Below are 69,961 nucleotides of genomic sequence, written 5' to 3' on the forward strand. Positions count from 1 at the left end.
AATGGAGAACTATTTGGAGAAACATTAATAGCAACTATTAGAAATTCGAATGAAAGTGGCACTTACTATGTGTTGGTGAATAAAAAAAAATAATTCAAAATCAATACAGGTGTCCCCCGAGATACGACTGTATTCGGGACCGAAAAAATGTCCCAAAGCAAGGCGTAAGTCGAAAAAGTCGTATGTCGAATATCTATAATACTAAGTTTATAACCGAATTTGAAGAGTTGGAATTTATGATATCGTGTATTTTATTTAAAATAATGTTCGATAATGTAATAATTATATTTTAAAAGCCGTACACAATATAGATATTCAAGATAGTGTAATTGTGGAATCTTTGGAAATTTGTGTATAACGATTATCAGCCCAGAAATTCAAAAAAATACATCAATTTCTTGTCGATGACAACTTTTAACTGTCAAAATCAAAATCGTCGTATCTACGAATCGTCGTAACTCGAGGGGGTCGTAACTCGGGGGACGCCTGTACTACAAAAGAATTTGAATAACGGATAGTAGATAACGATAAATACGTCACTTGCGGTAAAAGTGACACTACGCAACACAAATCTACTGAATAAAGTAGATTAAAAAAAACGGAATAATTAAAGAGCATAATACGAATAATACATGACATTACCTAATTTTGAAGCATTAGTGAACCCAGTATTACAAGATTTCAAAAAAGATGTTTGAATATTATTTGACGAATATATTTAGCAATTTAGCTATCTCAAGGGAAACAGTTTTATGCAGACTGAGTTGTTTGTAAATAAAAAAAATAGCAAAGAACAAACGATCATGGTTTGCGCGAGTTCCTAAGCCAATACAATCCGAGAATCGAGAGCTAGTCTTTATTTTTTCCAATAAACAAATATGGCAATAAAAGATAAATTTATGTGCATGTAAATTGCTGGAAAACGATTGATGACATCCATTCGATGAGTTGCATGCATCGAATGACGACGAGGATGGTCTTTGTTGTCGTTCCAGCAACTAATTAACGCTTTGTGCGAAGATTTGCAAAACGTTTTTGCTCTCCGGTGCTTAGCACTTTTGAAGGTTGTTGGAATATCGGCCATGTCAGTCGTACGAACAATCATTTTACTTAGCTCCCACATCGTCTCTTCGGTTCGGCCATAATTTGTGCATTGCTGGAAATCCTCAAACAAACAAAAAAAGGTGCATAAATGAGCAACAAACGGCGCGCGTGGTGGTTCGGATGTCTAGAAGGCACAAACAAACAGAAAGGATCGCCGCTTGCCCCGCATCAAAGTTGGTAATGTTTCATTTTCGACAAAATACAGGTCTACATTCTAAACGAACGCTCGACAAAACATCTGTTAACATTCCTCAATGTACCGTGTACTCCGTGTGTGTTGCTAGTCGGCTGGTGGTTTTGTGTGCCTCGCTCGTATAGTAGGGATTAGTAGTACGTTCGCACCGCAGGCCAATTACATTTATGATCGAATTAGTCGATAACGGGACAGCTTCGTTTGCGACCGGCAAACACGTGTTTCGAGGGTTAGCAATACTGAAGAGGGGATGGGGTGTAATTACTTGCGTAACGTGAATAAATGTGTTAGTTGGGGATGGTTCTTTTACTTTTGTCTGTCTGTTCATGAGTCTTCTTGCGTACTCGCGCTCTCCCTAAATGCAGAACGGGAAGGGGGAAAAAGGTGAGAAAAGAAAGCTTGGGTGAAAACTGGTGAAAAAAAACAACAACCGCATGGTTAGTCTGTCGCTCTCACTGCTCATCCTTATCCTTGGCGCCGTGCTTCAGGATGCGGGTGAACTCGATGTAGTCGAACAGGCTGTTCTTGATCGGCGCCTCGCGGAACATCTCGTCCACGTCCTCGTCGGTGAACCGGTCGCCCATCGTCGTCAACAGCTCGCGCAGCCGGTCCTCGTTGATCACGCCCGTGTTCTCCTCGTCGAAGCAGCCGAACGCGTTCTTGATCACCTCCTCCGGGTCGGTGCCCTGCAGCCGCTCGCCGAACAGCGTCAGGAACATGGTGAAGTTGATCGGACCGGGCGCCTCGTTCATCATGCCCTCGAGGTACTCCTCGGTCGGGTTCTTGCCGAGCGACGCGAGCATATCGTGCAGGTCGTCCTTCTCGATGAAGCCGTCCCGGTTCTGGTCGATCATGTTGAACGCCTCCTTAAACTCGGCAATCTGGGCCTGGTCGAACATGGCGAACACGTTCGAGGTGGCGCGCTGGGCCCGCTTCTTCGTCGTGCCGCGGCGTCCGGCAGTTTTGCGCGACGACATGATTGTTGTTGTTGATGCTGCTGTCGTTGTTGGGCTTACAGTGTTAAGCTTGCTTGATGGCGGGCAGGGAGGTTTACCAGCTGTTGCAATTTCCCCGCGTCGATTTGAACCGTGGTTGATGGATGATTGAAGCGTTTGGTTGAGCGATGGATGCCGAGAGCAAGCATTGAGAAATGAAAGTAAAACAAAAACTTATTACTATCAATGGTTACTCGTCGTTGTAAGCAACGCCGGACAGCAGGAAGTGTGTTTAGTTGGCTAGAAGCTGGAGCATAAACTAACCACGGATGTTTGAGTAAAAGTTACACCAGCACAGGTTGTCCCCAGCGTGGTACACAGCTGTCCACGTAGCGAAACGAAGCTGACCAACGTGCACGGCTACTAAATTGCGACTAAGGAGTGCTTCTCCGCCACATGCACAATGGCTGCTGTGGGTTTACAGTGTCCAAGGCAAACCTTGCCTCCCCTCATGGAAGCACCCGTGAAGACGGAGGGCCGACATTTAAACCATTCGAGTGGATCGCGGTGACAGCACTGCCGTGGTAGTGGTGACCGATGTGAGTCACGGTCCATGCACGCACACACGCACAGCCGTTGCAGAAAGTGCAGGGTTTGCGGGTTGTGGGTGGGGCAGGCGTGGGGCAATTCGTTATCTCGTCACCCATTTCCAGCCAATTGCTCATCGATGCGACATGTTTTGTGTGTTACGTCGCGCGCAATAACAATTCCCGCGTCCAGATGGTGTGCGATCAGGTTTTGTGCACCTTCTTGTGTCTGCCTGTGGGGCCACACTGCCTCTCTCCCACCGATCGGGCTGAATCGAGGTCGAGTGGGAGCGACAGAAAGAGAGTTCGCTTTGCACATGGTTCAATCATTTCGCCGAATCGGGCAAAACGGACCAGCGGGCCGCACAAAATCATATCCTTATAAGGCGAACCATTATGGGGCCCCCAAGATGACCTCTCCCTCTCCATTCGCTGCATTCACGGAGGGAGGGGAACACACATCTCTACACCGTTGAGCCCTGTGACACACAAACACAACCGTGGGTACAAGAAACGTACTGCTTGCCTTCCCCCTTCTCGTGATGGAAAAAAATCTTGTGCAAAGCGGTACAGAGATGCCTTTGCGGGACGACCAGTTCCTTTTAAAGGCAAATCAAGCGTTTATGGTTTAACGGGTGTGTTGTTTTTTTCCTTTTTTTATGTTACTTTCATGCCAAAGTGCAGCTGGCACAAGAAGTTGCCATTTAAGAAAAAAATAAAAAATAAATTAAACCCTAGGTGATGCGGGCACGGTGCGAGTTTGTATAATTGTTGGCAAAGGTTGGAAAACTGTTTGGCCGCTCGCAGTAGCGAGAAATGTTCCAGAAGTTTACCACACCACATTCCATCTGGAACCGGTGCGATCGAAACGCAAAAAAAACCGGGGCGTAGGCTAGTCCGGGTTCGCCCTCGGTCCGTAGCTTGGGGCCAAAAATAAAGCGGAACAAAACATTTGTAATAACATTTGCCCATTGCAGGCCGCAAGCAACGAAAGTGGGGAGGGGGGGGGGGGGCAAAAACAGTCACACTCGACGACAAAGGGAAACTAGAGTTTGTTTAAGGTTACGCCTGTGTGTGTGTGTGTGTTTGTATGTGCAGGAAATGGGTGAATCATCTGCCTTTGCAACGGCTGCAACCGCCCCAAGAATAATTGTGCACGCGTAGGCAAGAGACAGCGAACGAGCGATAGTGCCGATCCCAAAGGAAATCGTTCTCGCCCTCTCATTCATATTCCTTTATAGAAGGTGCGTGACGTACTTTACTTATTTTATTGGCCATTTTCTGGCATTTCGTACCAGTTTTTGGCATACCATGCCCACCAGGAGCAATCAAACACTTTCCCGCGACACTCGTTACACACACTCAAGGGGAGGGAATTACTCACCAAATGTTCGCAATAATGCACAGAACAGCGCAGCGTTTGCAGATCGTTTCCTTCTTGCTTAGAGTACGCGAAAACACAATGGAGCCACGGACAAGGCACTTGATACAGTGACAGTTAGCTGGAATTGTCTATGGAATTTCTTGCTCCGCATTGGCGCATTACACACCGTCCAGTAGCCGTTTGACAGTCGCGTCATGGAATGCCAAGGTGCATTAAAGGTGGTGGTAGCGCTCGTCCGATGCGATTTTATCGGAGGCTGTTGTCAAATGGTATTTCGGTTCATATTGCGATTGTTTGGATGATATTAATAGTTTAACCATAATAACAAAATAAATTTAATGTTTTTCTTACACAGCCTAATCTTTCCCCTTCCACCAGAAACAAATGTTAAAAAAAATCGACAATATTTTTGCATTCACACACCTTTCCAAGTGACACAACTCCACTAAACGACCACTAAACGAGTTCTAAACGACTCAAGCTCTCTACCTAAACGATATACCCAAATAGCCAGCTCGTACTTTATGGCTGATTTAGGGCTGTTTAACGGAAAATCGTTCCGATGTCGTACTTTGTGGCTGATTAAGAGATAGACGGTACCCCAAATAGCCAGCTCGTACTTTATAGCTGATTTAGGGCTGTTTAACGGAAAATCGTTCCGATGTCGTACTTTGTGGCTGATTAAGAGATAGACGGTACTTTGCGGAACTATGGAGCTTTTTAACAGGCACATGGTACTTTTTGGAACTTTGCGGCTGATTAGCACTATGTGTAGGGTTCATGGTGGAACTTGAAGGCTTGTTAAGAAAGCGTACCGAACTTGCTTTATAGCTTTTAATGCATGACATCGGTACAAGGTGGCTCTTGTCAAAGTGTCAAAAACGGACGCCGGCAATAATCTCATTGTTGCTGCACAAGTTAGATTCATTAATTGAAGAATGAATATTGAGTGAAGTGATTGTGGATTATCAGTAAATTGTGTAAAATTTTGTGTAATTCATCAATACAAAAGATTTAAAAATATACATATGTGCTTAAACGAAACAAATCTTGTTGTTTATTTCATCGATGACGCTTGCTTGAAAATAAAACACACAGAAAAATAATCCCTGGCATCGTGGCATAAGGAAGCTGCTTAGGCGCTGTTTGAAAGACCCACATAGAACTTTGATGCTGTTTATCTACTGCAAAAGGCGAATTAGAGCAGCGATCTTTAGCGTGCCAAAAAGAGCTGCTTAAGCAATTCTGGCTATTTGGGGTGTATCTCGGGGACCGCCTGTATAATTATTACATTATCGAACATTATTTTAAATAAAATACACGATATCATAAATTCCAACTCTTCAACTTCGGTTATAAACTTTATATTCATAGATATTCGACATACGACTTTTTCGACTTACGCCTTGCTTTGGGACATTTTTTCGGTCCCAAATACAGTCGTATCTCGGGGGACATCTGTAGCCACATTAATTTCTTCGGTCTGTCTGGCGGCGGCCTGAGAAAACGGCTGACCCAAGCGAAATTTTTCGGGGATACCCAAGCTCCCGACCACGCTGGTTTTCGCTGGTCTTTTCGGGGATAATTCGTTAACGAATTATCCCCGAAAAGACCAACGAAATACAGATCATTTTCGGGGATAGTGAACACACGTGAAAGATGAACCCATGCGAAAAAGAGCTAAAAATAGAAATGAACATTCGGATTCACTCCCTCCACTCATGTTCCAATTCATGCTCATGCTTCATCCTTGATGCTACCAACCACATCGCTAGTTCTATTTGGAATCACTTTGCCAGTTGCGCCACCATATTATTATTCATTATCGTGCTATTTACTGGTTTGGTTGTATGAAGGGGTACTGATACTAAATAAATGAAAAGAAATAAATAAAACAATAAAAATAACAGATTAACTATTAAACACGCATTTCTAACAATGAGTAAATGGGTTTGAAGTTATTGGAGGAGGATGTTTTAAAAATTAAATAAAACTTTAAATCATCAATAAAAACAATAAAAATGGAATTGAACTCATGTCGACCATGGTACAAACATTACACCATTAACATTTGACCATAACTACTTCATGAACATGAATTGTTATCTATCACTTTTAAACCCTTCAAATATAATACAATGAACAAAGATATGTGTAAAAGTTCATCGATGCGTGTGAGAGAGTAGGGCTGATGAATAGAGAGAGATGGCATGAGTTTGTGTTCATTATCCCCGAAAAATTTCGCTTGGGTAATGAACACAAACTCATGCCATCTCTCTCTATTCATCAGCCCTACTCTCTCACACGCATCGATGAACTTTTACACATATCTTTGTTCATTGTATTATATTTGAAGGGTTTAAAAGTGATAGATAACAATTCATGTTCATGAAGTAGTTATGGTCAAATGTTAATGGTGTAATGTTTGTACCATGGTCGACATGAGTTCAATTCCATTTTTATTGTTTTTATTGATGATTTAAAGTTTTATTTAATTTTTAAAACATCCTCCTCCAATAACTTCAAACCCATTTACTCATTGTTAGAAATGCGTGTTTAATAGTTAATCTGTTATTTTTATTGTTTTATTTATTTCTTTTCATTTATTTAGTATCAGTACCCCTTCATACAACCAAACCAGTAAATAGCACGATAATGAATAATAATATGGTGGCGCAACTGGCAAAGTGATTCCAAATAGAACTAGCGATGTGGTTGGTAGCATCAAGGATGAAGCATGAGCATGAATTGGAACATGAGTGGAGGGAGTGAATCCGAATGTTCATTTCTATTTTTAGCTCTTTTTCGCATGGGTTCATCTTTCACGTGTGTTCACTATCCCCGAAAATGATCTGTATTTCGTTGGTCTTTTCGGGGATAATTCGTTAACGAATTATCCCCGAAAAGACCAGCGAAAACCAGCGTGGTCGGGAGCTTGGGGATGCACCTTGTTTGGTGCTAAATCGATCAAAAAGAAAACGTTCATCGATTCATTTGACAGCTCTCGGCTGTGCTGTGTTTACAACGCGCGTTTGTTTACATCGGTCGTTTGCCCCAGCGAAAAGTATGCCGATCGCGCGATTCACCAACGAAACACACCCATTCCTACAATAATGTCGCTATTTCACGCAAATGCTGGCCAGGCGGAGATTATACGCACCGTGCAGAAGGACCAGGAACACATCGAGTACGTCCGCACAGCACTGAGCGAGGTGTTGCTGCTGCTCAGCCAGCGTCACTGGTTCCGGTACAATGCGCTGTGCAAGCTGGTGGCAGAGGTGCTTTACCACCATTACGCCATCCTGCACAATCTGCAGACGCTGGGCGAAGAGTACACCGGCATCATACAGGTGGACGCGAACTACGTGATGCTGCCGAACAAGGCCCTGCAGCTGCTCGCCATCCTGCTCGAGTACGGCGGGGAGCATGTGGTCGACCGGGTGCTGACCTATCTGCAGACCGAGATCGATCGGAGCGAGGAGCTGCTCGAGTCGGTCAAGACCGGCCTGCACAAGCTGATTGACACGCTGCGCGTGGTGGTCCCGTACGTGCGCGGCTTCCACACCAGCCTGTTCTACATCCACGGCGGAAAGTATCACATCTCGAAGCGCTTGACCGGCATTAACTATGTAAGCTTCTTTTGGCGGGATTTGGCAAGTTTGTTCTACCGTGCTTTACCACCCCCTTTAATTTGTCTCTTTCTTTTACCTGTAATACCCGGGCCGCAGGTGCTGATACGCAACTGGCTCAAGGAGGACCATTCCGTCTACGGATATAAGGTGCTGGGGTACGTGACACTCACCCAGCTCGTGCTAGCGCTTGCCGCCCGCTACCAGCAGTACCGGTCGCAACCGAGTCAAGCAAAGGTGGTCGCCCCGTCGGTACGGTCGGCAGACAGTAGCCGGACAGCATCGGGGACGCTGCCCGGGCGCAACTGTGCGCTCTGCATGGACACAGCGCAGGCCATCACCGTGACGCAGTGCGGCCACCTGTTCTGCTGGCAGTGCATACTGCACTGGCTCGACCAGCGCCAGGTGTGTCCGATCTGCCGCGAGTCGGTCAAGAAAACGCGCGTGGTTCGGTTGCAAAACTTTTCTGTCGACCCGGAACGCGCCAGCTAGCCGTGTGCAACGAACGCTCAATGCATGCTGAAGGGTTTTTAACACTTGAAAAGAGATTATTACGTTCCAAAGAAGCTACTTGTTAGGTAACATGCTTTACGGGGTAGGATACACTACAGGGAGTGCTTCGTGTGCAGCATTCTGCTCGTTTCGGACTGATCGTGCTTGAGCATGCGTTGAAATTTATACGATAGGCAAACACCCGTTATCGTTAAAAAAAGCATAATATTCAATATCCATCGCACTCTGTTCGGAACAGTTTGTGGGTTGGTTTGTTTGTTCTTTTTCGTTACCGTTTTTTATGGTTTAGTTTTAGTTTTGGGAAAGCTTGGCTCGGTTATTTACAAAGGAAATAAAAACGTATCATACAACAATACTCGGTGCAACACTGTGCGTTGGAAAGGGGCGGATGGGGAGGGGTGGCTGGGGGATGCGAATGGTGCGAACGTGCGTTACAGCTCTCGCCGCACCTCAGTAACGGGTCCTACAGCTAGGCCGCTAAGATATATGTTTTCCGTTTGTCTTTATTTTAGGATTCGTCGGCTTACCGGCTCGGGCAAAGTAAAATGGAAAGAAAAGTGGAAAGTTCTATATACACTTTTGCGCGTACTAATGCGCCTATCTACTCTTTTTTAAGTTTTCTTCTTCTTTCTCACCCGCTACCAGACCCCGTTGGTCGGCAGTTTTAGATTTCGATTATAAAATTGGTTTCCGCTCCTTGACACGCGGTCTAACTAAATTCCCGTCCGCTTCACTTGGTTTTGCTTAATCTTTGTCTCGGCGCTATCATACTTAGCTCAGGTCGGACGCACCCGCGCATTTCCCGACAACAACACAACAACAAAAAAACAATCCGACACCGCGTGCAGCATGCTGTGCGCGTTTCTATTTTCATTTACGGCTGCGCAGCAACGTAAGGTCACGCGCCCACGTTGCGTTTAGTTCGCTTCCTCTGGGAGGATCTATTGGCGCACACATACTCACACATACGCTCACACTCACATTCGCGCACACGTACTATTTAGTTCAAACAGTCAGTCTCAACAACCGCGCCGTTGTTGTCTTGATGCTCATTAAATCTTCTCTCCCTTTCAAAAAAAAAAAACTACAAAAGGATTTTAAGGGTTCGTCGCCTGCTTCTCCAGGTTTTTCTTCTCTGCTTCTGCTCAAGGAACTCTGCGGGCGAGGGAAGGCCCGGCGGGCGGCGGACCGTTCACCGGACGCTCACGCCATTGATGGTGATGATGTTGCCGCGGCTGGTCGGTTCCGGCTCGTACACCTCCTCGTTCGTCCGCATCTCGTAAGGTGCGTCGTAGAACTGTTCGCTCGGTATTTGGTCGTAGATGTTCTCGCTGCCGGTACGCGAGCTGGTAGTGTTGTTGTTGCTACTGCTAAGATGGTTGTTGTTGTTGTGGTGCGTCAGCTGGCTTGGCGGGGGCGGATGGTGCCCCGCCCCGGACTGGTGGAACGTGTTGAACGTGACCAGCCCGCCGCCCCGGTTGGTCAGATCGAAGTTGTGCCGCCCGTTCTCCAGGCTCGAGTACGACATGACGGCCGCATTCTGGTCCTCCTTGTGTTCGGCCGCCTGCACGTTCTCGGTGTTCTTCACCGGGCGCGCCTTGTTGCGGTGCAGAAACAGCACGCCGATCAGGATGAGCAGGATGACGATGATGGCGGCACCGATCGCGATCCCGGTGCCGAGACTGTTCGTCTCCTGCGCATCGTTTACGATCACTGGAAACGAAAGAGAGAGAAAGAGAGAGATGTTTAAAAAACTCATTTTATCAGTTGCACACAAAAAAGTTGCACAAGAACAAAAACAAGCACTTACATTCACACCGTGGCTCCTCGCCACTCCATTTGCCATCGTCCATACATTTGCGCAGGTAGGGCCCGATTCGATTATAGTGCGGCACGCAATGATACTCCGCCGAACCGCCGTACACGGTCGATTCGTTTACCACGATGACCCGTCCATTCTCGATGTCCGCCGGGCGGCCACAGTCGATCACTGCAACAGAAAAAAAGCACGCGCGTGAAACACTCCTCCACCTGGCAAGACCGCGCCCCGTGCATTACTTACGCTTGCACACTGGATTCCTGCCCGACCAGTGCCCAGTCGGCAGGCAGGTGCGCGTCCCATTCCCGACCATGTACCGGCCCTTACTGCAGCTGAACTCGGCCTGCACGCCCACCCGCCGGCTGCCGTAGCTGACCAGCAGCGCATCGGACACGTTCATCTCGTTGCACGTGATTTCGACGCACGCGGGCGTCTCGTGGCTCCAGGTGCCGTCCTCGAGGCAGAGCCGGCGCGACACACCGTCCAGCTTGAAGTTGCCGTCGCACTCGTACAGTGCTGCCGCACCGTAGTAGGTCGCGTTGGTGGCCAGCGTCACCTTGCCGTGCGTAACATTCTGTGGCATCTCGCAGTCAACGTCTGTTGGATGGGGATGAGAAGATAATGAGTGAGAGCAGAGGCGGATTTATCCGTCTCGGGACCCTAAGTGGGGGATCGAAATGGGGCCCTTAGATTCCTTAAAAGTCCCCAAAATGTAGCAATAGCAACAAACAGTACACTGTTCGTATTTTGTAGGTGTATCTTGTTGCGAATACCAAATACATAATCCTGCATTCGTTGGGGATTCATTCATTGCTGTCCGTTTATATGGCAGTTATTGGATTATTTTAATCATATCTAAAGTCTTCGTGTAATCAAGCTTAGGTATGTTGCATATTTTTAGGTTTTCCATCATCGTTGTTTCCGGTAGTGCAAATATTTCAAAACTATATTCAAATACTAGTATTTGGTGTAAGAGAATTTTCATTTTCTAAGCCTTTCATAACCAATCCGCATTTGGTCACTTTTTTAAACATAAAAGTCTTTTGTGTGGAAATGAATCAAACAATTAAATGAAAAAGTTTCGTCAATGACACTTCAGACTTTCCAAATTTCCGTACTGATCTAGCTGGTCTTCCTTGATTCAGTTGCCCTGACCTTGACCAACTTAACCACTGTAGCAACCTGAGATATGGTCTAATACAGTGCTCTCCAATCGTTTTAGGTTCGTAGACCACTTGGCTTTGAAAATACATATGTTGTGGCCCACATCTATTGCAGGCATTCATGGACTCAATAATGTATACCAGCGATGTCAAACTCATTTGAACCCGTAGGCCAAAATGTCACTGAAAATAGTAACACGAGCCGCAGCTTAGTCTTTGCATGATATTATATGATAAAAAAATCAAATCGTTAGCAGATCTTTTGATTTCATTTTGGGGTAATAGTTACATAACAAAAGTTTAATCATTGATGTAAACAAAATAAAAGGATAGCTGAAGCAGATTATTTTCAATTGGTCATAGGCCTCTGATATTTGCAGCTTTTGCATAGTTTTATGGCAACTAACAAGATTCAGTACGCAAAAATAATGTGCAAAAACTATTGCGTTAGTTTCAATTCTTCTTCTTCTTTGGCTCAACAACCGTTGTCGGTCAAGGCCTGCCTGCACCACTTGTGGGTTTGGCTTTCAGTGACTAATTGATTTCCCCCCATAGCAGGATAGTCAGTCCTACGTATGGCGGCACGGTCCATTTGGGGATTGAACCCATGACGGGCATGTTGTTAAGTCGCACGAGTTGACGACTGTACTACGAGACCGGCCTTTCAATACAGAGCAGTAAATTTTGTAAAGTAAAGTTGATATCGGTGTCATTTTGATTATCAATATTTTTGAGCTGGAATTAAAGAAGCGAATTCTTACTTTTGATGCTGTCTAAAGTCCATGAATTCAAATAGGCCGTTCAGTCCAGTTCAGATCTTCATTTTACAGAGGAGGGCAAGGTGTTATACAAGTCCTTAGTACCGGTTATTCTCTCCCTGTCCATCTCCATAGAAATCTTCATTCATTATGGCGACCAAAATCAGAGTCATAAGTCAACCATTGGTTTTCTAATCACATTGGTCTTGGTAGGATGCCTGATGGAAAGCTTGAGATCGTTTGTAACATTCTATCAAAAGTAACACGTGTTTGTGCTGACATCTGATTTCATCTGGTTTCTAAACGTATTGCAGAAATATAATATTTTTCTTATAAAAATGGCTTACCCGGCGCTCTAGCACCAATCGAACACGACATCGAACATGAAAAATGTATGGGATTTGACATGTTTGTCTTGTTTGATTGTTGTTTGTTTGTTTGATTGATTGTGTCTGACAATGCACCTCCATATATGATTATATGGGTTAGTTCGAGTCGGATGTCGTGTTCGATTGGTGCCAGAGCGCAGCCTTAATTGGTCGCCAAGTGCCTTGATTGATGGGTTAACAAAAAAGTAATGTTCCTAAACTACATACATATGAGTAAGACTTTATGAGGTTGAAACTAAATCGTGGGTTGTTGCTTTTAAAAATTGTTCATCAAGTATTTGTTGCTAAAAATTTAATCATCAGAAAGCGCATAACATAATTTACATTCATTTTTTAACCATTTTACTAAAATTGTGCCGAATTGAAAGCTCAGTTTCATCAAAATAACTATGTTTGATTTTCCTTCTAAGACTACAATAGTTTTTGCAATTCTTATCTTTTTATGTATACATGCACAGAGAGAAGGTAGAACAAAACCGACAAGGTTTTATGACGATGCATGGTCTGACAATTTATATAGAAACCTGCGAAGTTGAAAATTTTTACATATTTAAGGAGTCCGGAATTGTTGGACATGTACTATAGAAGCAGAAATGCTTTTACAAATAAATTTAGGCTCAAGCGGTCGCGGGCCAAACCAAAAGACATCGCGGGCCACAGTTTGATATCTCTGATATATATGAAAGGTGAAAGCTTTGTTTGATTTACTGTTTCACTGATTCATAAAAAATGGCATACAATGATTATACTTTACTTGCGTATTTGTAGACTTGTTGTCCTTGCAATCGAAACTACCGACGAAGTCCCAGGAGCTTTTTCAAGTTTTATCGTCGTGAGAGATTTTAAGGATATGAGAGATATGGAAGAATGCGCAAGTATGTCAAGTTTTTCTATGCTTTCAAAAATTATCTCAATAGTTTGTAACAACTTTTGATTGCTATAAACGTTAACAACACATTCCACACACATACTTGTAAGAATGTACTACTTTGAGATTTAGTTTTCCGTTCATATGAGCAACAATAAAAAAATTCAACCGCTTATAAAAGCGAACTAACATTTGGAGGTTTAGTTCGGGGTCCCCAGCGGCTGCTCAGTCCGCTTGTAGGAAAATCCGCCTCAGGGTGAGAGTTTGGTGATGTGAAGAATTTAGAACGAAAACTTATCCATTCGTTCAGTTCGCCTTCAAGGCTGTTGAACGCTCAAACTAACGGATGAACTAATGTATGATTAACAGTAGTGTGTGGTTTCATGAATCTTTCGTTGAGATTCATTCATATAAATCTTTAGTGATGAGTGATTCGAATCTAGAATCGACTCTTCAAAGATTCATGAGTCTCTAAAGATTCATGGATTATCAAGGATTCATGTATCTTGAAAGATTAATAAATCCATTGGAATCCATATATCTCCAGGGATTCATGAATCTATCAAAATATTGAATTGGCTCGCATGGACCGTCTCTAGTAGCAAAACAAACTATCCGGCTGCGTGGTACTTGTCAATAAATCTCGAAAGCCTGTAAAGGCTGGCATAATCACGTAGATAGTCAATCCAAGAAGAAGAAGTATGAAAAGCTCAAGCTCTATGAGTCCATGGAGATTTATGTATCCCTAGAGATTCGTTAATCTTTCGAGACTCATTAATCTTTGGAGATCCTAGAATCTTTGGAGATTCATGAATCTTTGAGTTTGATGATTCTTTAAGATTCATTAATCTTTGACATCGAGATCGGACTCAATGAATCATTTCAAATATAAGAGTCATGAATCTGAATCATATTTCTTCTTCTTCTTCTTTTGGGCTTAGCAACCGTTGTCGGTCAAGGGCTGCCTGTACCACTTTTGGGATTGGCTTTAAATTACTTTTTGGATTACGCCCCATAGCAGGATAGTCTGTCCTACGTATGGCGGCACGGTCTATTTGGGGCGGACATGACGGGCATGTTGTTAAGTGGTACGAGTTGACGACAGAACCATCAGACCAGCTATGATATTTACCCAACACTAATTAACACCATGGGAATGGTTTTGTAAACTATCCATACAAAATGAGAACGGTAGGCAACGAATGAAGTTATTCGCTGCGAATATTGTGCTGAAGAACGAAAGATCTTCCGCATTGGTAAAGTTTTTTTTTCACGAAAGAACTGATTGACATTCTCATATAAAAAATTCAAACTTAGTAATAATGTAAAGCGCCTAAATTTGCCCTAGTACTTACAGACACACTCCGGTATTTCGCCACTCCACAGCCCGTTCTCCTCGCAGGTGATCAGCGCCTCACCGACGATCTTGTAGCCGCGCTCGCACCGATACTTGGCAAGCGCACCGACCCGGAACGTCTGGGCACCGCTGACCGTCGCGTCCGACGTGCGGATCAGCGTGCGACCGTACATGCGATCGTTGCCGGTCACGCTGACGAAGCTGTGCGGCGTCAGGGTCGGCTCGGTGCAGCGGATCTCCTCGCAGCGCGGTGCCGTCTCACTCCACAGGCCGGTGTCGAGACAGAGGCGCCGGTTCACGCCGGCCAGCCGGTGCGAGTTGGCACACGAGTAGACAACCTCTGACCCGAGGAACGTGGTGTTCTGCGTGTAGCGGTGCGACCCGAACGGAATAGGCGTGAGCGGGCCGCAGTCGACGTACTCGCAGTCGGGCGCATCGCCGCTCCACTGGCCCGACTCCAGGCAGGTGAGCGTATCCTCGCCGCGCAGTATGTGCCCCGGATCGCAGTGGTACTGGATCGAAGAGTGGATGTTGTAGTCGTACCCGATTACGTACGAACCGGGCGGCACGTGGGGCGTCTCGCAGGTGATCACTGTGTGAAAAACGGAAGTGCTGTAGAGACGAGATGCAGAGAGGATGCTTCAGCAGCAAGCTACTTACGTTCACAGGCGGGCGCACTGCCGGACCACTTGCCATCCTTCGTGCAGTAGAGCTCCTGCGGCCCGACCAGCCAGTAGTCGTCGTCGCAGAAGTAGCGCACCACCGAACCGACGGTGGTGGAATCGTTCAGAAGCAGCATGTTGCCTCGGTCGGGGCGGGCAGGCATGCCGCAGTCCACGTACCGGCAGACCGGTATCTTGCCGGTCCAGTTGCCGCCCAGCCCGCACGACAGGACCGGCTCGCCGATCAGCACGAAGCCATAGTCGCAAGTGTACAGGGCGGTGGAACCGGCCCGCCGGCCCGACACCTTGATCCGGCCGCCCTGAATCGGCGGCGGTTCCGGACACCAGTCGATTAGACATTTGGGCTGCGTGCCGGACCAACCGCTCGCCTGGCACGTCCGATTCTCGTTACCGATCAGCGTGTAGTTCTCGTGACAGGTGTACGAGGCCTGCACGCCGAAGCTGGTGCGCTGCTCCGACAGTATGATTCCTCCGTGCTCAATCTCCGGCAGCGGACCACAGTCGACGTCTGTGGGGAAACAAACAAAAAAGTGCGATAAAAAAACCGCCTACCTCCCACCAACCGCTTCCACTCACATTTACAGGCCGGTGGAGTGCCGCTCCAGACACCATTCTGCTGGCAGGTTCGCATCTCGACCCCGATCAGCGAATGGCCGACCGGGCACTGGTAGGTAATGTTCGCACCCACGGTATAGTTCCGCCCGACGATGGTCGTGTTGACCAGCGCTTCCGGAGAACCGCACGATAAAGGATTGTGCTGGCAGATGTAGTTGAGGTAGTCGAGATTGCAGCCCACATCGTTCCACAGCCAGCTGCGACCGCCGTCCAGCACGACGCAGTTCTGCTCGCCGTTGTAGTTGTTCGGCTGATCCTTGCCCCAGGTTGGCTTCAGTACCGTGTCGCCTGTTGATTTGTGAAGGGAAGATGCCGTGAGATGAGCGTAGTGTAGCATGGATAACAAAACGAAGAAACAAGGACTCGCTGTCGCTAGAACAACCTCCCCAAATGGCAGAACACCAGCTCTTTCTCTTGGCATCTCCTGGATACCTGAATGACTAATGATACTTCAAACATAGGTAGAGAGGACCTTTTCATACTACCGTAGGTCTGCGTCATTGGACGTTGGTGCTAGAAAAAGATATCCAAGACTTAAATTTCTCTGCAGACTATCTATTGGTATATTAACCAACTTAGATCTTGGCGGGCGGTTATGATATAAACATCATTGGTCTGCGATTCTCCTAAGTAGCTGAAGTCTACTAAGGGATCGAGTAGACGACAAAGAATCTTCAATTGCAGTGTATCGAGAAAACTAATGAATTGAACGTGAAACCATCTACTGGCATACAAACACAGTTCAATCCACTTTTAGAAACGGAACACACTTTTGAAGAAGTCTAAAGAAGTTCCATACAGTTGGTATCATAGTTGAGCGGTGCCGGAGTACAGTCGTTGACTCGCATGATTTAATAACAACTGCATGGTACTTATAAGTCTAAAAAGCCAGTTTAGACCGACATTTCGTCTCATCACTTTTCCATACAAATTGGTTGATATGGCTTTTTTCCCCTTCAATTTCGTTTCGATCGTATAGGAAAGGTTTCACTGCAATTTTTCACGCAATTTCGAAGCATTTATGTAAGTAGAATGTTTCCGATGTGTACAAATTTAGCACTTATATCTCTAAGACATGGACATGCACATGGAAAATTGGAGGAACTTGTCTTGGGCAGGATCTGGAGGTAGATGTACAGAAGAATTGTTGGTTTTGTGTGTGTAGAAGGACAATGGAGGACTCGCTACAAGAAAGAAAGAGAGGGCTTCCTATACACAAGACTAGTGATGGTAAAACACTAGTTACCACAAGACTACTTGGAAAAATTCCGGAGCCGACTCGGATCCGAGTTCGATAATTTCGGAACCGTATTCGGAAGGAAGGTCTGCCCTGCATTATAGGTCGGAATCGGCATCGTCTGGAGCCGTCGGGAATCTTCCGGAGTCGTCTGAAGTCATCCGAAGTCGCCCGGAGTCGTCCGGAGTAGTCCCAAGTCGTCCTGAGTCGTCCGGAGTCGTCCGTAGTCGTCAGGAGTCGTCGGGAGTCGTCGAGAGTTGTTCAAAGTCATCTGGAGTCGGAGACATCCGGAGTCAGAGACTTCCGAAGTCGGCTGGAGTTGGATTTCAAAACATAGTCTTGTAGATGAAGTGCAAGCGCAATGTGGGAGACAAAAAATATAAACGAAATGGAATGCTTGATAATAAGGCCAACTCCGGATGATTCCGACTCCGGACGACTTTGGACTACTCCGACTCTGGACTACTCCGACTCTGGACGGAACTAGTGATTCCGATTTTTCCGGAGTCGAAATCGGACTTACAATAGTCGGAGTCGGATCGAAGTCATGGGTACGCTCCAGAGAGCACATCACTATACAAGACAGCCATGTAGATAACAGTCTATGGCAAGCCTAGACTGACTACAGTTATTGCCCCAAACATGAAGAAGAGAAACTAACTGCTCATCTTCTCCTTGAGATCTGGAGCGCTGAACAAAATCAAGTTAGCTGTAGCGTTCCAAGAGTTAAGCGGTGTTTAAACTGCAATAGCGTATCATGCATTTCAAAATGGTATGACAACGCCGAACGGGAATGGTGCACGATACGAAAGGGAAGTACTAACATTTGAAATCCCCCCCCCCCCAGTTTGTGATTGATAAATGCTTACAAACAGGTGTCCCTGTACCACATTCATCATCACCGCAATCAGCAGCAGTAAGACAACGTTTGCCTATTGTTTCTTTTTTAGTTTTCGGTTCTCACCATTGTCCCGTACGCGCACTTGCGGGGATGTTGTTGAAAATGAAAGCACCATAAAATGGCCAATTATGACTGTATGCTGTGCCCTGCAGCAGGCCGTGAGAATGTTGGCCCTTCGGGTCGGATTTGCATCGGCCGCGTGCGTTGCCATTCGCAGCCGATAGATTTTCCCTCCCGTCATTCAGCACTGACCGCTACGTTTGATAACCGATGACATCGCACGAACCGCTCCGTGCGATTGTACGATTGTGTGCAAATGATGATGCCACCGCCGGCCCGCTGTTAATTATCGACACTGACCCCCTACCGGCCGGTAGATTTTGCTTTGCGTTTTGCTAAGTTTGCAAAGCCTCGCGCTTACCGTTAACCCACTTCCAGGTGCGTGACGTGATGCCCGGCTCCTTTTGCGCCCCGATCCACACGAGCTGCGTCCGAAGGTCGGTCTTGCGTCGCTCCAGCTCCGAGATGATGTAGTCGGTGGTGACGCCACGGAAGTCGTGTATGAGATCGCCACCTGCCAGTTTGGAGGGTGATAAAAGAGTGTGATTCGTAAGGACCAAACGTAAGGGGATTCGACCGAGCGTGCGAGACCTACCGTGCGATTTGCAGACAGCCCGCGCCTTGTCGAAGCTTTCGCCGCGCGTAATGTGGAACTCGTAGCACGTTTTCGCGAACGTCGTCAGCACGGTCTCCACGCTCAGGTTCGGCGAGGCGCACCGGTCCGACGAGAATTCGTCATTGGAGAACACCTCCACCTCGCACAGACTAAGGCTGCTCTCCACGCCGACCAGCTGCACCGTCACGTACTGGCCGATCAGGGGCCGGGCGCAGGTGAACGATTTGGTGGTGCCCTCGTCGACCGTGCCCGGGTACCAGGCGCATAGCGGATTCCGCTGCAGATCGCTACTGCTGTTGCCGACACGGATCTCCAGATCCTGCAGCGGCTGGTGGCCGCAGCAGCCGCGCGTCGTAATCCGCACCACTCGCACCGCTTCCGGCGTGAGCAGATCTACCCGCCACCACGGGGACACCTCCTTCTGCGTTTCCGAGCACTCCTGCCCGTCCGGATTCTGGTTGCCCGGTTTGCCATCGTTCGCGTACCCGGCCGGCCCGGCCCGCGTCGCCGACGACTGGTTCACCGGCTTCCGGTACGCCACATTCGTACCTAAATGGGAGTAGCGAGGCTCAGGTGAGTCAGATGCTTGTGCGCGTTCGGACGAGAGCGCGCTAGTCAATTAGCGCCCTCTCCCGGTCAGTGGAATGTGCTAAATTGGAAAGTGGGCCCGTCGGTACCAGCTCACAAAAAGGGGCTCAACACTTACCACAAAATGGGAGCTCGCGGTCCCATCCTTTCACCGGGTCGCAACGGATCGTCTCCGACCCGAACAGCTCGTAGCCGGGATCGCAATCGTACCGGGCCGACTTGAGCCCTCCGCTGCCGTCGGTCGCCTTCTCCGTGTGTACCCGCGCATTCGCTGGCACTGCCGGGGGACCACAAACTGGAAGAAAAAATAGAGCAAACGACAGAATCGGTACGTTAATAAATTGGATAGTAGCTTACAATATATATCAACAAAAAAAGGTATCAAATTCGAGTGCAAAAGATTCTGGGAAACGAGCATCTTTTTTAACGAGAGACATGGGAAAAATTGCCGCTTTACCTACTATGATAGCATACAATAATCCCGACCAATGCTAATCCACAAAGTAATAATTTAAATCGGTTTTTTGCCAAATAAAATAAAACCCTTTTAATTGGGCAACACTGCAGACTAGAACCTAGAAAATTCGCAGAAAGCGTAATCGTCGTCATCAATAAGGAGAAGAAAAAAAAACACAATATAAAACATCCTCCCTGGAAGGTTCGTGTTTTGAAACGCATTGAAATCTCCTTTACCCATCCCCAAATGTGGGGTTGCGTAAGGCAGCGCTGAATGCTGGTTCATTGGCCTTCCCCCACCCCCCCCCTTCTCCCCCGCCGGGCCTGTATGCACATCCGATGAGCTCAGAGCGAATGTTGTACGGCCAGGTGAAAAGGTGACTTCAACGGTATGCCGGCGGCGAACCCTGCGAGCGCCGGTAGAAGATTCATTCAACTTTCCGCCGATCAGCGATGGTAACTAATGGGTGTGTGTGAGTGTGTGTGTTTTGTTAGTTCGGTCAAGCTGCACCAAACGAGTCGCCCACAGTTCGGCGTTGGTTATTTCACCTTTTTTCACGGGACCGGGAGGTGTTCAAAACAAATCTGAAAAAAAAAATCCAAATATTTTTGCTTTTTACTGTGCATTCGGACAGGCTGGTGTATCGGTCCGGGTGGGGGAAGAAGGAAAGGTTAAAGGATTAAAATGTATCACACAAGCTCTTTCCTAACCTTTTCACAACAACACCAACTTTAAGTTTTTTTAGGTAGTATATCCCCCCTTGACACATTTACGTTTCTCGGAAGGATGAAATAATCAAACCTTTTTGTGGGCTTTTAAGTAACGAAAAAAAAAAACAAAAGCAATTAAATATATTTCTCGTGACCAACTGAGGCAATAAGCTACTTCCCTTTATCTACATCGGCCACAGACAGACTTAGCGACCAAACAAGCGCAAACCAGGCCACCTCGGAGGATAGGGTATGGCACACACACATAGTACTAACTTTCGCTTACTAGCTACGTGACACCAGAATAGGTTCCAAATTTGGTCTGCGCGGTAATTATAAAGCGTTTTTGTCGAACGTTTTCGGCCACTAACCTTCTCCAACGAAAAACAATGGTTGCACACTTTCACTTTATGAGCGAGCGTGCATAAATAATTAATCGAATTTAATTTGCGTGCACTCACTCTCCCACACATACACACACACACAAACGCAACCAACTCGCGCAACCATCCGGTTCAAATTCTTCGTCGTTTGCTTGATTGCAACAAGTTTATTGTTATGCAGGTTTGAGCGCTTATGTGGGTCTGTGCTTACGTTTCTTGTGCTGCCCTTGTTGTTCCTTCATTTTCCGTACCGCACACCCCGCCCCCACGAAGGGTAGCCGCCGAGCAGGACCGCCCTGAGAGCGGGGCAATAAAATCAATAGTACCCAATTCAATAATCCCATCCGGAACGACGAACGTAACCTCGCTAGGGCTCTGGTTGTCGGCGCTGCTTGTGTGTGCCTGTGTGTGTGCGTGATCGTTCGTTGGGAGCGCAACTTCGCAAGTGAAACCGAAAGTCGCCGCCGCTTGCAGCTCGGACGTCATCTCCCGCATGCCGCATGTTTCCGCCGCCAGCAAAGCTTTCTCGCGCGCAGCCTCCGCGATGGGTGGCAATATAAAAAAAAAAAAACGCAGGGCCCGCACCGCAAACGGCCCGTGAGGATGTAGAGCGTGTCGGCGCGGTAGGAAGGGCGGGCGTTACGTGTGTTACGTGCTTTCCCATATGCCGTTCCTTCCGCTCCCGCGGCGCAGCGAGAAATGGAAATCGATTTCTTCATTTGCATCGAATATAATCGGGCTAACCCGAGGAGGGACGTACAGCGTGCGATAACACGGGGCACATGGCATGTGGCGTGATAAACGCTTCGTCGCGAAAGGGAGAGAAGGGGATTGGGAATGTGTTTGCGAACGCATCATTGCAATTTTGTTGTTGCCGGCGGCTTCGGCCATGAAAAACAGATTTTCCAAACACGCCAAGTTTCGTTTTCGTGCGCGAGAGCAGGGGGGTGCATGTGTGAAGATGACGCTCGCAAACATTTGACGAGGAAATATAAAAGAAAGAGAGAGAGAAAGAGAGAAAAGAAGGGGGAGAGAGAAAGGAAGAGAGAAAGAGAGCTATCCTTCAGCTGTAATAAATCATTTTCCTTTTCAACGTGGGTTTTGTTTTTTTGTTTCCTTTCGAGGCCTCGATCGGTACAGACAGAGCCACATCCAAATTGGAATGGAAAATGGTTTTGCCAGACGATGATGAGCCGCCATCGTGTATATGTGTGTGTATGTATGTGAAATGAAGGTTTAATTGAAGAGCTCTCTCTCTCTCTCTCTCTCTTTCTCTCTCTCTCAAAGATCGCTTCCGCGTACCCTTTTGTTTGCGCGGGGGTCTATCTTGAGCGATTATGGGGAGTCTGTTTTCTCAATCGCGCATGGGAGAATGCATTTTTTTAAGTGCAGCGTTAATAAGTATTATTATTATCAGGCGTACATCAGCCACCCACAGGAACCACAACCGCTGCTTTGGTTTGAAATTTACGCGTCCCGACTCGATCGTTACATTGTTGAGAGAGCAACACATTGCCATTAAATTGGACTCTTAACGCACACCGCTTCCAGCTGCTCACGTAGCGCCATCGTAACGTAATCAGTCTCTCACACCGCAAGTCGTGAGTTCGGATCTAGTTTAGTGGGGAGGATTGACGTTGAGTCCGAATTTTAAGTTAAGAAAATAAAATCAAATCCCGAAAAAAGGTACAACATGTTTGCATCGGATGATGGGTTTGTGGTTTGTACGAAAGATTAAAAAAGTAACCACAAATAAAGTGTGACTAATAATGCTGTCGGTCGGGCCAGTATGTGGAATGGAATTAATCAGTTGATGCTAATTATGTGTTCACGACCATCTTTACCAGGCACACACACAGTTGCAGCGCAGACCTTGAGTTGTTTCTAACTAGCAACACCACACTTAAGAGGCGTGTTGCCGTGTGCGTGCCTTGGCTATTGAACCATCCATCTAAGACGCTTCAATCATAAATTAAAAAATAAATGTGTGAACCAGCAGCAGCATCATCCACCGAAAAAAGAACCCTTTCACACACAGATTCACACACACATACATACAAAGTTACTGCCAGAGATGCGTGTGGATAGATTTTCGGAGGGAAACACACATGCTAATCACTTTTTGATTAAACCGACCCCGACACGAGGTGGCCTTTTGCTTCTTTTCTCTCGTGTGTCGCGCACACATTGCGTTGACCTTTCGCGTAGTCACATACACACACTGTACACTGTGATACGCATCAGTTGCATCACCATCACGGTCGTCGCGCCGCTTGTTTTCCCACCCACTCCAACCCCCGCCTGCAGGTGGAAAAATGCAAAAATCCGTAAACCGCAAGAAAAATAATGAGATGCTAAGCGGGTAGGTAGGAATGGCAATGGGTGGTAGTTAGTGGCTTTTTTTTGTTTGTCCTCTCCTTTGCATTTCGTCAGTGCGCGTTTCCATCCGATCCCGAGTGACGAGTGACATTTTGCTGTGGCAACCCCCGTTGTCAACATTTTCACCTCCACGCTTTTGTTTTTGTGCAGCCCGGCGTGTTGCATTCGCGTGTTGTTTGGCGGCCATGGTGGCCTCCATGCGTGCGCGCGGAGTGTTGCGCACACACATTTTGGCCCGGAACATGGATTTCGATTGGCCTGTCGAAAGGGAGCTGGGAGGATTCTTTTGAAAGCTCTTCTCTTCAATTAATTAGCTGACCGCTGTGCAGTGGTCCAATTCTGGCGCGAGCAAACAAAAAAAAACCCACCGTGCCATGAACGAGAATAGCGTGCGGAATAAATTACACGGAATAAGGTTGCCAACGCAAAACAATTAAATAAATAAATAATAAAAAGAAGCAAAACCCAGCCCATAAGGCACGCACAAGGTAAATTGCGCAGAATCATGCCGAGCATCAGTTTTGCGCCACTCTAAAAGAGAAACGCGCCCGTCAATAAGCGGGTCGAACGCGACATCATTCCTTTGGCGACATGTCATCACATTCTCGCCCGTTTTTTTCACACACACACACACACACACACACACACACACACACACACACACACACACACACACACACACACACACACACACACACACACACACACCGAAAAACCTCTGCTCGGGGAGAAAACTCCTGCCGAAGAAATTGGATGCACCGAAGGGAGGGACAGAAACCGTTAGATTTTAACGCCTCCCCCCCCAAACGGGTGCTTTCTTGAGGCCTTTGTAGCTCTCGTCTTGCTTCTTCTTCCTCTTCTTCTTTTTCCCCCCACAGCGTCCGGCACACAATGCGCAAGCGGGGCGTGGGTGTGGATGTCCCTCGAATGTATAATTTCGACCGTCGTTTGACCCCGTTCTTCGGGCTCCTGGGGATTCCTTGTGGCCCCATGGTGGCCTGGCTACAGGTGGCAGCCTGTTCCCAACACCGCTCCTCCAGCTCCTCGGGCTGGCGTATTTAATAATGGGGTCTTGGCATTCCTCCCTCCACGGTGTCTGCACTCTGCATGCAAATTGGAGGGTCGGCAATCTGTCAATTGTTAGGAAAGCGAACGCTCTTCTTCCTCTTTGGCCTATGGCCCTGCAGGTTTGAATGGAAGTAGCCGGTACGCTACCGAAAATGCCCCTTTACCGATCTGGCTGCCGGTATTTGGTATAATGAAGCAATATCGTCCATTCGAAGCAGGCTCCATCATCAAAAAAAAAGAAGCTCGATTGCGTGCTGGGGAGGTTACCGGCCTTTCGAGAGACGTTCGTTCGTGTGTTTTTTTTTGTTACGATGGGTTAAGATTTTAATCATCGATTCGATTGGACGTATTCGACAAGATCAGCGTCACGAAAAGAAGATAGTCATCAGCTAAGTCATCAGCGCAGCGACAGCGAAGGACAATACTGGAGCGTGATGTGCAAGTGCAAGTCAAGGCTTCATCTTTGAAACGCTCGTAAAACGAAAAAAAGAGCGCTTTGCTTCTTCGATTTTTATAAGACTTTGCTTATTTTTCTTACTTAGATTTGTGTTAGAAATACAATATAAAACACACTTCACATAACCACAACAAGCTACGTACAAGTAAAGCCGCCCGAATCGGGTGAAAGCACATGGGTGTTTCTAATGGTTTTGCTGCAGAAACGAAACAAAAAAAAAAACCCCAAAACCCTTCGCTTTCGATTGCGCAACCCACGGACCCTCTCGTGGCATGTTTCTTTCTCCATTTTTTTGTTGCTGTTGCTATTGCGTTTGCTCGATCGTCATCATAACGAGTGCGCATCACGAGTTGCAACAATTCGATTATCAATTGCCCTACATAACATTGGCCGGTTCTCACCTGCACCACCTGTGTCAGTGACGGAGTACACGATTTGCAAAAATAGACACGTCAGACACTCACAACAAAGCTTCAACGTACCTTTCTCTCTAAAATGTACACCTAAATGTGTGTATGTGTGTTTGCACTTGTGTAATTCCGATGTAAAGACGCGGGTTTGAATTGAAGCGTGCTAATACGTATGATGAATATGAAGGTGCGAAAATTATTTGAGACGCATAAAAAATGGGGCAGCAAAAAAAAAGACAGCAACCCAAATGGAACAAGATTTTATAATTACGGCGGCAGCGGCCCGAGACCGATGTTCAGCGTGCGTAATCGAAATCGAAAGCAGGCTGAGACGTTGGTAGCGAGTAGCGCCATGGGGCGGGAACACGATGCAGGAAATGAGCGTCCTGTGCAGTGCAGCCGTGCGGTTAGCTAATTTCAACCAGACCAGTGAAACGAACGCACTCCGGATTTTAGCGGATCTTCTTATGCTACCAATTTGCGAACCCCCTTTCCGGCACAACAATGGCACAAAAAATCAAAAATCACCACCTTTGATCCTGCCTACTGAGGTGAAATATGAAAGACTTCAATGCGCTGGCAAAGCGACGAACTTTTTGGTTTCGCTCTCGCATCGAAGTCGTTCGTTCACTTGAGGTGTTTTTTTGTTTGTTTGGGTCCCACGGGTTCTTTCCTGTTCCTGCAATCGAAAGGGGTTACATTTTAAGATCCACACACATGCACATATCCATACATGCATACATAGCGTATAGGCGAAAGTAACCCACCCTGAACGAAAAACATGCTTCACACGGCAAACTGTACCAAATGCATGTACACCTTTGGAGAGTGGCAGCAGGGAGTGCCCCCCTACAGAGCAGCTGCACTTCTCTCGGCTCTCGGTGGACGGGTAGGGATGGACGAGCAGAGATGCTTGAGAATTTTGCGTAACGTCCGGAAGAGCGTGCGTTTCAGTTGCGGTGAACTGTTTTCGCATATTATTAATAAGTGAACGAGGAAAAGCAGCCGTTTTTTGGTGTGGTTTCAATTTTCCTGTTTCGCACAATTTAACTCTTCCCAATGAGGCAGTGAAAGAGGGACCGAAGGGGAGGGGTTTCACACACTATTACTAAGGGAATCAGTTTTCTATTATTATGAGCGTGTGCTGAGGGCACTGTGAAAAATGTGATTAAGCATAGGTCGGCTCCCGATTCCCCGGCCCCTACACGGTCTACAATTAATGGATGCCTTCACACGTACTTTTGCTTTCGGAGTGTATACCATACTTGGGTGCTGGTGTGTGAGTGTTTTTTTTTACTTTTTTGATGGTGAAAACAATAATTAAACGCTGCCGATTTCAATGCCCCGATAAAGCGTTGATTGGTATGCATTGAGAGAGGGCAGGAGAGATGAAAAACGTTCACCCCTGAAGCACAACCACTCCCTCCTCTTCCCTATGTGCTTGTCTATCTCTCCCTCTGTTTCGTACTTCTAATGCTTCTCCAAAAAAAACTTGCTCCGAAGAGCCGAAAGCCGAACCCACGAAAAAGAAGAAAAAAAAAAGCGCAGCTGTGAAAGTGAAAGTTGTTGCTGCACGCTTTCCGTTGCCCCGTGTTGCTGTTGCTGTTCTCCTCGCACCCGTGGGGAGGTTTGGGTATCTCGCACGGGGTTTTATGTGCCACAGCAATGAGCACTAGCGAGGGCTATGCAGCAGGCGCCATTTTACTGTACTGCGTTGTGCAAAATTGTGCAACGTGAATCCAATTTCAATGCTTCGAATCGCACCGAACCTCAAATTACATAAAGAAAAGCAGTCGCCAAACCGTTGTCATGCTTTTCGCTCACTCTCTCTTACTCTGTAAGTCTGTTTGCTGTTTACCGTCCGCCTTCCTGCGAGAGGATCTGAAAACCGACACCAAGCTGCAAGGTTTGGTTTTGCGGTGTTTTTGTTTTGTGTGTTTGCGTGTGATCGCTCGTGTCCAACCTCTTCAACTAATACTGACTTGCTCATCAATTGGCAAAAACTTGTGGGGTTTTGCCACCAGGCACTACCACAATACTGCAGGCGATAATGCTGCTGCTGGCCAATTAGTAGCAGCAAGCGTGAAGGCAGTGCTTGGATGAAAATTGCCCCAAGCAGGGTTGCAAACTCAAACCAGAACGGATGGTGGATGTAAATGAAGTTTAAAGACGGTTAGCGATCGGTCACGTTGTGACAGGTACGGGTGGCCGCCAGCGGTTGCAATTTAATTGAAAAAAACCCCGAATTGAACCAATGCAGTACTCACAATTCAATGAAACGTGTTTTGTGTCATGGTTTCTTCTCGGGCGGTTCGTCGCTTTCGCGTCTGAAGTCTTTCGTAGGCAAACGTTTCGCATACGGTGCAAGGCGGTCGCAAAGAGACAGTCAGTATAGCACTTGGCACAGATACAGAGCAAATATGTAATACTCCGTTATTCTCAAACAACATTAATCAGCTACAATAAACAATAAAAATGGCTGTAGGAGAATAACACGATTTAATATTCAACTCATTGGCCGCGAATTCTGAAAGGCTATAAATATTTACTGCCATGAATAATTCCACTCCCCGTCACACTGAATTTAAAATTACAGCTGGGGGTTTATTGTTGCTGTTGCTTGCTTTAAACTATCTTCAAAAGAGCAACAAAACTCTATCATATCCTTTAAGCTTCAGTCAAAGGTGCTTTGCTTTGCGAATCTTTTGCCTTCTTCCGCCACTCTTGATGGGTTCGCCGAAGTGCCGGCAGTAGATTTGTTCTCTCTCTCCACTGTTTGGTAATTTCTAGACGCAGTGTGTGCATGTGTGTGTGTGGTGTGCTACCACTAAGAGTAGCACAAAAAACGAGAACACCTTTTCCTGCGATCGGTGAGTATCGAATTTGATTTGCCATTTAGTCCGGTTGGTGGTTGTTGGTACTCCACTTAGCGATAGCGACACACTTGGTGTGGTAGTAGTAAAGGCACAGGCCTAGTAAATCGTGCTTGCTCAGTAGTGGGGGAAGGTAGGTTTCGGTGTGTTTGTGTGACCAAGTGTTTGAATGGCCAGAGCAGCAGCAGAATTGGTGTACACGCGTATATCTCCACTGTGGGGTACGTGGTTTATTTATTCATCCATTCTTTGCAGCCTAGCGTTTAGAGCTTCGTTTTCTTTCCGCTCGGACGATACGCACACAACCACCCACGGGTACTTAATAGAGAAAACCGCCAACCCGCACGTCTGTTGGCAGCTCTGACGACGGTGAAACAGGTTTCCCGCTTGTGAGGCACAAAAAAACAGTGTTACAATTCAGGTTGTGAAACGGGGAGAAGGGAAGAGATCTTGAGGAATAAAACACAGAGATCCTATATACAAACAACGCTTTGATCCATCATGCACCCCTCTCTTTCCGTCTCCTATTTATCGCACACAGCTAAACAAATCCATTCTTGGGGGTTTAGAGTTGATTTTTTACATGTCTTTCTCACTCTGGCTACCCTTTGCGCGCAAAGCAAATGGATACTTCTCTCTCTACTCTAGATGCTTCAAATGTCACCCCTTAGAGACATACGGGGCGTCGATTTCCTTGACACTTAAGCGCACACAGAGATACCCTCCCCAGACAGGACAGGAGAAATACAGCCAGATCTCTTTTTATGTAGATTTTGGGCAGCAGAGTGTCTTTACCACACACACACACCAGTATACAGTACTACTGGCTCGGTTGCTGTGTGCTTGTGCTACCCCTTCACCTGTTGAGCTAAGCTGCGCGCGCACTTGAGAATTGAACCAACGTGCAAACCATTGAAACGGAGGCACTGTGCGTGCTTGACCATCGCCTAGCGATTGGGAACGGGGTGTTAGTAGCGGCAGTTAAACCGTGCGCCAGAATCAGAGCGTGTAGGCAGAATCCAACTGACTTCGATCGGTTTCGATCGATCGGGTGGGGTTCGGTGACGGACAAAACTAGTTTTAATTCATCCCAAACTGTTGCAAGACCGTCACCAGACCGACCTATGCGACGGTATGGGTGTAGCTTCTAAGGATTCCGGTGTGCTATACGGTGGAGTAGGACCCTGCTCTCGCTTCCCCAATCGCGCTTCTCGTTTCTTTGCGCCGGCTCGAAATTATTACCCTCAATACCGATCACCTCGGCGCACCAACCACAGGACGGGATCGTATTGGCGAACTGTGGCTGTGCACCATGCGAAAGGGTTGTACCTGTTTCGCGCTATAAAAGGTGCGGTCCGGGAGTGAGTGTGGACGCAGGTTTTTTTAAATTTATTTTTTCGCCTGCGTGCTTGTAGTCACTAGAACAGAACTGAACCATTCCTCACCCTACCGTATCAGCAGGTGAAGGGAAAAGGGGGTGGATTGGTTTAATTTGCTACCACTTACCGCTTCGCTGGCCGTTGCTGCGGCGATGAAAGGAAGCAGAAAGAAGTGGTCGTACTTGAACGGCGACGGCCGTTACGGTAGAACTCCGTTCGCCATTACTTTGTTCCAGCCAATAACCCCGCACACCCTTGTAGTGCGAAAGGACATTAAAGCGGGAGCATGGTTCGCTCAAGAAGGATATCTTGGTTTGATTTTGAAAGGCACTTTTCGATCGTCGAGACGCGCACGTACATCTAGAGCTCGTCGAGGTGTGAAGTCACGACACACTCGAAAAAAAAACGATGGAATCGTGCCACATAAATCAATCTCCCATCTCGAATTGCGAGAGTAAACAGATTGGTTTATTTAGGGGGGGGGGGGGGGGGAACAAAACTTTCCCTTCGTTAATCTGCTGAATCTTCTGGCCAGGCGAATTGCCGCCAGTGGTGTAATTCTGACACTAATAACAATGTAGGCCAACTGAAAGGAACGACAATCTGACACGAAGATGCTATTTGCCTATAACGGAGACATGTTGGACGGAGAACGAGCTTTTAGGTTCTAGCAACTCATGGTAGGTTTCTGCCGTTGCAGTCAGCAACCTATTTACAACAATTAAAACGACGAAGCGCATTTCCCAGTGTCTTTAATGCTCCAACGAGCAGAAAGCAGTAAAATGAGAATAAAGCTAAATTGTACCAGTGAGAACAACCATGTTTCCCTTAGGATCTAGTAATATCCACAGTCCGCCCCGAAACAATGGCGCCCTGGGACAAGCGACAGTCCGCGTGGAATGACCACACCGGCGGAGACGAAAAGCCCGTCGACAGCGGACACCACGGACTACTCTGCTGCCTGGAGAGAGCGAGAGAGTACCTTCTTCGTACCCATTAACAGATCGTTGCCCTTGATTTGGAATTCCGGACACTGTTAAGATGCGGCCGGGTAACGATGCAATAAAAAAAAACACAAATTCTACCGCCTTGTCCGTTTCCCACTACCGCCGTGGAACGGACAGGAGATTTTCCTACTATTTCTTTTGTTGTTTTCCAACCGTGGGTTGGGTAAGAACGTTTTAGTGCCGCTTCCGGCTTGCTACTCGAAATTAACCTCATTTTCCTCCTCTCGTGTCCGAGAGCGAAGAAAGGCGGAACAATAACTGAAAAACAATAAACCCATCAAATGTTAGGGAAAAGGAAAAAATTAACCCCACATCAAAAAATGCTCCAAAAATTGATGTCTTACTGTTGCTGGGGTCGTTGGCGCCTTCCAACCTACGTAGGTGACGCGACTGCATTGTTGATGTGTGTTTTGGAATGCAGGGACATTCATTCCCATGGCATTCCCTCCCCGGGGGCAGCCAAGAATGGGATCAGATAGAAAATTGAAATACCACGCTGGTGTGCACGCGGGAAAACTGACTCCCGGGAAACCCCCGCTCGGCTGTGTGCCGCTTCGGACCCAAGGCTCCGGATGACGGATGGCCCAAGCTGTGCTGCAATGTGTGAGGCTTTTAATTATCGCACATCCACAGCTAAACCGCCTGCGGCTTATCTCTGCCACCGGCCACAGCGCTGCCACAAAGTAAGCGGTCGGCTGGCACGCGGGTTTAAGGGCGCGTTTCCCAAGCCTTTTTCCCACTGACCATTGTATGGCTGACGAGCTCACGGAGCAGAGCGAACATTCCCAAAGCCCTTGAGCCGTACGTTCGTCAAGCCGCTCGGTAGTATGGCCCGATGGAAAGGGGCAAGGTATCGCTATCACAAGTACGCGGTCTGCGCGCGCTAGAAAAACGAGGACAACTGTTCGTCATTCCATCAAATTACCACGCGGCTTGTCGTACGTGGGATTTCGTACGGCTTGGAAGGGAGCAAAAAAAAGGGAAAGATTTCTCCCGGCAACCACACAGACAAGAAGAAACAGAGAAAGAAGTAAAAAAAACTGTCCATCCACGGTTGGCGTTCGTACCAGACAAAACGGCCAATCGGGCGTACCGGACAGGCTGGTCGCAGTTGTGACTTAGCAATTACAGGGCCCGGTGTGTACCCGCTCCAACTGTACCGCCACTGCTCGGCCCCAAACACCCTCCCGAAACATCTAGGCCGGGGGTCAGATCGGTTCTCGTGAAGATGTGCTTCGTAGCTTGGTAGACTGCAGAGGTCTCTTCTTTGCTGTTGTTGCTTTCCTTCTTCACTCTCCTTTTCCTGCTTTATCCATCTTTCATTTGCTGGTGCGTTTTCTAGGTCACACTGGGGGCAACGTGGTCGTTTGTCGATTACGGGCGCGCTACGGTGAGAACGTTCCGCGTGTGCCATGCAGTGGGCCTGTTGTTGTTGTTGTTGTTGTTTTTTTCGGCCTGCCAAAGTGGGGAGCCTTCTTTTCGAGTTTCGGTCTTTTGCCGCCCGGTGTGGGAGTGCTGACGCTAATTAACCGATGCAATTCTTCCGAGTGTGGCGACGCCGACCTTCGCCACACTTTGTCGATGATGGTGAACAATTTCCGGAGGCAACTTTTACAAAGCAACAAACAACAACAACAAAAACGGTCCCATTTTACACCAACAAGCATCAGTTTCGATTGTGCCGAATGCGGAAATAAGAACGCCCTCTCTTTGCGGGCAGGGCCAGGGGGTAATGGATGGTGGGGTTTCGGTATTGCAGGCAAAAAGTAAACGGTTGAGGGGCTCCATTTAAGAGAACGGCACATCCTAACTGCGTCCAATATCCACCGATCAAACATCGATTCTGTTGGAAACTGTTTTGACAGGTGCGTTCGTGTGTGTGTTTGTATGTTTGAGCGCGTTTGAGACGACTGCTGCCGTGGTGCGGCTAAAATGGAAACGCATTCGGTGGTTCCGCCTGGCCAGCTTTTGGTTCGTACTTTGGTTGACCTTTTGCGATGCCAGCCAAGGTGCGCTTCCGTTGAACACTATCCTCCAGCCACATTCTCGAATGTCACATTTGATGCACTTTTTGTTGTGCACTTGGGTCGTAGCTACCGAAAAGTGGATTGAAAAAAGCACCCCCAATTGAAGCTGTTTACAACAGCAACAGCAAAAACTGAACGTCGTGCGTTGTGCCAATGCCACAATGTTCTTTTTTAGTACGTGTAGCACGATGGGTGACGCGGGTTTTTCGTTTGCCCAACGACATCGGCCCCAATCTTGGTCACGCTGGACCCCAAAACCTGTCTGAGTGGGTGGCTGGACGTGATTCAAAACCGTGGACAGTGAAACAGAAGAGAAGAATAAGCAACAAAAAATGCAAGATACATCCGTTATTCATGTTTTGTTTGTAATCTACACAACCACAACGAGAGACAGAGAGAGAGAGACAGAGAAAGAGGAGAGAGAGAGAGAAGGAAAGAGAGGAACAAAAAAAGGAGAAGGAGATACAACTACTAAGATCTAGTGATCTGACTAATTGCTACGGTGTGCGGTGGGTCCAACGGTGAGCGGACCAGGTTTAGACCTCCACAGCGACATCACTGTCACGGCACGACGAGTGGTAGGGGCTTTTCGTGATATCATTACCATCGGTTGTATGGCTGCAGGGCTTACGAGTCTTAAGGTTGCAACCCAATCGCCCCCTTCCCCTAAAATGTTCTTTTTTTAGACGATAGAGACTCGAAGAACCTCTACTTTTAGTCGAGATGCACGGGAAGGTGCATTTGCCAGAAACAATTTAAGGTACCGCAATGATTGCCCGGCTGCTGCTGTTGCTGCTGCTGGATCAATTAATAGACATTAAAAAAAATGGGCCGTTTTAAGGGAGACGAATGGGTTTGGAGGTGTTAGCAACCGATATGCAAGATGCGAAATCATTGGGCCGATCTTACTCCCCCGTTTCGCTAAATCTTTTGTACCATACGCTCACAGTCGTACTAGCTCTTTCCCGTTCAAGCGCTTCTCGAAGCGTTCCGGTTCGAAGGACCAAAAAATCGTACCAATCCATCCGTCGCACGGTCGGCGTTCAAAAAGCTGCTGCTGGGAGGAAACTACACGGTACACGGCGTGTGCCGTATCGTGAGCAGGCGAAAGGACAGATCGTGCACCACTCACCTTGACTGCTGACACCGGCACAGGTGAGGTTGATCGTAATGGCGACGGTAAGCAGTGTGGCCGCCGTGCGCCAGGTGGCGCCACCGGCCGGTTGCTGCTGCGGTTGCTTGCTGCGGCAGTAGCTGGCAGTTGATCGCTGTTGGTGTTCACCCGGACTGTTTTGGCCACCGTCCGTGGCACCCCGTGGTGGGTGCTTCCATTTCCTCATGCTGGGGACGCGCTTCCCGCCGCGTGCAAAACGGTCGCGATGGTCGCGGTGGTGTCCACCGAAATTAGAAAGCCCGCGGTACGATACGCTGGACGCGTCTAATGATCAGCCAGACCTCTGCCAGGGTACGGCCATGTAAGTTGCGGTGTACTGAGCGAACGCCGCTATGCGCCGGCAATGAGGAAGTGAAAGGACTGCAGGTCCACACACAAACACAAACACACACTCACACATGCACACACACAGCGTGTGCGGCTCGAGAGACCTTCTCGTTCGGCAGTGAACGCTTACACCTACTTTAGCACTTGCACACACTTTTACACACATACACAAGTACACAAACAACACACACACAGCAGTTCAGGTTTTCGACTGCGGGACACTAGATCACCGGACACTGCCGCTTACCAAACACTCAATTACGGCACACTACCTAGAGTTGAAGAGTTAAGAGAGCTAGTTAAGAAGGTGGTCGAGCTAGAACCGTCACGAAAACCCCTCTCGAGAAGGGGTCGTGTACACAAATGTACAAAAAAAAACATTTTTAGCAACTGTTTGTACGTCAAACAGATCCTAAAGTGGGCGGAAAGATCCGGAGCTGAACAACCCAAACAAAATCATCCCTCCCACCTAACACAGCCTGGTAAGCTGCCGAGGAGCTGCACCGAAGGCACCGGAGATTTCCAGCAAGAGAGCAGCAGCTAGTAAACGTAGCCCGACAATTTGGACCCCAGTATCACCCATCAATGCATCCCCCGTCCCGCTTGGATGACGGGAATTGCAGGAAAGGCGGCAGCGACTGGTTTTTCCTGTTGTTGGTTGGTGCGGTGTGTGTCTCTACGTCTGTCCTCGCTCCACCACTCCCTACGGGTGTCTACGCTCACAACTGCAGCTTGGTTGATTGTTACGGGTGGTGCTCGTTAGCGAGCACTCTTCCTAGTTTTCACTTTCGCTCAGTGCCGGTTTTTCACCATCTCGGTGTGACGGATACGATGGAGAACTGGGCGATGTGGGAAACGTGCACCGAACCCTATTCTGCAGCTTGATTGACAGGAGCAGCGCCACTTCCTTTCCTGCACGGACACGGTCCTGTCCCCGATTCCCTATTCTGGGGTTTGTTGTTGCTGCTGCTGTTGCTCGATTTTCATTTTTCGTTTTTGATTCTTCCCAAGTGCACAATGCACAAACCCATGCACACGCACGCACACACACACGACAGCTGCAGTCGACCCTAAAGGCAGCCGTGCAAACTGGTTCATGCTCAGAACTAGGGCAGTGGGCAGCCCAGTCGCAGTGCACTCCGCGGGGGAGGGTTCGTCGCCTGTGGCAGCAACAAATCTCCGAACGATTTCGTGCACCAGCGGAATGCCAAACGTTTCGGCTGGCGAAGAGGCAACTCAAAGGGGAAAGTTGCAAAAAGGACACTAAATGCAAAAACGCACTCTCTCACACACACACGTACAGGGGCTAACCGTACCGTTTAGTGTCCGTTTTGAACCGGATTGATCGTAATGTTTTGCGCACAGCGTCGATGCTATGCCGTCGTGTGTTGCTTTCTGAGCAACCGCTCGGTCGGTTACGTGTGCGGAACGACGCTTTCGGTTCGGACTAGCACACTGCCTTACGCGCTGAACCGCTCACCTTTACTGTCGAAATAACACAAGCACCACGCGGCCGTCCGCTCTCTCAAACGACACACTCGAGGCACCCGACTGGTGGTGTGCTGCTCCGGAACGCGCGTCAATCGGCTCGCGTTGCCCATAGTGCGCATACAACCTCTTGCAGGGAATGAGAGAGGGGGACGATATTCTCTCAGTTATGTTATGCTCCACGCTGGAGCATAGATCGGTGATCGCACGCTCTCCGCTCTTGATCTCGCGCTGGGCAAATGTGTGAGGCCAACCGACATCTAAGCCACACTGGGCCTGGCGGTGGATACAAATCGGACAAACTTCATCGCAAGTCAACCCTTTGCGAGACGGTAGCATACAAGTTGTATCCAAGCTGCAGCGTTACAGCAAATGTCGAGCGTTGTGCATACTTTGGGGCGCTTAAGCTGGCCCTTTTTACAACACGCCACTTGGCACGTGTGCTTTCAAAACGTGACCATTCATTAGTGTCGAAATTAATACACTATTTTTTATATACAGTAGAGCCCCTCATAAAGAATACCCCTTATAACGAATTATTATCATAGCGAGCAAATCTAACTGCTCAATGCACAATGCGCAATATCAATTGTCTTTCGGGTATGTATTTTTTTTTGGGCCGATGTGAAATTAAGATCAAGATCGGTAAACATTGGTCATTTCTTTAATTTGTATTGCAGTTCAGGCAAATAAGAGCTTCGATACTAAGCATCGCTTAATATACAACTATAAACAATAAAACTATAAAACTATAAATATAATTGAGGCATAAGGGTGTGGTATATGTTGAGGAGTGTTTCTAGAGCGTTTGTCTGGATCTACTCGTCCATGAAGGCGAGAGTTTCCCTGCCAATTGCTGCCATGTGTAGGTATATCATATGACTACATAACTGGTGTGCAACTGTGTTGTAGATTTGATGCCAATAAAATTATCGAGATGTGCAATGACCTTAGTTGTGCTGAAGAATGTTTACCATAACAACTTTTTATTGAATTTTCAAAGATGAAATGAATTATTCGAGAAAAAGTCTAGCTTGAAATGTCTAATATCGGAACATATCGACACCAATCGAGTAGTGTTGAGTTTTATGAATCTTTTGTCGAGATTTTGTTGAGCTTCACGTAGCAAAACACAATATCCGGCTGTGTTGTACATGCCTAGAAGTCTCGAAAGCCTGTATAGGCTAGGCTGACATGATCACGTGGGTGATAGTATTTTATGGGATTGCATGAATCTTTCAGGATTCATGAATCTTTCGAGTTTCTTGAGTGTTTTGAGATTCGTAATTCTTTGAGATTAATGAATCTTTTGAAATTAATTAATCTTTTGAGATTCATCTTCGGCTCTGTAACAAAAAAATAAATAAATAAAAAATATCGAATAATTGACCCAATAGTTCACTTTTTTAATCCAAATAGACTCTGTACCAAATAAAAATAAAATCCCACTAGCTTACTTTCTTACTTATCTGGCGCTACAACCGCTTTGCGGTCTTGTCCTGCTGCAATCTATAAAAATCATTAATAGTTAGTTAATAAATGGTTTGATAATAGTGTTATGCTATTGCCACCTAGCATCGATGTAACCCAAAAAGCTATCCGCCGGCTGAAAAATACCAAGGCACTCGGAACCGACGGAATTGGTCAAGAATGGAAGTGAACGACTAGAAAACGAGATTCATCAAATTGTTTCTGAGATGTGAGATAGCGAATTGATGTCTTTTAGGTAGCAAAGGGAGACAGGTTGGACTGCAACAACTACATGAGTATTATAATTATTATAAAATATCTCCCCGATCCTTCGGGATAAGTAAGTAATAGTGATGGGTGGGTCGACTCGAAAGGTACAAGTAGGTTCAGTAGGTGCAACGATTCTGGTAGGTGTAACAAAGCATAAACGACTTCGATCATTTGGTGCAGCAAGTTCGGGTCGGGTTGGTCCAAGGTGGGTTCATTCCGACCCGTGGTTGTAGCCAGTTCGGATCGACCCAAATGATGAATAGGTGCGAGAAAGCATAAGCGACTCCGACCCGTTGGTGCAGCGAGTTCGAGTCGGGTCGGGTCAATAATCGTCCCCCAAAATGTATGCAGAGTGGAATGTGTAAACACCCAAGCGCGGTTTTATTCAATGGATTCTTTACAAATACCAAAAATAACCCTTTTCATGAACTATTAAACTGTTCCTAATGTTTATGAATATCTTTTTCACGTCAAACACGTTTCATAACAAACATCAAATCCTGAATTCGTCAAGAATACATTTTCTTCTATCCTTTTATATTTTTTTACTAACATATTATTATTTATATTTTATTTAATCTTCTTATCTTCTTGTAATCAGACTAACATATTTAGCATATTTTAAGTTTGTCCATAATCGGTGTTTCCAGTACTATAAGTTTTTTTTTCAATTATAATCTAATGCCAGTTTTATTTAAAGTTCATAAAATATAGGAAGAGATAGAGTATTTAGTATACTACCTTGACTATTGCTATAGGACACTACGAACACGATTGCAGATTAGACCATACATCATGTAATAACCATGGAAATACCGTACACAAATAGGAGGGATATAATAATTGGATATATAGGAGAGGTCTCAGGTTAGAGAGAGTTACCAAGTAAACCTGAGAGGTGCACTTGGAAAGCTGAAAAAGAGAATATTATTCATTTATTCTTTTGTATTTCAATAGAATTCGTTTGCTCAATCGTGTTCATGGGAGGTTTGATGAAAAGTTTGGGTTTCATAGATACTAAAAATAGCTCGAAATCTAGGTATGTATATATCGTATTGTATATATCGAGGATACCATCGAAGATACCATCGACCTACTTCTTTAAAATTAAGCAGCCCATCAGCAAAAACTTCAAGCTTTATCGTCATGAGCTTGTGTTATCGCTAATAAGGAAGAGTGAAAAAGTATGTCGAATTAGTCTCGACCTTCAACAAACCGAATTAGTCTCGACCTTGAAGCTAATTCAAAATTATTACTAAATTTTGATTGCTATAAACGTTATCAACACATGTCTCATTGGGGAAGGAAGGTAAGGAAAATGGTAAAAATATTGAGTTTATATAGATGCAACGACCATGAAAATGTTCGTAACTTATGTTACACATTATGTTTTAGCAGCAAATGTGTTGAATTTTAAATTTTTTTTTCGATTTTTATATTTTTTAATGAATTATATGTGAATGTGAATTTAAATAAATCAAACCTTTTTTTCGTGTAGTTTTGAAATGTTCGGGTAAGACGGACACTTGATATGGGAAAGATGGACACCATGAAGGGTAAGATGGACACCTGTAGAAAACTTTGGAAATTGAAGAGGTTTATGATTTTTTTCTTGAAGAGGTTTATATTATATCCCATTGCCTTCCACTTCCTGATACGTACATAAACCAATTCTTGCCCAATTGCAACGACAATTCATTCAGCCGTGAATTAAGGAATTGTATGCGTCGCTTCTAACACATCGTTGAATGCACAGTCTAAGGTATTATTAAAATTTCGGGCACTAACAGCTGACGTTACTCTAGCTCACAAAACAACAGTCTACAACTTCGTTTTGGAAAATTGCTCCGTGGACCCCAGCATGTTTGAGGGACTTGTTAACAGATCAAGCCATTTTTCCACGATGCCAAATTATTTTTGATCTTTGTTATCCCATCGAATCTTTCATCTATTCCAGGACGATGTCATATCATCGGTGCCTCTTCTTTTTGTTGATTAAAGTTGCCCAAGTCGTGTCAAGATATTGGGGTTTGTGAAATGCCTAGAAGTGTAATAGCATCACGCATGACTGCTATTTTGACCGGTGTTTCATGTCTCGCTTATTTCAATGCTTTCTCTATTTGATGGATGGTTTATGTCTTGCGAATACTTTTATTTAAGATATTTGATAAAATCTATTCGTCATCAATTGATATAAAAAGTAAAAAAAATCCGGTGTCTATCTTTTCCTACGACAGAGTGTCCGTCTTTCCCGTTTTGATGTTTTTATTGTTTTTAATTTCATTCTTTTGTTTTTTTTTTGCTTAATCATAACGCCAACTCATTCATGTAATAAACATCAAAAAATTTAAACAATACAAGTCGCAAAGCTTAAGATCCGCAACTGTCAAACTAGATCCACAAACCGCACGATTGAAACTTTGTTTTGTTCATGTATTTCACCATTTGTGCATATATTATGACAAAGACGTTCTCAAATGTGTTGTTTTACTTTCTGTTTGGATGCGGCATTGTTGAATTATTCGTAATTTATCTAAATTATGATAATTACAAGGCAGTATCCTTGGAATGCCACATAACAGAGTTGATGATTAATGAAATTAAACGTTCTTCAGTTGGCTATCAAAATAACGGAGTTATGTTACATTTCATCGTGAATATTGTTCTTGATGCCTGGTTATCATCGCCCCAAGTGACAATGTATGAAGTTTAGGTAAAATTTAATCTTGAAAGGTTCAGTATAATCAACTATACGACGATCAAGGTCAAAAATACGATTGAACGTTTTCGGCAATGATTCTAATTCACTGAGTTTATGTTTCTATTTCTTTTTATTCACTCAGTATATAGTTTTAAAATTGTTTTGCGGGCCGCACGAGCCTCATACCTGGCATGAGTGCGTCTCAAGTCCGGGAAATTCGGACGAACCGCGGGAAAAACTGACAATAAAATCAAATAATCTTTAAATTCCATACGCGCGTACAGTTTTTGGCTAGACGCGTCTGTTTATTGCAATACCTTACTAGCTCACCAACGAATACTGTTCGTTACCAGGGGGCTACGGGGAAGGGCTTGTCTCCCAATCCCGCCCAAGCACCCATTGCAGTTATCGTCTAACAGCTAACTTTTCTTCACGATGCATTTACAAGTCCGAGCATTTATGCTCTTATAGCACCGTCCGCGTTTCTCGCTGCTCTTCTCTCGCTAGCTTTCCTCACGATACTATCGTTTTGTTGCCCTCCTCACCCGCCTCCTCGGACAGGATCGTGATCAGTGTGTTTTCCTCCAGGGTCGTGTCCGTTTGGCCCGTTTCCGGACGGCCGCTACTGGCCGTGCTGCTCAGTATGCTGCTGTCGGGTGCGGGTGGGCCGCGTGGGGCCGGTTTCGCAATCGCCAGCAGGGGCAGTGTGGAGGCGTCCGGCGCAGTCGCATTTGGGTGGTTCGTACCCGCCAGGTTACCGGTGGTGGCGGTCGGATCAGCGAGACGCACCCCACCACCCGGCTGACCGTTCTTGGCGCGGTGCGGCTGCCGATCGGTGGACCGGCGAAAACACTCGATGCTGTAGATGACTAGGAAGGTGGTGGCCAGCAGACAGCCGGCGCTGTTTAGCAGCGTCGAGACAAGCATCACGTAGTACCAGATGCTGTGCACTTCATTGCAGTTGAAGTCGCTGGAAAAGGAAGCGGATGTGCCCAAAGAGCACGGTTAGCACGTTTGCCGAACGCCACGTTTACACACGCTCCCTACCGATACTCGAGCCGTATGATGCTGTCGTCGTTGTACGCGCCTCCAGCGGGCAGCGGTTCGTCAAGTGATGGGTCGGTCGCGTTCGCGCTCATCGGCAGCACGCTCGTTCGGGTCGTCGGGCGCGTATCGATCGTACACACGCACGAGGACGAGTTGACGTTGAACGTAAACTGGGGCTCGCAGCGCAATCCATCCGCGGACAGGTTGGTAGCGTGGATCAGCGCGTACATGAACGCTAGCGCGGTGAAGAAGATGGTCAGCAGCAGCATGATCAGCGCGTTCACGCGCAGAAAGTGAAAACAGTTTTCCCGCCACGGCGACTGTGGCTGGTGCAGCCGGGCCACGTTCTGGGCGGGCGTTCCCTTGTCCGTGCCGGGGCGGGCCCGCTTGAACTGAAACAGCACCAGAAACAGCACGCCACAGACGATGAGCTGAGGAGGGGAAAAGGGGGGATGAAGATGAGAAAATCATTCCGAAAGTCCTTCGCGCTCACACACGCTCTCGCTACTCACGATCAAACCCGACCAGTACGGATTGTCCTTGGTGCTGGTGGACGGTGACCACACCATGATGTTCAGCCCGATCACGTTCAGCACGATGCCGATCAGTATCTGCAGCACCATGAGCGTGCGGCACAGGCGCAGGTGGCGCAGGTTCAGCGAGTTGCCGGGCGGGTACCGCACCGGGACGGTTTTGTTCACCACCAGCATGCGGCTGTGCCGGAGGCTGCTCCGGGTCGGCTTGTGGCGCCCGATCAGTGTGCTGGCATTTTTGGCGAAGTTTTGCGGCACCGTCGTCGTCATGTAGACGGCCTGGGGAAAAAAGGGAATAATAAAAATGAGAGATCAATTGAGCCAGACAGGAATGGCGCGAGGAGGGCGGGATAGGTTGTTTTTTACCCTCCGACTGGATATCTGGTATGATTTTCATTTAATTTTAAACTTAAATAAATTTTTATTGAACGATGGTTGCTACTTATTTATTTAATGTATCTTTAGGAAATTTTATTCACAGAAAGGTCACATGATGAACTTATTTTTCAAAAAAATCCTAAATATTTTACAGCAATTATCCGCAGTACGCGATACTCGATTTACGCGAATTCGCAGTACGCGATTCCTCTAAATTTGACAGCTACATGTGTTTTTTTTAAATATTTGAATATTTTGAAATATTTTATGCTCTTTTTGAATTCGACTTATATTCAAAAAGCATATTCCATCGAGTTTGTGTAAAAGATACCTGTTTTACAATAAAAACAAATAATTCAAAACTCTGCGTCGATATTTTTCGACCCTTGTATAAGCTCTTTTTCCATAGGAAACCGCTATACGCGAAAACTCGAGATACGCTATTGCGCTCAGTCCCTTTCGATAGCGTATATCGGATAATGACTGTAATTTTATTTTTTCTTTTGATACCCCTCATCGTTACGACCGGCATACCCGGATATCCCATACATTTTGTATGGGAAGTGAAACTTTTTAAGTTTAAAACTTCAATGAAAATGAACACACAAATACAAATGAAAAATAAATCAAAAATAAATTAACGAAAAATTAACCATAAAATATAAATATTTTATTAATAATTACCTAAAACAGGCATGGAAAAAGGTATTTTCATTTTATTTTCTATAAAACAGAAGTAAACTCTTTTATTCAATAGGAGAGTTGTAAAACTTAAACAAATACTTAAAATAGTAAATGAAACTTTGAAATTCCCACTTTTATATTCGTTTATATTCAAACCTATGTTCCCAATTTGAAATTTTAATGTTCAATACAACAGAAACTATTGAAGTTTTAGTTTTTTTTCAATACAACGGAAACTGTAGATCAAAATCAAGCCATCCAAAACCCGAGCAATTCTCTTTCTCCGTCGTTTTAAGAAGACGCTGACTCCACCTCTGAGCCCGGGGCTTATTATTGATGGGACGACTGTCCCATGGTCGCCGTCGGTCAAATATCCGGAACTTGCGATGGACTATAAGATGATCTTCAGGGGACATGTAGAACCCATCTTAGAAAGTGGACATCTTCTTTTGAAATGCCTCTACCCACTGATCTATTGTAGGTCTCGTTTGTCGCAATCAAATATGTTGGCAGTTTATAAACATATAATCCTACTAGTTGCACACATATGCAGCCCCAGTATGGAGAACATGTTCGAAAACTCACCTCTGTAGGCTACAAAACAAGCTTAACCAAATATTACACATGATAACTGACCAATGTTGTTAATTGTCGACGTTCATCTAACCAACGTTCATCGATTCTTTATAAATCAAAATGTACTGAGCTGATCATGAAAATAACGTCCTACCCGTCGAAATAAAGAAAGTCTTAGTACGACAGGTCGTTTATTTCCTCCCATACAAATATGAACGTAAACAGTAATACCAGAACGTTCATCAAAAGAACGTCCAACCCGTGGAAATGAAAATCGTCCTAATACGCTTGGTCGTTAATTTCCTTCAATACAAATATGAACAAGAACCGTACTACCAGGATGTTCATGAAAAGAAAGTCCTACTCGTCGAAATAAAGAGCGTCTTAGTACGCTAGGTCGTTCATCTCTTTCAATACAAATATGAACGTGAACCGTAGTATCAGGACGTTCATGAAAAGAACGTCCTACCAATCGTAATAAAGATAATCCTGGTGTGCCTAATAATTTTCAAGATGTAATACACTAATTACGCTCTTCTTGCAAAATCAAACAATTTATTACATTTTCTTCAACTGAAATGAACGAAAGCATCACGATTCACGTTCTGTTAATCTTAACACTAGGTTTATGGAACCCGTCAAATTTGACGGAATTTAAACTTTGAATTGAAATACTTAAAATACCTTTTGTGTAATCTTGATTTTTACTTGTCGTAAATTCATCATAACATACTATGAGTTTGTAGTTTAAGTATCATTTTCATAACTTTCATAGATTTTCAAATACATACAGCCTGTTGCCAAGTTACGCGGTTCTCGACTTACGCGGATTCGGAGATACGCGGTTTTCCAAATTTGACAGATCAAATGTCAAATCAGTACAATAAGCTTCAAAAATTATCCAATGCAGTATAAACAGCATACGACTTACGCTGATATTCGAGTTACGGCAAATTCTTCGGGAACAGGATGTATGTAGTATACCTATCTCTAAGGAACCCGTCAAATTGACGGGTGGGTTGATTACATATAGTTAATTTAGTTAGTTTGTAGCACTTTTCAATAATAGTAAATTATGGAATGAAACAGAACCATGAACCAATTGTAAAAAATCTTTATAAATGAATATAATAAAGTAGCTTCAAACGGATGGGTTCAAGTCCAGAATGGATCGTCCCCCGGTTGCAAGGGTTGACTATCCGGCTACATGATAATGAATTAAGTCTCGAAACACTGTATAGGCCGGCATGTCCGCGTAGGACGTTACGCCAAATAGAAGAAGCTTCATACGGAATTGCTGATCAACTTACTCCTCCTGCTGATCGAAACTCCCGCGGACATCCCGCGGATCGAAACTTTCTTTTAAAATATGACATCGAAAAGATATCGGTTCATGTGTTCGGTGAAAAATTAACGACTATTACAATAAATGAGCATTTTGCAGACATTTGTTTATAGAAACCAAAACATGTTAAACGATTGATAATTTTAATAAAATTGTGTTTTTTCATGATTTTAACCAATTTAAATATGTATTTTTATCCACCCCTAAAATTGACGAGTGTTCTTAGAGATAGGTATATAAGACACGCCCATAAACCTAGTGTTAATTAAAGAACTAGTACGTACATGTTCATTAAAATGAACCGAATTGCCCAAGCCTACTAGATACTTTCACTCAGTCAACCAGTAAAATGGTGTCGTCTTACAGGAGTATAGAAATTCATGCGAAAACACTATAAAAGTACCCATTTTCGATGAAGATCTAGTTCACATGAAGTACGGAAAAATAAAAAAAGTCAAATGAATGGACCAGAAAAATATAATCGTGTCAAATGACGTTTTTTTGCGTGATTGTCGAATGGAAGCGTGAATCTAGAATGAAATGCTTCAAAAAGTATCGTTTTGTAAAATTTTGTGTCGACGATTATTACCGTTCGCAACACTGTAACTGCTCAAGCCGCTTCACAAGGAATGCAGATTTATACACCATTACTGGCGTCTTTCCGTTCAAAGAAGAGGTACTAAAACAGTCGGGAAAAACAGTAGAATCGCTGATCGGGCTTCAATTTTCTTCTAATAAAAAGCCTCGTCCAGGTGTGAGTAATTAAGGGTAAGCTAGAATAGATTACATATTAAGTTAATTAGGAAAAAAATCCTTCATCTACAGATTCAGACGCCCTACCATTTTAATGAGTAGAACATATTAATGCTTAGAAAGCAATTGCAAATCATTTCGTAAAACTTTTAGTTGGTCATTTTGTAAAAAAAAACCCCGAAAAATATACAAATAATTGTATGTATATAAATGTATATACACCGTATGTATACCGTATGTATATAAATGAGATAAATAATGACTTCTCATACACCCGGGTACGACGGTCGTAGAGATGAAGGTGTAAATTTGGTCACTGAGAGGACGGTTTGAATTTGTTTACGAAGAGTTTACGATGGCAGAGAAAAAGAAAACAAAAAATAACGGCCTTCATTGGGAAGGTGCCAACACGAGCGTCACAACTATTTAGGACTGACGCGTTGACATTTGCCTTTGACCGCAAAGCGCAAATTTTGGTTCGATCAAAGGCGTTCGTGGTGATTGTTTTCCCCCCGCGTTGCTTTCTTTACTGATTTTTTCGCCCAACACAGCCAAGCATCCCGACTGGCGGCACGTAAACGCAATGCCCGAGCCACGGTAACACGATCGCAGTAATGTGAAGGTTCACGCCGGGAGCATTTTTTTGTGCTGTTTCTCAAATTGCAAACATTTGTTTTTCGGAATGTTACTCGAAACTACCTCCAGCTCGAAGCGTTCCAGCCACCGATAAGAACGCTCAAATGTGCAGGCAAAAAAGCACGAAGTGAGCAACGAACAAACAGCAAAAACAAAACAAAGAACAAAAAAGAACGACAAGTTTTACCCACCGTTTGTCGCCGCATGTTCAAAAACTGCCAACCATCAATACGCAGTGACTCACGGTTACATGTGTACATTCCAGCGCACACCACACACAAGTCGGCCAAGTCAGCAGAGTGAGAACTAATATGAGATCATTCCCGTGCGTCTCGCGAGGGGATAAGGTGGGGTGGGTGGCTTAAGCTTGGAATTCGAGCGAATAGTTCTCTCCTGCACACGAGGCCCGAAAAGGGGGGGGGGGGGGGGTAAAGGTCCGCTTAAGGGTAAATGCAGCCACCTGCACACATACGCACACACATATACATGCTCCAACATATCTCTCACCCCCTCTAACCCCCTCTACCCCCACACACTTGCATACATACATTTTTCACGGTTGAGTACCACCGCGCGCGCGCGCACCCGTTCATCAGACGCGAGCTAACAAAACAAACACACCAAACAACGGCTGAAAGCGGAACCGATCGTAACAATAAGCCCTTCATCCACCTCCCCGCTCCACCCACCAACCATTGAGCCAAGGGCGGTTGGGTTTGTTTCGTACGACATCCGTTTCCGTTTTTTGCCGTTTCCAGTGTCGCTCCGCGGAAAAGCGACAGGGCCAGAAACATCCCACAATAGTCTATTGTGTGAAAAGCGCGCCCGTGTGTGTGCGAGGCTTTGTTGCTTTGTGGCCAGTGCGCGTGGTCCGATGTTCGAATCTCGCACGGGGACTGTAATGTCCCGCGTTGCTAATTCAACCAACATGGTTCACGCGGAAGTTTCCACTTTGGGCCGGGTGGCGTCATCCACCTCATGCCCTCCGAATTAAAAAAATAAGTGCCATACAGAGGAGCCTCTCATTACGGGTCCGGTGAACCAGTAGTTGGCATAAAAAGCAACTCTAAAAGGCCCACAAATACTCCTGTAAACGAACAAATCTAACGAGCAACAATGTTTGCGTTATTGATACATGTTTTTTTTTTTTGAAAGGCTCAATATTGTTCGCACGAAAAGAGAATTGAAAAAAGTGCACCATAAACAAGGGGGGTTATTCTGTTTGTTTACTGCTCGCTCATAAAGGCAAGATTTTTTACGTTTAGAAACAATCTGTAGCGGATGTCAGTCGAAAAAGTGTCATAGCAGGCATAGGTATTCTTGTTTTTTTTTTTCGAAATTTTCCTGATTAAAAACATTACACAACAGGCAGGAAGGATGTGGTGGTTGTGGAGGTTGCTTTTAATTGATAAGATTATAATTAATCAATGGCAAAAGGGTTGTTTACCTACCAATTTGTAAGCAACAAATATTAATTGTTTTTAGTTTTTTGGTCAATTTTTCCTTTCTCTTTCACCCACAGCAGCACATGGTGCATTCGATTGACGATAATTATCGTAATCTAGCGTGAGCAACGACCCTCCTGATCAATGATTTAAAACTTTTGGAATTTTACAATAAAATATAAATTTTAGTGGTCACCAATTTGATTCACACACATTTTTGTGTGCTTCTGGTATACAGGGTGGCATCGCAGAAGTGATACACCTATTCGAGTACCCCTTTTTGTGTTTTCTGTCACTGTGTGTCAATCTCATGAGCATATTTTGACAGCTTTATTTGTTTACTATTTATCGTAAAAAACGTACACTTAGTGCTCACTTCAGTTTTCTCATATATTATAGTGGATTCATGTCGAGAACAAATAAAAATCTCGCATTTGCATGGATTGACAAACAAACAGATTAAACAGAAACTGTCTCATCTCAATTTAAGTCGATTATTCATCTATAGGACCATCAATCGATACGAGGAGACAGGCATGATTGTTCCAAAGAAGAAACCGGGCAAAAAACAACATTTGCATTTGGACGGATTCAAGACACGGTTGTTAAAGATATGGGTGAAATGCCGGATGAAGTTGTGCGTGCGGCCTGCAACGATTTCTAAAAGCGCCTACGGTCGGTTATCAAGTTTAAAGGTGCAAGATTTGAAATAAATTGAGTGAAATGCAAGTTTAGTACCAATAGAAGCTATTTAAATCGATTTCTAAGAGAAATCAAACCTGGTGTCAATTTTATTACAAAAACAAAGTGTATCACTTCTACGATGCCACCCTGTAGGCGAACGTCAGAACTTCGTATTCTTTTCGTATTTTATGAGCCTTATTTTTTTACCTCATGCTCAAGTGGTTCCTTTTTATGAATTTGAATCATCAACTTAAACTATCAGTGAGATCAATTGTTTCCGTAGTTTCTAAACTTATTTCTTTTGGTAATGCTCTTTATAGGCTACACTCCTTGTTTTTGTAGTAATATCTTTGTGGATACCTATGCACCTGTCCATCTTTGTATGTAAACGAATGTTATGTCTCAGGAGTAACCGAAAAGGTACTATCCGTGTATAACGACCCCCTTAATCTGATTTTGGCCATTTTCGACCCACGAGGGGTTCGTTATACAAGCTAAAATACGGTATTAACGAAATTTCTTTGGACCTAGAATCAAATCTACATTTTTTCGTTCAAAAAAACCAATTCTTGAATAAGTATTCAACTGGTATCTTATACTAGTGATGTCAAACTCATTGGATCTCGCGGGCCAAAAGGCTACTTAAAATAGCGACCTAGTTTTTATATGATATTATATTATTCATTCATTTCATTTTCATTCAATCTAAGAAATGTATTTCTAAATGACGTTTCAAGTAGATTATCTTCATTTGTTTATAGACCTCTGGTTATATTTGGTCGGTTTATTCGTGACAGAATAGTTAATGTTATGTTGATATTGATGAGATTAAAATTATCAATATTATTGAGCTAACATTGATTGTGAACAGCATTTACGTACGTTAGAAACACCCTTCCTGCCAAACTCCATAGAAATCCCCTTTTATTATGGCATCTACAATCAGAGCTTTAAGCTCACCTGCAGTCTAGTCCACGCGCCTGTCTTGTCGGTGCTGCCTCATGAAAAGGTTTAAATCGTTTTTTGCGTTTTTTTTATTCCCGTTGGTTTTTTCACGATTTTGTTCATTTTTCAAAGTCATTTCTTACAGAAATTGCTCTTTTGGTCACCAAGTACCCTGATTGATTGCTTAAAATTGAAGGAAAAAGTAATTTTCCAAAAACAACACATAGTATGTGTCAGTTAATGCCGTACATTTACGATGTTTGATGAGTTTGAAGCTAAAATGACTTGTTTCTTAAAAAAATTGTTCAACAAATATTTTGGTTAATTATTATTAAAATGGATTATTATGAGATGACACGATTTTTTTATTAAGATTGTAATCGTTTTAATAAAAAAAAACAATGTGCCTATAATTTAATGCCCGATTTCAGCAAAATATGCGCGGAAGCGGAAATGCAAAATAAATGTTGGCTTTAGCGGGGTCGCGGGCCACACCGAAAGACTTCCCGGGCCATATTTGGCAGGCCAACAGTTTGAAATCTCTGCCTTATACCTTCAGTGGTGGATTACTCAAGATATGTGCCAAATTTTAATAAATTCCTGAACAATTTTTTAACCTCGTATGTCGTCTTCCCACATCGATGAGACTTCTCACAATCAGACCAGTATATTTTAACTCTTAATCTTAATCTTAGGTCATTTAATAGGCATGCAAAGTACAAATGTAGCATTTTGACAACGCTGATGACTTGTAATGAAAACTCTTAATTATAGGTAAACGGTAATTATAATTATAAAGGTAATTATAGGTAAACTCAAATTATAGCCCGATAATGATCAGCCAATATTGGCAAGCTATGTTGCCATTTGTTAAGGAAAAGATATCAAACATCTGATTGTTAGTAGCAGCATAGCTAACGATTGTCTACATTAATCAAGTGAAGAGCGTGATATTCGTGGTTTCTGAACTGTCCAGAAAACCTCAAATCAGAAAATGGATGAAAATATTAGGAATCCGACTTTAGGGTGCCGCTGCTATTATAACAACTACTAAAACATCTAACTATCTAACCAAAGAAGCCTCTAACGTACTGCACTCTTCGTCAATCGAACAACTAAAGCCCGCATTATAGCTCCATTGAAATTGAACGTGAATTTTGTTTTGCTATATTTCTTTAAATAGTAATCAAAATAGAAAGGATATTGCTGGAAATTATTTTTCGTGGAGAATTGAATATCCTTTCTTTTGGTGCACAGTAAGCCATATTTTGATTGGTATTTAATTAAATATAGCAGGAAACCCCAACATGTCACGTTCTAGCTCACTGAAACTGTAATCCAGGCTTGAGTCTGAATGTTGAAACCTTCTTCCTAAGCGGATCGAAATTAGCACATCCACTTTTCTTGTCTAATAATCTACAATCTATATCGGCTTCATTCAAATAACTGCCAAAGTTCTGGTAGTTTGAACGCCTTCGCGGTCTTTATGTTTGACATATCTGGTCTAATGCATGGGAAATAGTATTTAAAATGTAGTAAAATAAAAAATAAATTAAAGTCTACTGCTAAATTCTTGGTACGTCTAATACCATAGTCGAGTTTATTTAGAAATTCATTGAAAGCAGTGGTTTTCAATATTTTTGCAGTTTTCCCCCCATGTAAGGTGCATGTAGGATTTCATTCCCCACTCACAAGTTCACGAGCGGGGTGAGAGCGTGTCAAACCATGGTATTTAACGAAATTTTGTTGAAAAATTCCCCCAAAAAATTAAAATAAAATTCCCTGATTGAGGGGAATTCCCCTCTGGGATCTAAAGTATTCCCACAAACATAGCCGTGTGGTTGCTCAGAGTTGGTCTGTTGGCAACATAACATATCAATTCTCCTGCTACTGTTCTAAGACACTATGAACAGTTAAGTATTGACCGTAGTATGCAACTTTATATCTATATTAAACCTTTGTATAAATAAAACGAGTTCAAACTTCGAGACATATCTAACATTGATTATAGTATTTCAATCGATACGTTTAAAAACACCTTTTAGCTTTATAAATATTATACACTTGACCCCAATTAAGATCATTATAGATCGTTAGTTAAAGCATAGTGTTAAGATAGTTTATTTAAGTTGCTTACTCCCCTACGAAAGCGATAACTAAAAAAATTAAATATTGAAGGATATTGAAATTATACAAAAGCCAAAGATTTTTATCAAAGAAGCACGTTTACTACTGAACTACTTCTAACACGTTAGTTACAGTTTTTTTTTCTAATAAAAAAGATTGGCGCAACAGCTAACATCAGTTTTGACTGGTTGATATTACGGGTATTACATGCCTTTAAAATTACGATAAATACAAATGGGACACTATTCCAAGGAACTTGGAACCTAAGGTGGACATGGGTTGCACGGCGTTTGAATGGGCCTGGTAAAATAAATCTTAAAAGAGAAATATACACGTGACAGCACTGGTGCGTTCCATCACAAAGGCATTAGCGCTCACAATATTGGGTAATTTTCATGGCCCTTAAAGACAATATTGAACAAAAGGCCCTTAAAGACAAATTGAAAATGAAAATGTTTTTCATCCCTTTCGCAACGGTAGCGTGTTAGCCAGCGTGGCAGAAATACCATTACCATTTCAGTAGCAAAGTACAAATTTGTAGAAATAGGTAAAATAATGTTTTCCTTTTCTAGATTGTGGTTAACAAAAAATAATACAGGGTTTTCCAGGGGTTCTCATAGTTGTGGGACACTTCCTTGACTCTTTCGTGTTGGAAGTGAACTTCTAAAGCTGGAAATTGGACTCTATGGCATTCTTTTTGCTCACGCCGGAAATTCAGGAAATTCCTATAAGATTTGTCCAACAAGAGTGCTATAGAGTCCAAAAAAGAGTCAATGAAGTGTCCCACAGCTATCAGAAATCCTGGAAGACCCTGTAACGTTTTTTTTTGTAATATAGTTTTAAACCTGGAACTTGCCATACAAATAGCATTGAAAAGAATTTTTCGTCAGCACTTTAGTATGAAGGGAAGTTATCTTCTTCTTATTATTCTTCTTGTTTTTTACATACCTCAGACGGTCCGCCGGCAGCACCCGTGACCGGGTCGGGCAGTTTGATGGTGATGGTTTTGATCGTCGAGTTGGGCCGCGAGCAGCGGGGCGTACTGGTGGAGGGCGGTTCGGTTCCGCCATCACCGACCACGCTGCCAGGGGAGGCCGAGGGCGACCGCAGCGGGGCGGTCGAGGCGCCGCTGGACGCGGGCGAACCGGTGATCGGTGGTGTAACCCCGCCGACACCGTTGTCGAACGGCCGGAGCGGCGGAGTGACGGGCGAGCCGGAGCTCCCCGGCGGACAGCGCGGTTCGTCCAGTGTCAGGGCGATGCTGTTGGTGGTGGTGTTGGTGGTGTTGGTCGTGGCTGGTGCCGTGCTGAGACCGAAAAAGTCCGACTTGGCCGTACTGTGCACCGAGCGGCGGTCGGGAATATTCTCGTCGAACCGGAACTGTATGTCCGGAAACTGGATGGTCCGGCCGGTCAGGGAGGAGGAGGTGGACAGGTTGTCGTAGAAGCTGAGCGGCCGCTCGCCGGTGCCGGGCGGTGCCGGCGCACCGCCACCGGTCGGTGACGTACCGTGCGGCGTCGTCATTTCGCTCTGTTGGCCCTTCTTCCCGCAGCGACCGCAGCGCTTAATGGCGGCTGCTGCGGATGCTGGAAGCCGAACGAATCGGTCGACGAATAAAAAATGGCGCTTAACGCACCGTCCACAGGGTACAGGCACAGGTGTGCACGGTGTGTGTGCGCGCGCGCGTGTGTGTATGTATGTTTTTGTTTGATCGCTCGCTTACAGGTGACCTTCGATGGCTGCGGCGATGACCATCGCGCGCACGAGGAGATGATATTACCCTGTTTCAGCCGCGCACAACGTCCGGAAAGGTTGTTGCCTCAGCTTCGCAGCGCCGAACCATCTGCGTCATGGCGCACACACAGACGCACGCAGCGCTGGGCAGACACGTGGCTTTTGGATGCGATCTGCAACGGTTGATTGGGAGGAAGGCTTTTGTTTTCGCGGGGAGAGGAGGCAGGCTCGGCACGGTACCTGACGAGGGAGATACCGGTTTTTGTCCAGCATTTCTCGACGTGCTGCCTTTTTTGCCTTTTCGGCTTTGCTTTGGCGGCTGATCCTCGGCCGCACACTCTTCGGGGGCTGCCCCTTGTGTTTCTCGCTGCCACAAAATTCCACCAAACAAACGCACAGATAATTTGAATAATTATGCTTTAATGCAACACGGCCCTCGTCTTCCACCCTTCTCCGCTAATCGCTCGATCACACACACACACACACACACATAAACGCACTCTATCTCTCTTTCTCTCCCGTTCGTTATGCCGCTTCTTCGATCACTCTGCTGTTAGCCGACTTCAGCGAAGCGTCCACTACTTTCACTCATCAACGGCGGCCATTTCTCCACGCGGAGGCACGATGCCCGTCTTCACCTGTACCCCACTTCCAATGTACACACGCGCGCACCCACAACTCGTCCCCAAGGTTCCCGCTGTCGCTCTCTCACACACTCCGCAAACACTGTGTTGGGGTTTGATTGAAGTTTGGTGTTGTGGTTGTTTGGTCACTTTACTTCCACTTGGGCTGGCCAAGACAGAAGTTGTTGGCAGGAGGACCGTACAACAATTCGCTAAGGACGGACGGACACACCACCAGTGGTAAACGGCGGCATGCACGCGCGACGAGGGAAAACACCAGAATGCGTTGGATGGGCCGAGGAACTGTATGGCCGACGGAGCGACACAAAAAAGATGCCGTCCGCACGTACCGCGAGAGCCTACGGGTACGCGCAAACATGCTCGCGTCGGTTTGCTTTTCTGAGCGTTCGATCGTCGAGAGTGCGAAGGAGAGTGAGAGCGAGAGAAACGCGCGATCAAACTAGGGATGGGCATATCTTTTATTTTAAGTGATGGTGAAAGAACCAAGTCGTTCACCACAATTAACGTAAACGTAGTTGTTTCGTTCTTTTACACACGTTCTACACACATAGGGGAAGGATAGCCGATCTCGTAGTACAGTCGTAAACTCGTACGTAACAACATGCCCGTCATGGGTTCGAGCCCCAAATGGATCGTGCCGCCATACGTAGGAATGACTATCCAGCTACAGGGGGGTAATCAATAACCCTACCCGCAAATTTCCGTTAAATGCCTTCTAATCGCCTTGTAATCGCCGGCGAATTGAAGGCGATCAGCAGTGCATTTAGCAGTAATTAAATGCCTTTGAAATATGTCAATGAAAAATTTCGCTTTTAATTTGAAATTTGAAATTGCAACTGTCAAAAGAAAACCTTACAAGTGTCTTCAACACTGCACTGTTGTAGTGTTCCCAGATATGAGCGTGAGATTCGATAGCACGATTTACGTGTTATGTTCTCTTGCGTTAAGCTCTGAGCTATTTCACTTTATTAATGATGGTCTGCATTATTCGGTTGTTAAAGACCAACCCGTTGAAAGGTGTTAATATATCAAACTCATTTCGATAAATCTAATAAAATGAGAAATGAGATACATATTTCTCCCATCCTGATAATGAACGGTGAACAAAGTGTAATTATTATGTTTTTTTAAAAGGTATTATTTTAATTTCGCTTCACATAAATTTTGTTTAAAGTAATTATAGTAAGAAAAAATTAATTTAAAAAGAAATAAACGCAGAAAAAGATCATAAAAATCTGGATTTGAACACACGCTTTCTCGGTTCGGAACCAAAAGCGTTGTCACTGCTCTATTTGGCAGTTACATTGGCACAGGTGCAAATTCAGTATATAAACAAGCTAAGATGGCGGCAAGCTATCTGTTCTCCTTGAATCAAAAAGTTGAAAGATTTCGAAAAGAACCCGTTACAGCCTTGAAAGTTTCGGTTGAAATCTTAATTCGCCTTCTAAGGCGACTAAGGCCTTAAATGCCTTCTGAATGCCTTCAAAGCCGTTTAATGCTGGTAGGGAAGTCACTGAAAACCAAGCCCACAAGTGGGGTACAGGCAGGCCTTGATCGACAACGGTTGTTGGGCCAAAAGAAGAACAAGAAGAAGATAGTGGGAAAGATGGACGCTTATCAAAAATACAGTGACGGTCACCTAAAGTCGGACACCTCATATTTTCACCTATTATCTGACTTTGCAGAACCCTGGACAGTTTCCTGGACCATTTATCAGCCTTTTTGCACCCATCGGTGTGAACTCTCTTCAGCTCCTTGCAAAAAATCAGACTGATATATTTTAAAATCTCAGAACACCATGCATAAATGTGAGGATAGGTGTAAAATTTATGCAATTTATTGAAAGTCGGACAGACTTAATTTCACAGCCAAATTACCACGGAGCATGCCAATATTGACCAATATGGTTGTAAAATCACTTAAACTTAACTTAATTGCCTGAATGCCGTCGTTAATTATTTAGATAGAATAAATATTGCTTCCAATTAGTTGACTATTTTTGTTCCTGGCTTGATTACTGAGCATATTTGAACATGTTAATAACATGAATCGTATCTTGCTTTAGCAACGTAGTGCTTAAGATGTTGTACTATAAGCGCTCGTGTGTTGAACACAACATCTCCACAAAAAAACAATTGCCAACGTTTTCTACAGACTGCTACTTAATCTAAACATTTCAAAACTGCAAAACCAAAAAAATATAAAAATCGATAGAAACTTAAATATTTTAACACTTTGTCTGATAAACATGAGCCTTAAATAAGGTAAGCACATTTTCATGGTTAATGTATTTATAAATACAGTAGATGACCGCTAACTGGATGTGTTTTAACTGGAGTGCTTTTTAACTGGAGGTTCGCTAACTGGAGTGATTCTCAGTTAACGAACACTTAAACGTCAAAACATGAAACATCTGGAATCTCACGAAGAGAAATGTGTAGCAAATGTGCATTTTTCAAACAAATTTAGAGTCTTTTTCCTACGTTTGCTATTAATTTATGTTATTATGTTATATACTTTATATCAACATAAATGAAAAAAAAAATTGTTATGTTTATTCCAGTCAACGCCAATCAAAACAATCAATCCATAGAAACGTCACTCCAGTTAGCGAACAGTGTTCGTTAACTGGAGCTTGTTTACCTCTCAGTTAGCGGTCACCTACTGTACCTAGATTGTTTACATATTCCTTAATTTGTACGTCTACTACGAGAGGAGGGATAGGGTGGTCTGTTACATACTGGAATAACGATCATGCCTAGAGCTCGCCTAATCTGCCCACCGTTAGATCCGCCACTGTCTATAGAGTTTGTGAATCGGTCTCTTTTCGAAAATCGCTAGAACTACAAAACTTGTTATGTTTTCCTGTTATTTTTTTTTCAAAATGAGCATTAAAAAAATGCACATTTTATGTGTTTTTTTTTCTCAAAGTGTTAAAAGAACCATAGCTTTCTATACTTATGAGCCGGTTCATTTATGTTTTCATGTGAATTGAATGAACCGTACGGTTCTGGTTCATTTGGCACACCTCTAGATCAAACAAACCGATGGTATGTCGATCTCCCTCTACCTGCTGCTATTTGCGATCGTCTGTCGATCTCGTCCGTGCGCTCTCCATTTTTCAAAGTAAAGAATACAAACCGAGAGAACAACATAGAGAGAGAAGAACGAAATACGTTAACACGCTCTGCGCCAGGGTTGTGCAGCTCGATCGTGTTGTTATTACTACTTTCTTTCCAGCACTTTATTTTTTAGTATACTTTTTGCTTATTGCATACTTAAAATTATCTGTGATTCTTAGACAAGAGAGAAATCATTGTGTCCCAAAAATTTCGTATGTCATGATTTCTGTATCATACAGTTTTTTCAGAAAGATAAATATAAATAATTGAGTATTATTTTGTATTTTTATTATATTTTAGTATCATTGTTCATTTCATTTAAAAACAAAATCTATTTGAGTCAAATACTTTGTACCACGTTCTAATTTTATAAGACGTGTATGTGGCACAACCCCTTTTAATACAAAAAGTAAACAAAAAAACATTGGAAATTGATAAATTCCAGGGAGAATACACGCATTCTGCGATGATCTTAAAAAAGGTCAGTAGTAAAGAATCGGTTCAAATTCAAATTGAAATGTATATCTTTACGAGAGATCAACCGTTGAAACTGTTTGATAAATAATGTTACGAAAAAATAACAGACAACAAACGATCATTTTCAGGTTGGAGAAGTCAGAAAAATTGGTGTAAAAAATTGCAGCTACACAATTCTCTCTCCCTGCTAGGCAGGATGTTTTTTTTATTAGAATTTTAAATCCCGCAACAATGAAACCCATTCCATTTCCGGGTTTTTTCCGCATCCGGAGTCAAAAGGGATCTTGGCGGGCGAGTAGCAACATAAATAATGCAAAACTGGAGAGGATGTTGATCTGCGAAAGCACAAACACACCGGCCAGGAAAGAAAGGCAGGAAAATAGCTACACTGCACATATCACTTCAACATTTCAAACTCTGCTTGCAATGCACCTGCAACAACACGCACATATAGTGCGTACAAATATAGGAAATGGAGAGGTCCGATTCCGATTGAAGATTCTGGACCGTTTCCGATGCCTCCGCGAGGGTAGTGCGGCCGGTCCCTGCATGGTTTTAATCTTGCTCAAACTGTATGTTCTCCAACACCCACACGCCCCTATGCAATTGAGTTTATTTAGGGGGGAGCACAGCATAGAGCTCATAAACCGACGTGTATGATTACGGCACCAAACCCCGTAGGCCGTCCTCCTTGGCGGACAGCCCCTCGAAGTACGCCGTTCGAGCACGGAGAGAAGAGTGAAACGAATCAAACCTAAAGGCAATAAAAATTCCCCAGAGCTTGAAACGATCCGACCCGGGCCGGACTCTTGTCGGCTCTGCATGCTAGGAATGTAATTTAATTCCACTGGAATTCGAGAAATCGAACCAATCGATTTCCAGAAGGAAGCAAAAAAACCGCAATCGGCGAGAACCGCATTTTTACCGGCGAACTCGAAACGGCCGCAACTCGAAACCGCGTGCAGGCAGGAGAACCGGAGCTCATGCGCGTGCATAAACATAAACAAATGTCTAAAACGAGATTTTATCGCAATCATGCTGATCACCCGCCACACATGCACAGCAGCACCCACCCCAATGCAGCAATAATCACCGAAAGCAGCGCAAGAGCATAGCGAGCACGGATTGCGAAGAAGCTGCCCGGTTTCTTCCTACTTTGCTACGAGCTGCCATCCTCTTTTGTGCTGAATAAAACTAATTATAATCATCTCCAAAACCCCGCGAACATCTACTGCCCTCCTACCTTCCCACAGCGGCAGCAGCATCGCGGTGCATCTCTTCCGCCAGCGCGTTTGCCAAAGATCTCGCTCAAGCGATCGACACACGCTGACTCATCAGTACTGCCGCAGAGGAGCCGGCTGGCGGGCAAAAATAGTACGTCCAACATCTGGATATCTGTCTGTCTTGTCGATCGGTGCCTGGCCCGTCCACCCGCCCAGGGGCCCATCGAGGCAGACAATAGAGTCTATTTTGCTTACCGTCCCAGCACACGGTGCTGTTGGGCGGGGAGGAAAAAAACACACACACACGCACAGAACCAATGCCAATGCTTCCGAACATTAGCTCGCACGTCGAGCGTCGGCTTAAGTGAGGTAATTAGATTCATTTTAGATGAGGTAACATTTACCCACCGTCACCACACTTTTTGCCTGTGCCATGGGCCAAGGGTACAGAGAGGAGAGGGCCAATAGGCAGCTCATTAGCAGGCTGGCACCTGGCACGCTGGCATCACCGCTCGGAGGCTGTGCTTCGAGAACGTTATCGCCCGCGTTATCACCTTCCTTCGGAGCATTTCCACGCCCTTGCGGGTGGAAATTTGTCACGATAAGCGGACCGGCGGTCGCACTACGCTATCAGCACCACAACCATGCTGGACGGTAGGTTTTGCGATAGTGGCCGGGAACATTTTGTCATCGGTAGTGCTTACATGAATAAGCGTGATATGTCTCTCTCTCTCTCTCTCTCTCTCTTTGTTTCTCTTTTTTCGAGAAGTTTTATTGTCGTTAAGGGCTAAACGGTGCTGGGTTTCGTTCGAAAACAAACGCACTATAATCGTACATTCTGCTACACACAGCACCCACACACAGGCGGGTGCTCACTGACTTTCACATATCTCCTATCTTGCAAGATACATTGAATTTAGTATATTATTTTTTTTAACGCTACATGGTTTACCGTAAAAATGTTTGAGGGATTTCCTAAGCTTGTTTGTTTGTTGTTTTTTTTTTTGTTTTCGTTGACGAAGCTGTAATAAATTCGCGAACAAAAAAAGTGTACGCTCACAGCACGGCAGCATGAGTCTGCCGCCTCTCGAGCCACGATGCGAGTCTTGCTGCTATTCCACACGTAAACAGACATACAAACAAATACACAAAGTGCAGGACTAATTCTAAGCTAGAGCTCCATATATACGCAAATACCATCAAATAATAGTATGTATCAAAATTGAAAAAAAACGTAAATGTTACACACGCTTGCTGCACATTATCGAGGCTCGTTATGGGCGGCCAGCGTTGCGCAACAGGGCCGTCACATCGGCCACGCTCATCAACCGTGGGCCGTGGTTGCGATGACGCCGCCAGTACGCGGCCACCCGCTGCTGCTGCCGTCCTTCACCTTCCGCTCGCGCTTCGCCTTGCCCAGCGACCGAACCGATCGGCCGCAGCAGATACTCTCAGACCGCCTCGAGCGTGGTGCAGATGCCCTGGCTCGCCTGCTGCCGCTGCTGCGCCACCATCTGCCGGTACATCTGCACGATCTGCTCGTGCAGGGCGGGTGACGCAGTGCCGCCGCCCCCACCGAGCGGTGCGTCCGCGTGCAGCTCCTGGTTGAGGTAGCCGGCGGCGGCCCCCGCTGCGCAGGCCGCCATCGTCGCGAGGGTGGCGGGCGGGAACCCGCACAGCTGGCGCCGGATCTGCAGGTCCTTGCGTGCGCTGAGCGCCCGGCCGCACTGGTGCCGCTGTCCCGGGACCGGTTCGGTCGCGAGTATGAGATTGCGTCGCAGCCGGGCCTGCTCGCGCAGTGCCACGTGGATGGCCGCGATCGGGTGCAGGATGCGGTCCACATCCTCCAGCTCGCGCTCGACGCTGCTCACGCTTGCGGCCGGCTCGGCGGCCACTGCTGGGGACGGCTTTTTCACGCCCACCGGGCTGCTGCTGGCCGTCCGCTCTTCCGCACCGGTTTCCAGCTTGATCGCGGCGCTCTCGTCCGTCCCCTTAACATCCTGCTCCTTGGGCTCGTGCTTCCGCTCGGCCACCTGGTCCTGCTCTTGCCCTTGCTGGTCCCCTTCCGGCACCATCTCCTGCGTTTCCTGCTTCGCCACCAGCTGCTTCTTCTCCTCCTGCGGGTTGGAGACTGTGGCGCACGGGGCCACTCCAGCCCTGCCAGCCACGGTCGCCGCCCGGAACTCTTCCAGCTCCTCGCGCAGCTTCTCCTTCGATTCGGTCAGCACGCGCTGGGCGTAGTTTTGCCCTGCCAGCCGGGCCGAGATGCCAATGTCGAGCAGGATGTGGTGCGCCTTCCAGCGATTCCGTGCCGAAACGGGGAACTGCTGCTCCCGCTGCGCGACGGGCTTGAGCGGGCGCAACGCCTCCTGCGCCAGGCTGCCCCAGTCCACGCCGAGCGGATCGCCCAGCCCGCGACAGCGGCCACTCTCCTCCGCCTCCAGCTCGCCGTCCGAGATCTCCTCGAAGTCGAGGTCCATCTCCTCCTTCAGCTCCTTGTTCGCGTGCAGCTTGCCGGCGTCCTTGCTTTGCTCGGGCGTTGGGCCGGCCAGCTCACTGCATGGTGCCGGCTCGGGCAGTACGCCCGGGTCGCCCAGCGCCACTGCTGCCGGCAGCGGTCCACCGGTTGCGACCGTGCCTGGTGCCGCATCCCCCTCCCTGGGCAGGGCGCCGGGGCCGGCGGTGGCCGCTGCCGGCGTTTGATGCACGCTCGCCTTGCCTGCTACTCCCAGCTCCCCTTCCCCTTCCTGACCAATCAGGTCAACCTGCTGGCTGCTGCCGCTACGGTCGGTCGAGATCGAATCGCACAGCTGGTTAGCACTGATGTCCTGCAAGGTAGGGCGAAAGGAAGATAAAATGATTAGATAACAAAAACCAAGAACCACTAAAATCGTGTTTGAGTTCAAATATACAAAAAAAAAACAAAGAAAGAAAGAAAAAACAGCTCCATGCTGCTGTGGTTCTAATTATCGTCCTATTAATTTGTAAGCTTTTGAAAGAGAAATCATATATGTTCGGAATGCAATGTTCACCCAACAGTTCGCAAACCAGCGGCAAAATGCACCCACAAAAGTATAAAATTCGGCAAACAAACCAGATTCGTCGCTCCTTAACACACGGATTTAAGAAGCGTGGAAGAATCTCTACGCCATTGCCTTGAGTTGTTCCCCAATTTGTCGATTCCATGAAAACGAATGCAGAGATAATGGAAGTGTGTGGTGATACGGGTGACAAATATGAGAATTACAGTTTAATATTTACACATACACACCAACACAAAAATAAAAAAAAACATATATGTAACAATAAACAACACGGCACACACACGCGCGCTACAAAACTAATGAAAATGAAAGGAAACGAAAGGAATAACACATGCAAAGCGCGATCGAAGCAAGCAGCAACATCAACGGCGATGAAACAAATCACGACATTGCAATATCGCGCAGGGCGTGAGCAGATGAAGAGTTGGTCAAAAATAAATGGTGAAAACAGAACCGATCTTACACAGGACGACAACAAGCGGGGCGGCTTAAGGCCACCGACGATCGCATCCTCGTACGATTTGTAGCGGGCTTTCGACAGGAACGGTGGTGGCCGCCGATACTCGGACGCCGAACCGTTTGCGTTGCTGCTGCTGCTGCTGATGAGTGATGCCCGTGGTTCCAGCGGTCCGGTGGGTGGCGCACGGTGCTCATTGATTTCCTGCGTTCCCAAACGTCACACAGGCACGTACGAGGAGAGCGACAGTGGAGGGAAGACGTCGCCAACGGTGATGATTGGGGATGAATATGGGAAGGGTTAGTAATGGAATGATTAGCAAGCCACCAAGCGCCATTAAGGAAATGATGATTAATGAGTAACCGATCAGGGACAACGAGTTTAATTAGTGAACAATGAATTTGGTCGTCGGGATAGAAGTAGGTAGATTAACTTAAGGATAACGGAATAACGAGAGTTTATGAAGATGTAATTTTCTATCGATGATATGCTACTTATGACTGTGTGTGGCAAATGTACTCCTGGATTATTAGAGTGCATTTTAGAGTGAATCTTACTTCGTTATTGGGGTAAGCCACTATCGTGGGTGCCATATGTGACTAGCTGTTGGTGTTCCCATTGAAGCAAAAAATAATCAGTCGGCAAAAAATAATCAGCAGCCCTGACTCGGACTATTTCAGATTAGAACCTACGCGACTAGGTAGCGTCTCCCATGCTCTCATGTTTATCGCACGATTTGCCGATTGTACAAACTAAATTTGATCATTCTATTTCTGTGAAGAAGATAACTAAAAACAGTTCATCAGTTGCTTGGTTTGCTGAAGTTCAGCCAACCAATATACTGCATGCCTTTCATTATTACAATTCTTCTACTTCTACTTGGCGTAATGTCCTGAACGGACATGCCGGCCTTCTTCTTCTTCTTCTATTTGGCGTTACGTCCTACGTGGACATGCCGGCCTATACAGGCTTTCGAGACTTATTCGGCATACCACGGAGCATAATAGTCAGTGGACGTGGGGACGGTTCATTCTAGGCTTGCTCCCATGACGGTCATGTTAGTGCGTTGTTTGAGTTAACGACTTTTACTACACCATGGGATCACTCCTATACTACTACATTTTTTTTACTGCAAATCAGTAAGCTCATAAATTCCATTACAAGAAAACACTGAATGGGTATCAATATACTTCTATTCGATTGCTCTTTGAAATTTGTAACTCAATTTTAAGCGTTGTGGAGAAATGCAATCGAGACGGACCATACCATTAGGCGTCAAACCGCCCAACCCACTCTAAAACACGAGTTTTAACTACTTCTGTAAGATTGGAACAAAAGGCAAAAGGTAAGGGATTGAAGCTGGTTTGAATTTTAGGCAGTGAAAAAAAGAAAGAATTGAAAGAAGTACAAAACATTCAGACCTATTCTATTCTTACAATCGAGTCGAGTTGAATATTGCTAAAGAAAATCAGGTCTACTATGCTACTAAACTTTTCCACTTCCAATAGCGGATTTGAGGTTTCCGTAGAAATGTGTCAAGTAAGCGAGTTTTGACTATGACAGCGCCTACGCGTTCTTTCGATTCGATAGCCGATTCAAGCCAGTCATTCTTGATATCAAAAACCTTACGGGAAATGGATCGAAAACGATGTTTTGGCAGTTTTAAAGCTTATTTTTCCGATTTCTTGCCATGAAAAATTATGTACTAGTATGTGTTAAAATTAATAAAAGAAAATTAAACACCATTACAATGAACTTTGATGGACCAAAAGGCACAAAACTGGATAGTTCATTGAAATTACTTAAAAAAGATGATTTCTTTTGATTATCTTATGGGAAATTCATTATTTGTTGGCTTCCATTCAATTTACGTATTTTAATTGCATCTACGAGAGTAGGTCAGGCGATTTCATGCCTGCTGCGATTTCGGATGTCCGTTTCGATGGACTTTCCCTAGTAAACTTCTGCAACAATAAGCATATTTCAAAAAGCAATCGAAACAAGTTACTCGGCTCGACTCAAACCGAGAAAAAAAATAGAATAAGTCCCATTGACACTGAACTGAAGAAATTAGTGGATTTTCGTCGCCTCGATGTTTTAATTTTAGCATTACCAAACTTACAGCTCAAAGAATTTTGTCATATATTTTACTGAACTGCAGCAATAGAATAATAATATGCACTAACATGCCTTGATCGAAGAGATCAAAAAGCTATAAATAGCTCAACCAGCATGAATCACCCATTTGATGTGTGAGAAGACAGATGCAAATTTTGCGGACAATCCATGCATCCAATGGAAAGTCACCAAACTAGTGCTAGGTAAATCTTATTCAAATTCATGAATCAGAATCTCGGATGGAAAGATTAATGATTCTCGAACGATCTATGAACCTCAAAACATTCATACATCTCGAAAAATTGAAGTATCTCAAAAGATTCGTATATCTCGAATGATTTACGAATCTCTAGGCATTCATAAATCTCCTAAGATTCATAGAGCTTGAGTTTCTTATTATTCTTATTCTTGGTGTAACAGCTATGAGGTCATGGCAGCCTATATATGCTTTCGAGACTTATTCGCATGTAGAACACAGCCGGATAGATTGTTTTGCTACTGGGAGACGGCCCATGCTAGGCTTGAATCCGACGACAGGCATGTTTTTAAGTCGTGCGAGTTCTATGAGATCAAGCAAATTCAATATTTTTAAAATCATACATCTCTATAGATTCATGAATCTTTGGGGATGCATCTATCTTGGCAGAAACATGAATCTTACGACATTAATGAATCCTTGGAGTTTCAAGAATCTTCAGAGAATCATGAACTTATGGAGAATCACGAATCTTTGAATATTTATCGTTAGAAAATCATAAGAAATTCACGGATCTTTGGAGATTCGATTCGCGATTCGAATCACTCATCCCGGAAGATTCGTATGACTGAATCTCAACAAAAGATTCATAAAACCCAACACTACACCAAACGAAAACCAAACCCCCCGTAAACCGATCTCGAGTGTATGCCCTCCTCCCACCAACGAGCCCTCTTTCGCAACATACCTCGTCACGTGTCAGAATATCATCGGGGTCGTCGCTGATTTCGCTCAAGTTGTCCACCTCCATCGTGTCGAGCGCTTCGGACGTCGCCGTATCGATCACCGCACCGCCGGTTTCCTCCGCTGCTGGTGATGCGGGCGTCGCACCTGTCACTGGCGCTATACTGCTACCCACCGCTACCGCCGGAGCTACTGCGACCGGGACGGTTGCACCGGTGGCACCAGCATCGGCCGGTGCGGATGGTTCGTTGGCAGCGGCAAGCGGTACCACCGTCGGTCCCACATCTTCTGGAGCGGGACTGGCTGGTTCGTCCGGAACGGCGCGCCGAGGAACGACTGGTGCTGCTGGCTGTGCTGGAGGAGGTTGTTGTTGTTGTTGCTGTTGCTGTTGCTGCTGCTGATGTTGTGGCTGTAGTTGTTGTTGCTGCTGCTTCGCTGGATCCTGCTCGTAGTTGGCAGGAGCGATTCGGTGGGGTTGCTGTGGCGGATGTTGCATTACACCGCCTGCCGGATGCTGGTGCTGATGATGGGGATGGTTATGCGGATGATGATGCTGCGTTTGTTGCTGCTGCTGCTGGTGTTGCTGGTGATGATGCTGCTGATGCTGCTGCTGATGTTGCTGCTGTTGTTCGCCGTGCATGTGTGATTCGTGGGAACCGCCGCCCGGTCGCTGATTCTGCATCGGATGCATACCGTGGTGCTGCTGCTGATGCTGGTGCTGTGCCTGGTTCGTACCGGGTGGCTGTGCTCCTCCACCATGATGCGATGCCGCCTGCATCGATGGACCACCACCGACGGGTGGCGTCTGCCGGTGGGCATGGGCATGCTGCTGGCTGGCCGGCGATTGGTTCGGCCCCATGCCATGCCCGGCGGCCTGCCTTTCGGCCTGCAGGTTCGCCTGCGTCCGGTTCAGGCTGTACTTGTTCGGCGTGAAGCGATTCAGAGCGGGACCACCGCCCGGCCCCATACTACCGCCCACCCCGCCACCTCCGATAGCCCCGGCGCCTCCGACGCCGATGTGCGGCTTGCGCGGATGGCCATGGTACGGGCCCTGATGATGGTGGCGCCGGAACATGCCGCGCTCGTTCGGCGGCCCGGGCCGTTGATGGTGCAGAAAGTCGCGCTCGTGCTCCGGCCCCGCCTTTGGCCCGTGCCAATCGCCCGGCGGTGCCCCACCGGACGGGCCACCGCTACCGTTCGGTGGCGCCTGCCAAGAGCGTCGCGCCGGTGGACCGCCTCCTCCGCCGCCACCGTGGGACGGGGGTGGACCGGGCGGCCCATTGCCACCGCGGTCGCCATGCTCGTGCTCCCACTGACGCTCCTTGTACTTCCAGTCGCCGTGCATCATGCCCCGCTCCGGTTTGTCCGACCCGTGCCACGAGTCGCCCGGACCGTCCTTCCACGAGGGCCGTTCGTCCCACGCCCGAGACCCACGTGGCTCGCCTCCACCTCCTCCACCGCCACCGCCACTGCCGCCACCAACTCCACCACCACCACCGCCGCCACCGCCTTCGCCTCTGCCACTCTGGTACGGTCCGTCCAGATCCACCATCGAGCCGTGCTGATCGCCTCGGTCGTTCCATTCGCCCCGCCGATCCCCACCACCCTGCTGCTCGTAGCGACTGCTCCGCTCGACCCGTTCGCACTCCCAGCCGCCCCGGTCGTGGTGCGACGGCGGTGCTTCCCTTCTCGGCGGCGGATCGTCCGGATAGTCGCGCACGTACTCGTCGCGGGTCGGACCACGGTCACCGCCTCGTCCGCTGCCGCTGCCACCCATCGCCAGCCGCTCGTCGTAGGCCAGCTCGCCCCGGTCGACGCGGTACTCGCGACCGCCGCCAACCCCTCCACCCGAGGACTCGCTACGGCCCAGCCCGCCGTGTCGTTCGTAGTGCGGGGGCGGCGAGTCCCGGCGTGCCGAGCGCAATGGCGGCGATACCAGACTCGCCCCATACTCCCGCTCTCTCGACCTGCTGGTGGTGCGCCGCTCGTGCAGCTCGTGCAGATAGGCCGCCCGCTCGTACGAGCGATCCCGCTCGCGCATCGCACCCCTCGAGCCCCTGGCCGACGTGCCCGGCGAGCAGGGCGAGCGGCTTCGGTCGCGATCGACCGACTTGCCGGGCGACCGAGCCGCCGCCAGTGCGCGGGCGCGTTCCGCCGGCCGTGGCAGCAGACGCTCCACTGGCCGGTGCCGATCGGGCTTCTCCAGCCCACCGTCGTTGTCCCGCCGCAGGCCACGTGCCTGTGCCTGCAGGTGCTGCTGCTGTTGCTGCTGTTGTTGCTGCTGCTGCTGCTGCTGCTGCAGCTGGTGCTGCTCCTTGCCGACCGCCACCAGCCGATCGCGCTCCCGCTGCCGATCCCGCGCCAGTGCCTCCTCCCGCTCCTTCTCCCGCAGCACCAGCTCCCGCTCGCGTTCGGCTCGTTCACGGTCGGCCCGCTCGCGCCGTTCCCGTTCCTTCAGCACCTCGTGCCGGCGGCGCTCGTCGCCCCGCGTCAGCTCGGGCGTGCGCTCGCGCCGCATCGGCATCATGTCCCGATAGCGGGCGGCCGCCATCCCACCCATCGGCGACGAGAGCCGCCGCTCGGGACTCTTCTTGCCCTTGCCCTGCAGCTCGCGCATCGGCAGCCCACCGCTGACGCTGCCACCGCCGTTTCCACCACCACCACGGGACGAAGCGGGCGACACGCCGCCGGAGCGCATTCGCGGCGAAACTGGCCGCATTTTGAGCCGCTCTCGTTCCCGCTCCCGTTCGCGTTCCCGCTCGCGCTCCCGCAGACGCATTCTTTCCTTTTCCCGCTCGCGCTCCTTCTCGCGCAGGGCCAGCTCGCGCTCCTTCTCGCGCACCCGCTCCCGCGCATCGATCGCCGACATTTTCTCCTTCTTCGACGAGGAGGACGCCTTCAGCGCGTACTTGCTTGCGGACGCTTTCGCGCTCGCCGGCGACAGATCGCGGGACGACACCTTGCGCGACACGTGGTGCGTGCCGCCGCCGCCCGGGCTGCCCGGCAGCAGCTTCTTCACGCGGATCGTCTTGGTGAGCAGCACCGAGCCGCCACCGCCGGAGCCGCTCTTGCTCGCCTTGGCCAGCAGCCGCTTGTTGCGCTCCTGCTCGTGGGCGGCCGCTGCCGCCGCCAGCTTTTTCGCGTGCCGCTTGGACAGCTTGCTGGAAGCGGCAAGGGACGCGGACGGGCCGCCCCCCTCCGAGCTGGAGCTGGTGTCGTTCCGGGTGCGGACGCGGGCCGACACCGCGTGGCGCTTCTTCAGCCGCCGGTGGTTCGAGTTGTGCGAGGACGAGCTGGACGTGCTGGACGTGTCCGACTCGGAGGTGTCCGTGCCGCTGCTGCTGTTCGTGCTCTCCGACGTGCTGGTGGAGGTGTGCTGCTGCCCCCGCACGCCCAGCTGCTGGTGGCCGCCGCCGTGCTGCAGGGACAGCTGGTGGTGCAGGTGCTGCTGCTGCTGCGACCGGTGCGAGCTGCTGGTCAGCTTCTTCATCTTCTTGCTCAGCTCGCCGCGGCCGTCCTTCTTCTTGCCCGAGCTCGACGCGTCCATCTCTAGCTTCAACTCGTGCTGCAGTTCCTTACGCTTCCGCTCTAGGATGGCCTGGTCAGCATTCTCGAGGGACGACTGGTCCCAACCGCTGGCACCGGCCGCGTTGCTGCTCCGCTCGCTGCTGACACTGTGCGGTGGTGACCGTGCCTGCCGTTGCCGGTGCCGCTGATGCTGCTCCTGCTGCTGCTGCTGCTGCTGCTGCTGATGGTGGTGGTGGTGGTGGTGTTGGTGATGGTGGTGATGATGTTGGTGCGTCGATTCGTGAATGTGTTGCTGCTGGTGCGGATGGTAGTACTGCTTCAAGCTGCCCGCCTCTGGGCCGTCCTTATCCACCACGCCGGCGGTACCTTTCGTCGTGGCGGCCGATAAGTGTTCGCTGTGCGATGGAATGCCTCCCGGCTGCTGTTGCTTTTGCTGTTGTTGCTGCTGTTCCTGCTGTTGCTGTTGTTGCTGCTTCTGCTGCTCTTGCTCCTGCTCCTGTTGCTGCTGCTGTTGTTGAGCCGCACTTGCCTTTGCCTGCGCTTTGGCCGCCAGCTGCGCCTGTATGAGCCGTGCGTGTGCGGCAACACTCTCCGGCACGGTGGCGGTGCTGCTGCTCGTTGCCGGACCGGACTCTTCCGCCGCCGATACGATGCGCTTCACAATCTCCTCTTTACTTTCCTAATGAAACAAAAACGACATGCAGGAAGAAAAACACAGCCGATAGTTAGAGAGGCAAAACGGGCGAAAAGAAATACTTTCATGCGCTTGTTACACGTACGCCGGCTTCCTGTCCGTGATATTGTTGTTGTTGCTGTTGCTGCTGTTGCTGCTGCTGTTGCTGGGATGATCCTCCGGCACGGCCGATCCGCTTCGTGCCAAGCCGCTGGAACACGCTGGGGCGATCCTTGATGAGAGTTGTCTTCTTGCTCGCGAGTTCTAGTGTTATTTTACGCTTGATCGGTGCAGACATCTTATCCCCGCTCGACCCTGTGCCGACACATTTTAGACCCCCGCGGCACGCCTGTGTCTGCCCAACGCGCGCGCGAGCGTGCGCCCTGTCTCTATGTGTGGCTGTGTGTGGATTGAGGAGATGGTTTCGCTTTTCGTTTTCTCTCCAAATGGGGTACACTGTTTGCCCTTGAGGTTGTTTGATAGGGGAGAGGAGGCTTGATCGTGAGGAGTACGCTTCTTCTTTTGCTCTTCTCCTTTCCTTTTCTTCACAGCTCACTGTTCTTTACTATCGCGTTGGCTCATTTCCCACTTCATTTCACCTATTTTGCTCAATTGGAAAGCCAACGTACGCACCTACACCACTGCATTGAACACTCCGCACCGCAACACCGTCCTCACACTCGCCCTTTCCCCCACTACACGCCCGGCTAGCTGAACGTTTCCCGGTTCACGCCAGCGGCTAGATTAATGAAAGGCTGTCCGGAAGCTGACACACGCTCGCCAATTATTCCAAAACAGAGCGAAGCTAGCAAAGACGGGCAAGCCGCATCGAGATCCGGTTGATCGGATACCGCTCTCCGGGGGACGCC

The 69,961-nt window shown here is 46.7% G+C and overlaps 5 protein-coding genes across 12 annotated transcripts in view; 1 reads left to right on the forward strand and 4 right to left on the reverse strand.

Moving 5' to 3' along the window:
- Positions 1 to 1,262: 1,262 nt before the first annotated feature.
- On the reverse strand, positions 1,263 to 4,337 carry LOC121595248 (myosin regulatory light chain sqh). Of its 3 annotated transcripts, none has more exons than XM_041919073.1 (3): positions 4,204 to 4,337; positions 1,754 to 2,354; positions 1,263 to 1,652 (listed from the first exon to the last, which is right to left on the reverse strand). In XM_041919073.1, the coding sequence occupies exons 2-3, from the start codon at positions 2,272 to 2,274 to the stop codon at positions 1,622 to 1,624; spliced, it is 552 nt and encodes a 183-aa protein (XP_041775007.1). In that variant the 5' UTR covers positions 2,275 to 2,354; positions 4,204 to 4,337; the 3' UTR covers positions 1,263 to 1,621. The 3 variants fall into 3 exon arrangements, with proteins under 3 accessions (XP_041775007.1, XP_041775016.1, XP_041775026.1); XM_041919082.1 differs by lacking the exon at positions 4,204 to 4,337 and adding an exon at positions 2,557 to 2,743; XM_041919092.1 differs by having other exon boundaries at positions 1,263 to 2,354; positions 4,204 to 4,336.
- A 2,832-nt stretch (positions 4,338 to 7,169) lies between these two features.
- On the forward strand, positions 7,170 to 8,470 carry LOC121592787 (peroxisome biogenesis factor 10). The gene is made up of 2 exons (XM_041914583.1): positions 7,170 to 7,832; positions 7,932 to 8,470. The coding sequence occupies exons 1-2, from the start codon at positions 7,317 to 7,319 to the stop codon at positions 8,322 to 8,324; spliced, it is 909 nt and encodes a 302-aa protein (XP_041770517.1). The 5' UTR covers positions 7,170 to 7,316; the 3' UTR covers positions 8,325 to 8,470.
- Positions 8,471 to 8,823: 353 nt separating this feature from the next.
- Positions 8,824 to 35,616, reverse strand: LOC121592765 (sushi, von Willebrand factor type A, EGF and pentraxin domain-containing protein 1). 5 transcript variants are annotated; one of them, XM_041914547.1, is made up of 11 exons: positions 35,531 to 35,616; positions 33,682 to 34,322; positions 19,518 to 19,694; positions 18,791 to 19,360; positions 18,557 to 18,709; positions 15,959 to 16,285; positions 15,360 to 15,890; positions 14,698 to 15,291; positions 10,408 to 10,761; positions 10,156 to 10,335; positions 8,824 to 10,058 (listed from the first exon to the last, which is right to left on the reverse strand). In XM_041914547.1, the coding sequence occupies exons 2-11, from the start codon at positions 33,887 to 33,889 to the stop codon at positions 9,538 to 9,540; spliced, it is 3,615 nt and encodes a 1,204-aa protein (XP_041770481.1). In that variant the 5' UTR covers positions 33,890 to 34,322; positions 35,531 to 35,616; the 3' UTR covers positions 8,824 to 9,537. The 5 variants fall into 5 exon arrangements, with proteins under 5 accessions (XP_041770481.1, XP_041770505.1, XP_041770497.1 ...); XM_041914571.1 differs by having other exon boundaries at positions 35,515 to 35,537; XM_041914563.1 differs by lacking the exon at positions 35,531 to 35,616 and adding an exon at positions 35,367 to 35,524 and having other exon boundaries at positions 33,682 to 34,318.
- A 4,486-nt stretch (positions 35,617 to 40,102) lies between these two features.
- Positions 40,103 to 54,005, reverse strand: LOC121594633. The gene is made up of 4 exons (XM_041918121.1): positions 52,081 to 54,005; positions 41,539 to 41,838; positions 41,027 to 41,457; positions 40,103 to 40,949 (listed from the first exon to the last, which is right to left on the reverse strand). Exons 1-4 carry the CDS (start codon positions 52,654 to 52,656, stop codon positions 40,493 to 40,495), a joined length of 1,764 nt encoding a protein of 587 aa, XP_041774055.1. The 5' UTR covers positions 52,657 to 54,005; the 3' UTR covers positions 40,103 to 40,492.
- A 5,077-nt stretch (positions 54,006 to 59,082) lies between these two features.
- Positions 59,083 to 69,961, reverse strand: part of LOC121589119 (fl(2)d-associated complex component-like) — an 11,220-nt gene continuing 341 nt past the window's right edge. The window contains exons 1-3 of one of the 2 annotated variants that reach the window (XM_041907786.1): positions 69,199 to 69,961; positions 64,896 to 69,098; positions 59,083 to 61,160 (exon numbers count right to left, since the gene is read on the reverse strand). The exon at positions 69,199 to 69,961 is cut by the window's right edge and continues 341 nt beyond it. In XM_041907786.1, the coding sequence (XP_041763720.1) occupies positions 59,784 to 61,160; positions 64,896 to 69,098; positions 69,199 to 69,390 (5,772 nt within the window). In that variant the 5' untranslated portion in view covers positions 69,391 to 69,961 and the 3' untranslated portion in view covers positions 59,083 to 59,783. Of the gene's footprint in view, positions 61,161 to 61,546; positions 62,038 to 64,895; positions 69,099 to 69,198 lie in introns of those variants that run through there. The other variant, XM_041907788.1, reaches the window with a different exon arrangement.

The sequence above is a fragment of the Anopheles merus genome, chromosome X, assembly GCF_017562075.2.
Source record: "Anopheles merus strain MAF chromosome X, AmerM5.1, whole genome shotgun sequence".
Classification (NCBI taxonomy): domain Eukaryota; kingdom Metazoa; phylum Arthropoda; class Insecta; order Diptera; family Culicidae; genus Anopheles; species Anopheles merus.

What these genes read in the sequence shown, in the direction of transcription:
- LOC121595248 (XM_041919073.1), bottom strand. Translation starts at nt 2,274, where the DNA reads ATGTCGTCGCGCAAAACTGCCGGACGCCGCGGCACGACGAAGAAGCGG. An exon ending in GCCAAGGATAAGGATGAGCA is followed by an intron (nt 1,653 to 1,753) that starts GTGAGAGCGACA and finishes TTCTGCATTTAG; the next exon opens with GGAGAGCGCGAGTACGCAAG.
- LOC121592765 (XM_041914547.1), bottom strand. Translation starts at nt 33,889, where the DNA reads ATGAGGAAATGGAAGCACCCACCACGGGGTGCCACGGACGGTGGCCAA. An exon ending in GGCTGTCTGCAAATCGCACG is followed by an intron (nt 18,710 to 18,790) that starts GTAGGTCTCGCA and finishes CCAAACTGGCAG; the next exon opens with GTGGCGATCTCATACACGAC. An exon ending in CGAGGAGCCACGGTGTGAAT is followed by an intron (nt 10,059 to 10,155) that starts GTAAGTGCTTGT and finishes TTTCGTTTCCAG; the next exon opens with TGATCGTAAACGATGCGCAG.
- LOC121592787 (XM_041914583.1), top strand. Translation starts at nt 7,317, where the DNA reads ATGTCGCTATTTCACGCAAATGCTGGCCAGGCGGAGATTATACGCACC. An exon ending in GCTTGACCGGCATTAACTAT is followed by an intron (nt 7,833 to 7,931) that starts GTAAGCTTCTTT and finishes CCCGGGCCGCAG; the next exon opens with GTGCTGATACGCAACTGGCT.
- LOC121594633 (XM_041918121.1), bottom strand. Translation starts at nt 52,656, where the DNA reads ATGACGACGCCGCACGGTACGTCACCGACCGGTGGCGGTGCGCCGGCA. An exon ending in CGTACTGGTCGGGTTTGATC is followed by an intron (nt 41,458 to 41,538) that starts GTGAGTAGCGAG and finishes TCCCCTCCTCAG; the next exon opens with CTCATCGTCTGTGGCGTGCT. An exon ending in ATCATACGGCTCGAGTATCG is followed by an intron (nt 40,950 to 41,026) that starts GTAGGGAGCGTG and finishes TTCCTTTTCCAG; the next exon opens with CGACTTCAACTGCAATGAAG.